The sequence below is a fragment of the Aethina tumida genome, chromosome 5 (genome assembly GCF_024364675.1).
Source record: "Aethina tumida isolate Nest 87 chromosome 5, icAetTumi1.1, whole genome shotgun sequence".
In the NCBI taxonomy this organism is placed as follows: Eukaryota; Metazoa; Arthropoda; class Insecta; order Coleoptera; family Nitidulidae; genus Aethina; species Aethina tumida.
Genome location: NC_065439.1, coordinates 14585082 through 14657170, shown reverse-complemented (window position 1 = coordinate 14657170; position 72089 = coordinate 14585082). Strand labels below are relative to the sequence as shown.

The following is a 72089-nucleotide window of genomic DNA, read 5'->3' as shown; positions in this document are numbered from 1 at the left end:
GTTATTAAACTTTTATGAATTAAAGAGGTTGCTGACATTCTGATGATATTTTTCATTTTCTCTCTTCGTATCTGGTCCAGACGAGGTGTACCACGAAATTGTTTATCCATTTCAGGGGGTTCCTTTGTGGCATTGGAAAGGAATTTGTTTTAAAGGTTACATGTATTCTACCAATTTTATTAGCTTCTATGGACCAGATCTGCCTTTTTGTTGTCGATACTCGCCTGAATTGTTCAGGAATTGTTCTGGTAAGGCTTGAAATGCTGAAAATTCAGACCCTACAACTTCCCCCGATGTCACCTGATTTAAATCCTATCGAGCATGCGTGGGACATGCTAAAATGGCTGCTTCCAAACCGTCAGCCTCATCCTAATACGTTTTCATATTCGTTAGGTCAATTTAATGATATTGTTTTTCATCCAGTAATGGTCTAACAAGTCCCTTTTTCTAATCTACACCATCAAAATTATAATTCCTCCAACTTCAACATTCCTCAAGGCCTGCAAGGCGTGTAGTAAAACTGGAATCACCGTCGACCCATTAATAATGAAGTTTGTCGGGCACGCCAATGATCAGTTATTGGTAGAATGAATACAAAGTAATCAGAAGGTGCATTCAACGCGATGGAAATATGCCCGATTTGAACAGCGCCACGATTGTTGGACAATTAGGGATCATTTCACGGGACAGGACAAAAGTGTCATTCATTAGCGGTCACATTCATTCACACGGGCTGCACGGTCCTTCCTTCAAAGTGCACCGTTCTGGCACACCTGGTACCCACAATTATCATTTTTTTTTCCTATCCTCGAATTGGTGTTAATGGGTTTGGTTAAGTTTTTAAGCAAATCATTGAATAGACACGTAAACAAATTGAGGAAATTACTTTTTACCCACGAGTTTGGCACGGTGTTTCTACACATTTAATGGTATCTTCTTGTTAGAACGTAATAATGCCTCCGGCATTGTGATGTTAATGTAACGAATCAAAATATGGAATCCGTATGGTAGTAATGTATTCATACGTATAAAAATCAAGTGGCCACGGCATGGGGCCAATTTTAATTAACTCCTGCCCCATCGTCCATAAATCAGGAACCTACCCTAATAAAATGCGATTGCGTAATAGAATTAAAAAGAGATACTGAAACTACCTATTAGGGCTATTTAGAGGAGGGGACGATAAAACGTGGTGTGGGAACATAAGTCATATTTAAACGGCTTGTCTATTAGGGAATCATCACCCGGAACTGGCTGGGGGAATACAGATTCAGTTTTACACTTTGTTAGTCTCCCAACAGCCCTATTTATTCGCCATTCCCCTCGCCCGGGTTCCTAACCAAATATGCTGATAGAAGTTATCTGTATGCGCGTCATTAACTTCCGACAATTACCAGCTATTTATTACACTAATTCTTCAACTCGATTCACTACCGTTAATTGCTTATAAGAGAACTGATAATTACCCATTATGGATAGATAAGATTTTCACTTACAATTAGTTATTCCGATAACGAATTTTTTATATTTAAATGTAACCACCCACGGTTAGTTACGTACAGTATATTCGTAATTAGCTTTATTATCATTCTGTGGGTTATTTAATATTAATACAGTGTTATTGATTAATGACTATAAATATTATTTAATTAAAATAAGGAATTTTAGTTAAATTTAAAATTCAAACTATATAGTTTAAATTAATCCTATCAAATAAATTACAAAAAATTTAATATTGACTGACTTAGATCTAAATTACAAATTATATTTAATTAATAATTCGTACAGTTTATTCGTAATTAGCTTTATTATCGTCCTGTTGGTTGTTTAATATTAATGTTTTAATAGTATTATTGATATAATGACTATAAATATTATTTAATTAAAATAGGGAGTTTTAGTTAAATTTAAAATTCAAGCAATATTGTTTGAATTAACCCTATCAAATAATTTATTAAAAAACTGAATATTGAGTGACAATTATCTAATTTACAAATTATATTAAATAAAAAATAATTCGTACAGTTTATTCGAAATTAGCTTTATTATCGTCCAGTTGTTGTTTAATATTAATGTTTTAATAGTGTTATTGATATATTGACTATAAATATTATTTTATAAAAATAGAGAAATTTAGTTAAACATAAAATTCAAAAAAAATTGTTAAATTGTTTGAATTAATCCTATCAAAGAATTTGTTAAAAAAATTAATATTAAGTGACATTGATTTAATTTATAAATCATATTAAATTCAAAATAATTAATACAGTTTATTAATAATTAGGTTTATTATCTGTTGATTGTTTAATATTAATGTTATTTTAATTAAAATAGAGAATTTTAGTTAAATTTAAAATTGAAATAATATTGTTTGAATTAATCTCATCAAATGATTTATTAAAAAACTTAATATTAAGTGAGATTTACAAATTATAATAAATTAAACATAAACAATTTGCTATTGAAATTAAGTTAACATAAAATTTAACAGGTTTGGGATAATTCTCTAAAGTAATTTTATAATCTAAAGGAGCTTTCTATAAAAAATGACTGACAGCAAATAATATGAAAAAATTTTAAAATAATTTATTAAAATAATATAATAATTAATATTAAGAGAAATTTATCTAATTTACATATACATTTACAATATTAATTTAAAAATAAATAATTTGCTCTTGAAATTAAGTTCAAATAAATTTAAAATTTAAAAGATATTGTTTGAGTTAATTCTCTAATGTTATTTGATAATCTAAAGGAGGTTTCTATAAAAAAAATCAGTCTTAATCGATTTGATTATGGAAAAAAGACTTTGTTTGGTTTGACGTCAGATGCTCTATGTGAAAAAGTGAGCGGAAAAAACAAATAGTACGAAGAAGCTTAAAAATAATTTAATAAAAAACTTAATATTAAATGATATTTATTTAATTTACAAATTATATTAAATTAAAAATTAATAATTTGCTCTTGGAATTAAATTCAGATAATTTTAAAATTTAAAACGTATATTTGTGTTAATTCTCTAAAGTAAAATTATAATCTAATGGTCCTTTCTATTTTAAAAAAAAATTCCTTAATCGATTTGATTATGGAAAAAAGTCTTTGTTTGGTTTGACGTCAGTTGCTCTATGTGAAAAAGTTGGAGGAAAAGCAAATACTACGAAGAAAATTAAAAATAAGTTAATGAAAATCTTAATATTAAGTGATATTTATCTAATTTACAAAATATATATAATTAAAAATTAATAATTTGCTCTTGGAATTAAGTTAAGATAATTTTAAAATTTAAAAGGTATTGTTTGAGTTAATTTTCTAAAGTAAAATTATAATCTAAAAGTGCTTTCTATTTAAAAAAATACTTAATCCATTTGATTATGGAAAAAAGTCTTTGTTTGATTTGACGTCAGTTGCTCTATGTGGAAAAAGCAAATAGTACGAAGAAGCTTAAAAATAATTTTATAAAAAACATAAGATTAAGTGCTATTTATCAAATTTACAAATTATATTAAATTAAAAATTAATAATTTACTCTTAAAATTAAGTTCAGATAATTTTAAAATTTAAAAAGTATTGTTTGAATTAATTCTCTAAAGTAAAATTATAATCTAAAGGTACTTTCTATTAAAAAAATGACTTAATCGATTTGATTATGGAAAAAAGTGTTTGTTTGGTTTGACGTCAGTGCTCTATGTGAAAAAGGAAGAGGAAAAAGCAAATAGTACGAAGAAGCTTAAAAATAATTTAATACAAAACTTAATATTAGGTGACACTTATCTAATTTAAAAATTATATTAAGTTAAAAATTAATAATTTGCTCTTGGAATTAAGTTCAGATAATTTTAAAATTTAAAATGTATTGTCTGAATTAATTCTCTAAAGTAAAATTATAATTTAAATGTGCTTTCTGTTAAAAAAATTACTTAATCGATTTGATTATGATAAAAAGTCTTTGTTTAGTTTGACGTCAGTTGCTCTATGTGAAAAGGTAAGAGGAAAAAGCAAATAGTACGAACGAAAATATTTTATTAAAAAACAAGTGACATTTATCTAATATACAAATTATATTAAATTAAAAGTAAATAATTTGCTCTCGAAATTAAGTTCATATAAATTTAAATTTAAAAAGTATTGTTTGAGTTAATTCTCTAAAGTAAAATTATAATCTAAAGGTGCTTTCTATCAAAAAAATGACTTAATGGTGGATTATAGGAAAAAATCTTTGTTTGGTTTGACGTCAGTTGCTCTATATGAAAAGGTAAGAAGAAAAAGCATGTAGTATGAAGAAACCCTAAAATAATTTATTAAAAAACTGAATATTAAATGAGATTTATCAAATTTATATATTATATTAAATTATACATAATATAAATTGTTCTTGGTATTAAATCTTTTGCTTATGGCATTACCATTGATTGAGCACTGACATCACAAATACTAATGATAATTATTATTTGTCTAACTATGAAAAGTATGTTAATAAATAATTATTATAATAAAAGCACTTGCTCCTGGGCCTCAAGAAATTATATTTTGTATATTGTCATTCCCATATGGCTATTGACGTCACAAATGCTAATGTTAATTCTCATTTGCATATCCCCGAAAAAAATGGTTTGAAAGCTTTAATGATATTTTACGATTCTGTCATTCAGTTAAACGATTTATGCACGGTAAAAAATGTAAACTAGTTAACCTCCCCGTTTCCCAAATTTACACAGTTATGCAACCGATAGTACGACGCACCAGTTTAGCCTTAATAAATTGACAATGCGGCGGTTCCATAAATTGCCCTCCCGTATAATCGTAGCGAAGAACAAGTTGTTAATTAATTAAACCATACACGCTCTGTGTTCTTGTGTGTCCATTTTAACTGGGCCTCCGCGTTGTTGGGTGGGCTTTATTGTTTCGGTCACACAAAAACTCCACCTCGTTTGCACCATACGACAACTTTTTAACGGTCCCGGAATTCGGTTCTAATTAAACTTTTGAGATATGCACCTAGTTCTAAGAAAAAAAAAACAGACAACAACCAGCGACTTTCGTCCGTTTCGGTTTGTTAGTCTTAATTGTTTATGAATTAATGGCGAAATTTATTTTCATTGTCCCACGGATTTTGTTGCACACGTGCTATTAACATTTAACATTTATTTGTTTGGACGAATTAATTACGCGAACGATTTATATTATATTATTTATAACGTTGGTTGTGTGTTACGGTCAGTCGATTCGAACGTTTTGATAATGGTTTATCGGGCAAATATCGCCTTAATTAAGAATTAATTAGTCCTGCGCCATTTTTAACAGCCTTTCTGCCACTCCAATTATTTTAATTACCTTTATTTTGCAATCTTTATTACTTGCCGATAAGTATATTTGTACTGTCTGTGAATTATTGTAATAAATATTAATTAGTGGGTAATTAATTTTTTAATCGGTTACATACACTGTTTCAAGAAATTAACGAAGCACCTATAAATTTGTAAATAAATGTTTCTTTCTATTTAAGTAACTACTACTACTAAATTTTTGACTAATACAAGATTATGCTCGACCACATAGAGCCCATGTTGTCCGAAATTATTTTGCTGACGTTGGAATTAATGCTATCGCCTGGCCAGCCCGCAGTCCAGTCCTTAACCCAATAGAACATATTTGGCACATTCTTGGGAGACGTTTATGGGACCATTCTAACCGTCCAAATAACTTAGGGGATGTGGAGCATCTTGAACTCGAAATTTGGGAAAAAATGGACCAAAATTATATTCGAATCTAAATTTTAAGTATGAACAGAAGATGTGAGGCTGTCATTCTTAGTAGAGGTAGAAATACCCCATATTGAGTACAAATTCTTATTTTTTATAATGATCAAATATTGTTAATTTGTATTTTTTTAGAAAAAAAAAAAATTTTAAGATTATTTGTAACAATTACAAACAAAAACCTATGTTTAAATATAAATATAAAGAGTGTATACGTGTATTTTTCCCGTTTCAGAAAGTATTAATAATAATCAATTATTAAGTTGTGCCATATGCCTCTTTTTTACTCTATATTTTTTACTAATACAAGATTATCCACGACCACATAGAGACCATGTTGTCCGAAATTATTTTACTGACGTTGAGATTAATGCTATTCTATTTTTTGATTTACCTTTAAAAAGATAAAAATGAGTAAAAATATTTCTGTTCTCTAATTTTGATTAAAAATAACAAAAAAATATTGTTTTTCTAAAAAAATTACAAATTAACAATATTTGATGCCTATAAAAAATAAGAATTTGAATTTAATATGGGCTACTTCTACTTCTATTAAGAATGACAGCCCCTCTTCTTCTGTTCATTCCCAAAATTTAGGTTCGAATATCATTTTGGTTCAATTTCTCTTAAATTTCCAGTTCAGGACACTCCACATCTTCTAAGTTATTTGGATAGTTAGGATGGTCCTTTAAAAGTCTCCCAAGAATGTGCCAAATATGTTCTATGGGGTTAAGGTCTGGAGTCCGGGCTGGCCAGGCCATAGCATTAATCCCAACGGTAACAAAATAATTTCGGACAACATGGGCTCTATGTGATAGTGCATTAGTATTAGTAAAAAATTTAGACATATAAATGGGGCTTATGACACGACTTAATAATTGATTATTATTGATATTTTCTCAAAACGGAAAGAATAAACGTTTACACCCTTTATATATTTATTTAAACATAGGTTTTTGTTTATAATTGTTACAAATAATCTTAAAAAATATTGTTTTTCTAAAAAAAATACAAATTAAAAATATTTGATGTGAATAAGAAATAAAAATTTGAACTTAATATGGGGTATTTCTACCTCTACTAAGAATGACAGTCTCACATCTTCTGTTCATACTCAAAATTTAAGTTAGAATATCATTTTGGTCCAATTTTTCCCCAATTTCGAGTTCAAGACGCTCCACATCCTTTAAGTTATTTGGATGGTTAGGATGGTCCCTTAAACGTCTCCCAAGAATGTCCCAGATATGTTCTATTGGGTTAAGGTCTGGATTCCGGGCTGGCCAGGCCATATCATTAATTACAAGTTCAGCAACATAAATATCTGAAAATTTTTTTAACAGTTATAAATAAAAACGTATTTTGAAATAAATATACGAACAATGTATACGTTTATTTTTCCTGTTTAGAGAAAATATTAATGATAATCAATTATTATTGATATAGTGCGTTAACTTTGCATCTGGTCATTGATAATGCATAAACGTATTCGTGCGTTCATTAAGTATGAGTTACACCGGAATTATTTTATTTACATCTTTATTCCAGCAAGTAACCAGGTGCTTACGATTTTAAAGTCGCCTGAAATTGATTTGCGTTAAGAAAAATCGGTTGTTAAGAAATTGCTGTACAAACGAGGTGATTTTACAATGTTGCTGTGCACAATTTACGGTCGAAGATTATTTGAAATATGTAAACCATCCGAGTTATCTCTAACGCAGATGTTTTACCTAATGACCACATTATATAGAAAATCCAATAAAAGTACCATACATTAAAACAATTAAATGCAGTAAAACCACCTCGGTTTACGTAAAAAAAAAACAAGTTGTGGTGGGCACGGTACTAAAATTAATTAGCTCCGACTGATTAAAATATTAATAAAACAAACAGCCTGTGATAAATTAAGAGCAATGGTAATCTTGATGCAATAAAACTAAGCACAGTTATTAATTAACCCAAACACACTTAATTAGAGTGAATGAAAAGGTTTCGAAAACCGGGTCCGAAACGATTTTCCTAGAACACGGGCTATTTTGTAGGTATAATTGTCGAAAAGAAATGTTAACGAATACCATTATTTAGCCATTCGGGACGTTCTCTTTGTTTTAAATGGACACGGTGAGGACGGTGAGGACGGCGAGGACGGTGCGGACGGTGAGAGACGGTGAGAGACGGTGAGAGACGTTCGAGTGTGTGTCCGTAGGTACGAGGCGAACGGTGGTGGTAAATGCGCCCATCTATATGCGTAGATACAATCAGCAGAATTCGTAATTATAATATGTACAAGTTGAGCAGCTTAAAAATACAGTAATTGGCTGCGTAATTAAAGCCTCTTGCAATTTGGATGTTTTAATTAGAGACTGAGATATTGAGGCGATACCTGCCGTAGCAGCCCGTTCTCGGGTTGAGCTTCTGAACCTACGGCGCTCTCCACGGTTTTGCTTCTTCTTCGGTTCGCGCATCTCATGAATACGGTTTTGGTCTTGTTTACGTTTCGGTGGCCTTATCGGACCTGGACTGGTTGCTTTATTCGTGACGATGTGTCGACATGGCCACCACCAATAATTGACATTTTTTTTCCTTTTGTTTTTCGCTTTTATTTTACAATTGCTAGCACACCTAAAACTGATTCGAGGTCTTGCTTCAGTTTATTTGTTTGTAACTGTCGTTCATGGATGTCTTCAAAATTTTTAGAGTGTTTCAGATAAATATGTTTTTACAGACATTTAGAAAAAAACTTTATAAAATTGTTTTTTAAACACAATCTTTTTCATAAACAATGTAAAAATGTAAAAACTATATCTTGTTAATGGTAAATAAATAAAATAGTTAACATTTTTTAATTTTCTTTTCTTTTAATTTCTGACAAGTTGACCACTATTTATTTTATTTCTGCCAAATATAATTTCAGTTATTTTAGAATTAAAAATAAAGTACAAAAATATTTTTTCATTTTCATTTTTATAAAGATAAATCAAAAATTTTTGAAAAAATTCTGAAAATCTTTCGACTTTATTTATGTTTCTTTTAATTTTTTATAACTTAATAATTTTTGCCACAATGTTTTTTTTTGCCAATTTGTATAAAAATTATCTTTTTTATGAAATATAATTTTTGTTATTTTAAAATCAAAAATAGAGAACAAAAATATTTAAAATCATTTTCATTTATTAAAGGTAAATTAAAAATTTTTGAATGTTCGTTTTTGTTTTGTTCTTTTAATTTTTGACTGTTTAATAACTTTTGTCACAATGTTTTTTGGGAATTTTGTATAATATTTATCTTTTTTATAAAATATAATTTTTGTTATTTTAAAATCAAAGATAAAGACAAAAATATTTATAGTCATTTTAAATCAAAAAATTTTGAAAAAATACTGAAAATCTTTCGACTTTATTTATTTGTGTTTTTTTTTTAATTTTGATAATTTAATAACTTTTGATACAATGTTTTTTTCTTAATATAGCAATGTATATAAAAAAAATAATAAAATACAATTTTTGTTATATTAAAATCAAAACTAAAGAACAAAAATATTTATAATCATAATCATTTTATTTTTTTTTAATATTTATTAAAGGTAGATCAAAAAATTTTGAAAAAATACTGAAAGTCTTTTGATTTTCTTTTTTAAAGTAAATCGAAAAATTTTGAAATATACTGAAAAACTTTTGATTTTCTTTTTTGTGTTTCTTTATTTTAGGCAATTTATATAAAAATTATTTTTTATAAAATACAATTTTTGTTATTTTAAAATCAAAACTAAAGAACAAAAATATTTATAATTATTTTGATTTTTTAAAGGTGAAACAAAAAATTTAAAAAAAATACTAAAAATCTTTTGATTTTCTTTATTTGTGTTTCTTTTAATTTTTGACAATTTAATACCTTTTGCCACAATGTTTTTTTTTTATTTTTGGCAATTTGTACAAACATTATTTTTCTTATAAAATATAATTCTTGTTATTTTAAAATCAAAAATAGAGAACAAAAATATTTATAATCGTTTTCATTTTTTAAAGGTGAATTCAAAAATTTTGAAAAAATACTGAAAATCTCGTTACATTACAGATTTAAAAATATAGAAATTTTAAAATTAACTTTAAAAAGAGTTAAAATTAATAAACCTGAAATTTATAAAATATTTAAAAATTTTAATTTTAAATACCTTGAAGTTAAAAATATTTAATTTATATATTGAATATGACAAAAAAAACCTAAATTTTAATTTAAACCTGAATAATTTTAAACTTTTAAATTTAAAAGGTTAACAATACAAAATTAATTGCGAATAATATTTTTGAACTAAAAACTTGGGTTTTTAATCAAAGAAACGTGATATTAATAATATACTATTTGTTTAAAAATCTGAACCCATTCTTTAAAAAATCAGAAAAATCAAAATTTACAAGTTAATAAATTGAGATTTTTCAATTGAATATTATAAAAAAATCTAATTTTCATCATTTAAATATAAATAATTTTATAAATATTAAAAATACAAAGTTAATTGTGGTTTTACAATTGAAAATTTGAAAATATTTAATTAAAAATCGACAGATTAGTGAAAAAAATGAAAATTTTTAGAACTTTAAACTTAAAACATTGAACTTAAAAATTATCACTAGAATTTTATAAAAAAATTAAATTTTTAACTTAAATAATCACAAATTTTAATGAATTAATTTTTTTTTAAAAAAATTGGACATATGAATTGTCACTTCAATTGTCTATATACCGATTGTAAAGTCTTCGATCCAACTGCATTTTGAGAGAGACATCATGAATGACAGAGGCAGTAAAAGATTCTCACTATGAAGTAAATTTGCGGACTTTTACTGTCTCTGTCGTGCATGTATCGATTGGTACATCTATATAATAGAAAAAACTTACTCAAAAGAAAAAGAGTAAAAGGAAGCGTCAAAATATTAAATGGAAAATGCTTTCAATTCAATTTAATTTCAATTTCTTGTAGAACTTTGTCACATAATTATTGATTATAATGTTGACTATATTTTTGAATAAAAGTTATTTAAAGTTAAACGTTAAAAACGTAAATTACTTCGACCGGTAGCTAACAATAAGTGGAAAGAGAATATGCCGCGTTGGGAGCAGGAGCAGGAGAACGATAATAAACGAGACTTTATTCTTGTCGTATAAGTTGGAATTGTGCTCGGACCATAACTAATTTTAGCTTTGTTTAATTGCTTCCACTTTTGAAGACGCTTTTAATTAATAGCACGAAATACTGTTTCGGGGATTAACATGGCTTTAACTTTGCGAAATTGCGCACGAAATTTAATTTTGTATAATTATTTGCTTAATGCCCCATATTAATCAAGATTTAAGATTGTATACATGGGACCGGCGAAACTCCGGTCTCGAATTTCGAGAGACAAACGTTCGGGGGATTAATTTCGGCGAAACTGTTCCATTTTGTAGCCGATTACAAATCGTACAAATAAATGGCTTAGAAAATTACACAACTTTAACTGTGTACACACAAATATTTTAAATAAATATTTACACAAAGCCTCATTTGCATTTTTAAAAGTTTAATTTGTTTAATTTTAATTAGCCATTTAAACAAAGAAACAGACTAAATTTAAATTCAGAAGTGAGTATTTTATTTCTGATTTCCACAAATATGCGATTTAATTTTCTAAAAAAAATATAAATCTTTAAAGTAATTTTCGGAAATAATTGATAAATTGTTTATTTTTTCTTTCAATAATAGTATGACCTTGGTTTTGAAAGCTTAATTTGTTGATGTCGATGTTGAATGTGAGTCAGATATCTTATTATTAGTTGAAGGACAAAAATTGGAAGTTCAGGATTATACTGTGTATAAGGTAAAGAAATTGAACAGTAACAAAAATATATAATGATTCCTTATATAAAGGAAGAATTTTCCCTTTAATATTTTCTAGGTTCCTTAAAGTCCTTAATGTCATAGAAAGCCTTTTCTCTTTCTATTTCTATATATTCTTTGAATAAATAAATAATATTGCATTAATCATTTGCGTGCAAACAGAAAATTGACTATTGTCAAACTTTTTTATTCATATTTAATTGGTGTAGAATAAATATATCCAATTTCTTAAAAATTCAAATATTTTAAGATTAAAGTTTCAGATTATTTAGGGGTAGGTGATAATTTTAAAAAATTTGATTTTTAAACGTAATTTCAATATTTAACATTTGTAATAAACAGTGTTTTACTAATATTGGGTTTTTAACCACAAATTTTCATATTTTTAATTTGAAAATTGTTAATTATTTAGGTACAGATTAGAAAAAATTAGATTTTTTATGATATTTACTAATTTCTCGTCTTTTAATTAAAAATTTTAAAAATTTTGTTTTGTAAAATTATTAACTACAATTAATTTTGTAAATTTATCCTTTTAGATTTAAAACTTTAAATTAGTTTGTTATATTATATGTATTATTAATTTCAGATTTTTTTCAATTAAAAAATCTCAAATTTTTATTTAAACAATAGGCCAAATAAGAAATTAAATTGGAGAATTTAATAAAATTTTGGTTTAAATTATAAAAACTTAGATTTTTTGTGATATTCAATTTTTAAATTTTATATTTTTCAATTCACTTTCTAAATTTTTAATTTCAATTTTTTTCACTACTTTCAAGTTTCTTAATTAAAAATTTTCAAAATTCTGTTTTGTAAAATTATTAACTACAATTAATTTTATAAATTTATCCTTTTAGATTTAAAACTTTCAATTTGTTGTTATATTATATGTATTATTAATTCCAGGTTTTTCGATTAAAAAATCTGAAATTTTTATTTAAACAATAGATCAAATAAAAAACTAAATTTGAGAATTTAATAAAATTTTGGTTTAAATTATAAAAAATTAAATTTATTGTGATATTCAATTTTTAAATTTTATATTTTTCAATTCATTTTCTAGATTTTTAATTTCAATTTTTTTCACTACTTTAAAGATTTCTTAATTAAAAATTCTTAAAATTTTAACCAATTATTTATTTTAATTTAAATTCTAAAATTTATATGTATCATTAATTTCAGATTTTTCGATTAAAAAACTCCCATATTTTTATTTAATTAAGTTATCTTTGATTTTTAATTTTTTAAATTTAGTAAATTATTTTTTTTAATTTTAATTTTTTAAAATGTTAAGTAAAATGTTATGTGTATTATTAATTTCAGATTTTTTTATTAAAAAAAAACTAAAAAAATTTTGAAATTATTTTGGTTTTTTAACCAAAGTTATTTATGAGTTTTTAAATGTTTAATTTTTTAAATTTAATAAATTATTATTTAAATTTATGTTCTAATTTTTTCTATTTTTCAAATCTTTTAAAATGTTATATGTATTATTAATTTCAGATTTTTTTTTTATTAAAAAAAACTATTAAAAAAATTTTGTAATTATTTTGGTTTTAAATTACTAAAATTTAGATTCCTTGTGATATTTAATTGATAAATTTTATATTTTTAATTTCAAATTTTTTTCATCAATTTCAATTTTTTTTAATTAAAAATTTTTATAATTTTAACTAATTATTTATTTTAATTTAAATTCTAAAATTTATATGTATCATTAATTTCAGATTTTTCGATTAAAAAACTCCCAAATTTTTATTTAATCTTTTAAATTTAAAATTTTATTAGATTTGAAAATTTAGATTTTTTGTGATTTTCAATTGATAAATTTTTTACTTAGGTATTTAAAATATAAACTTCATTTTCTAGATTTTTAGTTATTTATGAGTTTTTAAATATTTAATTTTTTAAATACATACGTTTTAATTTAAGTTCTAAATTTTTTTATTTTTCAAATCTTTTAATTTGTAATTTTAGGTTTAAATTTAATTAAGAAACTCAAATTTTTCAATTCAAGTTTAAAATTCTGAAAATATTTTAAATTATTTATGAAAATTTAGGTTCAAAATGTTTTAAAATGTCATTTCAGAGTTTTAAATTAAATTATATTTTTTTTTTTTTTGTGTTATTTAATTAATCAATTTTATATTTTCAAGTTCAAGGTATTTAAAATAAAAATTTAATTGCCTAAATTTTTAATTTCAAATTTTTAAATTTGTAAAAATATAATCCCCAAAAAATAAATTCCCAAAATTTTAAATTAGCTTTGATTTTTAAGTTTTTTAATTTTTTACATTTAATAAATTATTATTTCAAATTAAATATTTAAGTTACATTTAGACTGACCTATTTCCAATTATGTTGCACGAGGATTTTACACGAGATATTGATTAATTTATTAGTTGCTCATGCTTCAGGATGGCATTGAAATTTTTGATATTCAATCCATTCATTGCTCTTAAACTAAAATCGTACGTCTTTATGACTTACAGCAACTTCTAGAAATACACTGATGATGCTTTTGTTGTTGTAGTTAATTTTTGAGATCCATTTTTACAAAAAGAAAAAAAAATATTTTAAATACAGTGTAGGAAAAAAATAAAAAGCACAGTTTTAAAGAACATTAAAATTCAAATAATAAATACAAAAATGTTGAAAAACAATTTATTTAATCAAGTAAATCATGAAACAAAAAACGTAAATTACTCTTTCCGGTACCCAATACAAAGAACATTCCCCCGTATTAATAAACAAGAAGCCAGCCAGTCACTTTCAGTTTTATCTACGTGAACAGTGGATATTTATTCACATTTGCGGAGGGTGCGATGGCAGTTCGATTGTTGGGCAGATGTCGGTGGTTTGTTTTTCATCGTAATGCGACGGAATGCAAATATAAATACATCGCCGAGTAAAGTTTTCATCAAGTAAATAATCATCCAATTAGTGTACAAATGAACGGAAGCGCATCCACGGAAGAATGCGTGCAATTTACAAAAAGTAAATTAGCGATACGCTCATCGGAAAATTGCCGCGGCACAAAACAATCGGTGCCCCGAATTAAAATAATTGCAATTAGTTAATAAAAATATTCGATTCGTGTGCGCGCAAAAAAAAAGGGCGGGAGCAAGGCTCCAGGTAAGAATAACGCCCGAACGGTAGTCGAATGTCGAAAAACTGTAGGACAGAACTCGAGGCATCCATAATTTTAACAAGATATCCGTTAACAAGCTCAATAACTCACAATTAAGTGATCATTATATCTAATTGCAACGGCAGTATCAATTCGAAAAAACCGCCGTTCGGTCCTGGGTGTTTTTTTTTTGAGCTTTTCTGCGTGGCCGACTCCCGATTTTCGGTCTCGTAACAACCAATTTGCAGGGCTCATTAAGGTGGATGGACGAAAAACGTTCGTTGGGGCTGCACAAACGAAATATTAAAACGCTTGTTAAACGGGCTTTTGATTGTTCTATTAATTATTTTCTTCTTTGACCTCGTCTACTGAATTTTTGATGTCGATTTTTTAGTTTTTTTTACATTTTGGTTCAAAAATTTCTTTTAATTAATGTTATAATACAAATATTTTTTATTTTTAAAAATTTATTTAAATCTTATAAATTGTGTATTAAGAATATAATAAAAGAAAAATTTTATATTATACAATTTTGATTTAAATTATTAATTTTATACTTAATATTTTGTTTTTAGCTCTACTCAATTATAAATTAATATCTATATAACAATTTTTTTTAAGTAAAAAAAACTAAATATAATTTTATAAAAACTTTGTTGATTTTGATAAATTGTTAATAATTACAAACATGTCTGTCTACAGACTTCTACTGTCTCTGTCATGCATGATGTCTCTCTCTAAGGACGGGCAAAAGCTTTCCCTACTGTTTATATATAGAATATTTTTTATAATATATTTTTATAGTTTTGTCTTAAAAAAAATAACATATTTTTCAGATTTATTTCCTATTGTAATTTCAACATAAAAAGTATAAATTTTTAATATTTTTACTCGTTTTAAAAAATATTTTTTTTTTTTTTCAGATTTATTCTTAATTGTAATTTCAACGTAAAAATGTTAAAAAATATGTTTTAAATAAATTTTTAACAATTGTGATATGTCTTAAATATTTTAAAATATTTTATTTGGTTTTGAAAATTATATATATTTTATTAGAATGTTTTCTTATTGTAATTTTAATGTCAAACAGAAATATTTTCATATAATGTTGAAAATATATAATAATAATAGAAATAAAATATTTATTGTAATTTCAGAGAAAAATAAATTAGAAAAATATTTTAAATATATTTTATGCATTTTTAAAGAGGTGAATCGTGTTTCAATTTTTTTTTGTCTGAAAAAGATACTATTTTTTTTTATTCATTGTAATTTCAAAGTTAAAGAGCTTATAAGATTTTTTCAAAATATATTTTATATATATATATATATATATATATATATATATATATGTATTTTTAAAGTTTCTAAATATGTTTTAAAATTTTCATTAAATTTATTCTTGTCTTAAAAAATATATTTTTTTTTGAGAATTATTTTTTAACTTTAACCTAATTTAAAATTTTAACCTAATTTAAAATTAATTTTTAAATTTAATTTAACAATTGTGATATGTCTTAAATGTTTTAAAATAAAATAAAATAAAACAGAAAAATGTTTTAAATTTATATTTAATAATTTTCTAAATAATTAAAATGTGTTTTAAATATTTTCACATAATTTTACTTATCTTAAAATAATAATAATTATATTTATTTTTTGTTGAGAATAATTTTTTATTGTAATTTCAAGAAAAAACAATTTAGAAAAATATTTTAAATATATTTTAAATACTTTTAAAGAGTTGAATCGTGTTTTAGAATTTTTTTATATAATTTTACTTGTCTTAATAAATACTAATAGTTTTATTTTTCTTCAGAATAATTTTAATATAAAACAGTTCAAAAATATGATTTAAACACACTTTTAGTATTTTTTAAACAGCTATAATATGTTTTAAAAATTTTTAAATATTTTTATTTGCCCTAAAAAATAATATAACAATTTTGTTCAATTTATTTTTTTTATTTTGTAATTTTGAATCAGTTGAAAAATATATTTTAAAGTTATATTTTGTATTTTTAACATAATATATGTACTATTTTCACATATTTTTACTTGTTTTAAAGTAATAATAATATTTTTTCTTTATTTAGAATTTTTCTTATTGTAATTTCAAGGTTAAATAGCTTATATATATTTTTTAAGTTTTGAAATATATTTTAATAATTTTGTCAAATATTTTTACTTGTTTTAAAAGAATAATATTATTTTTATTTTTAATATATTTTTTTTTTCTTCAGAATATATTTTTTTATTTTGTAATTTTAATGTAAATCAGTTGAGAAATATGTTTTAAAGTTATTTTTTATATTTTTTTTACATATAAAATATATTTTAAATATTTTTATATAATTTTACTTATCCTTGTCTTAAAAAGTAATATATATTTTTATAATTTTAATGTTTAGAAATATGTTTCAAAGTAATTTCTCATATATATATTTTTTCTAATATATAAAATGTATGTTAAATATTTTAAATATTTTAAATATTTTAAATATTCTCACATACTTTTATTCTTGCCTTAAAAAGAGCTATCAAAATAATTTCATATTATAATTTCAATATAAAACATATATTACACATTTTTAGGATTTTTTAAAAGATTAAAATGTGTTTTATATATATTCACATATTTTTACTTGCCAAAAAATAACAATAATATTTTTTTGTTCAAAATATTTTTTTATTGTAATTTCTATATAATACATGATAGATATATGTTTTAATTATATTTTTAATATTTTTTACTATTTAAAATGTGTTTTAAATATTCTCACGCACCTTTACTTGTCTTAAAATTGTATGTTTGTTTATTGAATTTCAGAGTAAAACAGCCTAGAAATATATTAAATCACTTTTAAATTTCAAATATTTCTCGATCTACAAATATTGATTTATTATTTTTCGTGAGGATGTTCAATAATTTTTCCATATTACATCATTATTTTATAAATATTTTATAGACTAAAGTCAATATTTTTAATTTATTTTTTTTTATTATGAGGGTACTTAAAACCAATAATAAAAAACATAATTATGATGTTCACAATTTTAAAGATTCACGTATGTATTTATGGAAGTAACCGTAATTATAATTTTAATGAACCAATAAATTGGGACATTTGTGTGTCAAGTGTACGTCTCGTCAAAGACATATCAATTAAACCCCCCGAGCGCAATTAAAATATCGACTGAAACAAGAGAGAAGCACTAAAAACCCGCGGCGCACAATTAAACCAATTAAGGCCGCGGCGAAGGGTAAAAAACAATTCCTCGAGAGCGAGAGAGGCGAATAAAAATTGGCCCGTAAAGAAAAAAATAAATAAAAAATAATAATAATAAACACACCCAATAACACGAAATAACTGCGGGCCTCATCTTTTCACTTCATAATTAAGTTATAACAATTTGAGTGGTTCTTTTTAAAAGCACATAAACAAGTGTAAGTCCGCAGTTATAATAATAACAAAAGTGCACAAAACGAAATAAAAGCGGGGCCACAGACGCCCGGCGCGTTCCTCGTCGTCCGACCCGGACCGCTCCTGCTGCACGGCAGGACCGGATCGTGCAGCAGGACTGTTTGACTGGGCGGTTGCGTAGTTGTTTCCGTCGCTAGTCCCCTTATTGGCTGATTTGTGTAATAAGGTCCGCGAACGGGGGGGGCGGTAACCATGGGAACACACCCACCGACCGGTCCCGCCCCCTACCTTTTAATCGCGAACTTCACAATAGTTTAGTCGTTTGGTCAGTTCAAGTTGGGCACGTTAAAACGCCAGTCGGTGTATCCATGTAATTAAAAAGTAATTAGCGCACGCGTTGCCGCCATTCACTACTATGATAAACACGCGGAAGTGCGTCTGTTTGTGTTGAACACGTTCGGCCGTTCGTAAACACCACCGAAGCCAATCAGCAGCTCCCCCCCACGAGAAACCCCGACTTGATGCTCGAGAGCCAACCGGAAGTGCAAATTATGACTGTCCAAAATCTGGACGGTTTGGACACCAAGAACGCGGAAACGATGCAGAACGTCGGCGGCGACAAGCCGGGCGCCAACGCACAGCAACAGCTGACCGCCAGCAAGAACGGGCACATCAGCTTCAGCGTCGCCTCGCTGCTGGCGGACACGCGGCCCGCACGCCAGTCATCCCCTAATTCGTCGACCGTGCCGTCGTCCAGTCCCGCGCACCACTCCTCCGACGAGGACTACGACTCGAACCAGGAGGACTCGATCGTGGACGTGGAGGACCTGCAGGCGGGCGATCAGAAGTCCGACGGCGGCCACAAAGACGACGATGAGTACCGGCAGCAGCGGGAATTCGCGAAAGAGACGCTGCTCAATCAGGGCCCGATCAGGCCGACGCCGTTCTCGGCCCTCGCGGCCGCCGTTTACCAAGCGGCCCATCCGAACTGGCCGCACCAGGGGTTGGTCAATCCGTTCGCCGGTCCCGGACCGATCTTCCAGGGCTCGCCGTTCGGTGTCGGGAACATGAACTCAGGTAACGATCACGATTTATTAAGCATACGGGCTTTTTGCTCGCTATTATGTTACGACGGTGTGTCTGTTTGGTTCAGGATTTATGTATATTCAGTGGATGAGGTAACTGGCAATGTCACATTTGTTATGGAAATGGTTTAACCGTCGCTAAAATTACGTTTTATATATTACTATATACACAATATATACTATTAGTATCACATTACGTTAATATTAATGGTTAGACTTCCACAAGGATCCATTTTAAGACTACAAATGTTTGTCCTTGACGTCAATGATATGATAATGATATTCGAGAAATTATTTAATTTATTTCGGTAATAAGATAATAAATAATAAACATGACTTAAACTTTCAAAAAATTGTTATATTTTTAACTGATTTTCTATTTTACTCTTTATTTTAATTTAATATTCTACCAATTTAAGCCCATCGTGGAATTTTGAGAAATGAGTTTTGATGAATATTTATCTTATACTTCATGTTCTAATTGATGAAATTGTGTAATCAATAATAATAAAATGATTAACGATATTGATAAATGATTTTTTATTACTACTGTATTCAAATAAAAATTAATTCAAGAAAGTGATATATTCAAATCTACATGTTTTGTTGATAGATCTAGTAATAACTTTGATCAATTAATATAATTATTTTATCTATTAATATATATTATTTTTATTTTATTTATTTATAAACTTGTTTGTTATAAATTTATTTTCAATTAAATTTTGAAATTCAAGGTTATTATTATTATCTTTATTATTATTAATAATAATAGTTAAAAATTGGGGGTTCTACGAGGATCTATATTAGCTTCGACATTATTAACTTTTGAAATAATTTAGAGTAAATATTTGTATAATAATTTTATATTTTTCAGGCACTAAAAATATTAAAAAAAAAAAAATAAATAAATATTAAAGTATGTTTTTCAATTAAGATTCATTGCTACTGTCAAAATATAATTACAAGTATTTTTAATAATAATGTTTACTAATTTAATCAGTAAATTTAATTCACAAATTAATTGATAATGATTTTGTTATTATTAATAATGGTCAAAAGTTGGGGGGGGGGTATCACAAGGATCCGCTTTGTAACCATTATTTTTAGCTTAGATATTAACGACTTCATGTTAATTCATGGTGAATATTTCTTTAAATATTCTTTAGTTACTAAATTTTTTTATTAAGAAAATAAATAATAAAGTATATTGTTTTAAACATTTTTAATTACTAAGAAACATTGGCATATATTTCTTTTGCAATTACTAATATGTATAAATTAATTCTAACATTTATTTTATTCTTAGAACAAATCATATTTTTATGTCAAGTTTTTGTTATACAATCTACCCAAATTTAGATTTTTATATTTTTAAACCGTTTATTCTTTTTGAAATATTACTAAAATTTAAACATTATTGTCATACATGATTTCTGATTTTCTAACTCTTATAAAATATTAAAATATTTTTAATAATAATGCTTACCAATTTAATCAGTAAATTTAACCCTCAAATTAAGTAATAATGATTTTTTATTATTAATAATAAATTATAAAATATTATATGTTGAGAGTACTACAAGGATCCATTTTATGGCCACTATTTTTAACTTATAATATTTATAACTAATATTAATGACTTGAAATAATTTATGATGAATATTTCAATAATAATTTCATATTTTTCTTTTACTAAAAATTTTAATAAGAAAATATATAATAAAGTATGTTGCTTTAAACATTTTTAATTTCCAAAAAATCAATGGCATATATTTCTTTTGTAGTTACTAATGTTCATAAATTAATTTCAAAATTTATTTTATTTTTAGAACAAATCATATTTTTATCTCGTTTTTGTTAGACAATCTAGTCTTTATTGTCATACTTAGTTCATGAATTTGTACTACTGTCAAAATATTAGTAAAAATATTTTTAGTAACAGTATTTACTAATTTAATCAGTAAATTTATTCCTCAAATTAATTGATGATGATTTTTTTATCATTAATAATATTTAAAAATTGGGGGTACCACAAGGATCCGCTTTATAACCATTATTGTTAGTTTCGATATTAATGACAAACAATTTACAGTGAGTATTTCTATAATTCAACATTTTTTAGTTATTTTAATAAGAAACTGAATAATAACTACAGTATCGGACAAAATTAGTGCGAATTTATTTTCTTTTAAATACAAAACAATATAGACTTACTGATTTTTGTTCTTTAAATAATAAAATATACATATAAAAATTATATGTATGTTTTATTACATGTCACATTAACGACGATTAAAATTAAAACCAGAAAATTATAAGAATACAATCAAAATTAGAGCGACTACACAAAAATTTTAAAAAAAGTGTATCCAACGTAAATGGCCTAATATTTAATAATTCATCCAGTAGCCTTTATTGGCTATAAGATTTGTACATCTTTTTGGCCTAGACAATATTAGATTGGAAATATTTCTTCTCCTATATTGTTCCAAATGTTTTTGATTTATTTGCTTTATTTGTGATACAATTTGCTCTAATTTTCTTATGCACAATCCCTCACAGTTTTCTATTAGATTAAGATCAGGAGATTGGGCTGGCTACTTTAAGACATTGATTTTTAGTTCAACAAACCATTCTGTAACAAGCTTGGCAGTGTTTTTGGGGTCATTGTCATGCTGAAATATAAATTTTAACGGCATTTCCCATTCACAATAAAGTGGCATGATATCTTCTAATATGTTAACGATGCCATTTTGCCTTCTAATTTGTGAATTGAAACCATACTGTAAGCGTAAAAACAACCCCAAACCAAAAGAGAGCTACCTCCATGTTTAATAGTTGTTGAAACATATATTATTTTGGATGAAGTGTACTGTTTTTAGGGTGATGAACAAACTGTCCTAAGATAGTACTTTTTTCCAATCTGTCCAGTTCAGTTGCCTATGAGCAAAAAGAAGTCTTGCTTCTCGATTCTTTTGTGAAAGACATGATTTTTTTTACTGGACGTATGTATTCCTGTCAGCCCTGCCTCCACTAACCGACGCTGAATTGCCCTCAAACTAATTGATTTATGTCCTAAATCTCCCAAAATTTCATTTACGGACATCCTTGGATTATTCCTAATAAGCTTTTTTTGTACAACCATCCAATGCTAGGGAGGTTCTTCTGTTCAACCCATCCCGTTTTCTCCCCTATTGAACGAGAAAAATGTTTAAGACATAATGAACCAAGGCAAATAAAGTAGTGGACATAAATAAATGTTTAATAATTTAATTTTAAAATATTTTATTTAATATTTAAGTTAGTCGCTCTAATTTTGTCCGATACTGTACATGGTTCCGAACTTTCTCAATTGTTAAGACTCATTATTTATAACGTATTTTTAATTATAATATTAATTTAATTATTAAATTTAGTATTCTAATTAATTGATAATATTTCCAAGGACACAAATAATTTGTAATAAATGTTTAATACATTTAACATTTTTTAATTAGTAAAACTGTTTAATAGAACAGATAATAAACTTTATGGACCGGAACAATTTTTAAATTACTTCATCTTGGCAACACAAAATTCATTAATTAATTTATCGTCATAAACTAAATCACAACATTTAGGTTTCGTTACCCAATCTGTCCTCGAAACATCGCCCCTACCAAGATTATTATTGACATTCCAATTTTATTCCCAATAAATAAACCGAATTGTTATCAACGAGTGTCAAGTCCGTAAACATTATCTAATAAATTGCGGTAAATTCCCTCTTCCCATGTGTTCAACAACGAATTTACGACAGCGAACAATTTCACACATGCACTAAACAGAAACATTCAGGTTAATATCGTGCCGAGCGCCTCGTTGCAACAAATAAAACTCCAATAATTCCACTCCTCCGTACTTAATTAGAGATAATAACCGCGCTTACGCCCACGCGGCATCGTTGCAAGCGCTGGAATTCCCTTTTTACCATTGCATTATTTATCTGTTTCCATACACACATTTATCTAGATGTAACTATGCAACGTGTGTAACAATCAATCAAACTAGTTGTCGCATCAAGATAAGGCCGCGCTAAAATATAAGCCACGCATTGTCATTTGTACCCGAGTTAATTATTACGGACATGCAAAATTAATATATATATATTTTTTTTTGCTTCGCCACTTATTATTATTATTTACTTTGTGCATCGTCCTGTTGTGTTGTAATTTTATTGCCTGCAATAATTCAGTTTGTTTAATTGTATATTATATTGTTTATTTATGGCAGCAATTAATATACACCAATAAAGATAAGATTGTGCACAATTGTTCTGGTAATTGTGGATTTTAATTGTTCTGTTGACAGCAGAACCGTTTTAAATGTTACTATATTAGTGTTAATGGATCATTTGTTACCGAAACGATTCGATCTTTGTTCTTTAAGTCGACACTGCACGATCAATATTATTGACGCAATTTGTTGAAATATTCAGGTATCAACACGTTAATCAATAAAATTTTATTAATTAAATGTTCCTTTCTTTAAAATAACTTTTATTCAACAAAATGGTCACCGTTATATTCAACAAATTGTTACTAGAAAAATTATATAAAAAATATTTTGGAAAGAGAAAAGATCAAACTTTTATTCACCCCTCTTTTTAGAATTCAACCGTTTTTAATAATAATTATTAACATAAATGGTAAATTCAGTTCTCAAAATTAATAGAAAAAAATATTATTATCAATAATGGTCAAGAAGTTCCACGGGGATCTCTTTTAAGACAACCAATGTTTTGCTAACAATTTTCGAACATTAATTTTGATTAATAAATCTCCAGTTATATGATTAAAAGTTGAATAAGTTAATTGCATCTTAAAACAAATTCCTTCTTTTCTTTATTTGTTGATTTTGACGTCTTAGTGATAATGAAGTTCAAACTTCATCACATTCTTTAAAATAACTTTTATTTAACAAAATAATCATAATATTTTACAAGCAAATTTATAGAAAGTGAAAAGTATTTTGAGTTTTTAGAAATGAAAAAAGATTAATCTCACTTTTGACCCTTTTTTTAGAATTAAACTCAATTTAATATTAATTTTGACCAATATAATTAATATTAAATTAATAAGACTACATCTTCAAAATTAATTGATATGATTTATAATGGTAAAAAATTTGGAGTTTCACAATGATCTCTTTTAAAACCACCAATGTTTTGCTAAAATGTTAATTATTTTTGAGAAATAATTTGTAACAAATATTTAATATGTTTATATTTTTTGATTAATAAAATATTTTCGAAAATTATTATTGAACATTAATTTTGATTAATAAATCTCCAAATTTATACGATTAAAAGTTCAATAAGTAAAACAAATTTCTTCTCTTCTTTATCTGTTGAATTGACATCTTAGTGATAATGAAGTCCAAACAATCTTCATCATGTCTTCTTTAAAATAACTTTTATTAAACAAAATAATCATGGATAAAATCAGCAATTTTTTATAAGTAAATTTACAGAAAGAGAAAAATATTTTGGTTTTTTTTTGAACTAAAAAAAAGATTACTCTCACTTTTGACCCATTTTTCGGAATTAAACTCAATTTAATATTAATTTTTACCAATATAATTAATATATATAGTCTTCAAAATTAATTGATATGATTAATAATGGTCAAAAATTTGGAATTCCACAAGGATCTCTTTTAAAGCCACCAATGTTTTGCTAATAAGTTAATGACGTTTGAGTAATAATTTGTAATAAACATTTAATATGTTTATATTTTTTAATTAAAAAAATATTTTCGAAAATTATTATAGAACATTAATTTTGATTTATAAAGTTATACGATTAATAGTTGAATAAGTTAATTGCAACTTAAAACAAATTGCTTCTCTCCTTTATCTGTTGAATTGTCATCTTAATGATAATGAAGTTCAAACAATCTTCATAATATTTTCTTTAAAATAACTTTTATTGAACAAAATAATCATAGATAAAATCGACAGTGTTTTACAAGCAAATTTACAGAAAGAGAAAAATATTTTGGGTTTTTAGAACCGAAAAAAGATTAATCTCCCTTTTGACCTTTTTTTCAGAAGTAAAGTGAATTTAATATTCATTTTTACCAATATAATTAGTATATGTATCCTTCAACAATAATTGATATAATTGATAATGGTCAAAAATTGGGAATTCCACAAGGATCTCTTTTAAAGCCACCAATGTTTTGCTAAGAAGTTGATAGTTTTTGAGAAATAATCTGTAATAAATATTTAACATGTTTATATTTTTGATTAGTACAATTATTTAATAAAATATTTTCGAAAATTATTATAGAACATTAATTTTGATTAATAAATCTCCAAACTTCCACAATAAAAAGTTGAATAAATCATTGCATCTTAAAACAAATTTCTTCTTCTTTATCTACATAACATTAAGATTTGTTGTTCTAAATTCCAAAAAGTTTTTGAAAATTTGTATTAATGGTTTAAAAATATATAAACAAAAGACTTTTTACGCACATTTTTATTTTATTGATTAATATTATTTATCAGTGAGAGGGATAACTGTATTTTACAATATATAATGCAGGAATAATATAGTTTAATTAAGTCATTAACATCGCCAAACGAGACCAACATTATTCAGTTACAACCGAAGGAAACGAGCTTTCGTCTAATCGAATGCGTTTTATATACAAGGGCGATATAAATCTGACCCGATAAAAATACTTCCTGGCGGCAGCGAAAATAGCACACACCTCCAACTTTTTCCCGAGACAGTCCTAATGACCCTTTCATTCCTCCCCTTTGATAAATTAATTCGAACGCCAGACGTATGAAATATTCCCGAAGATATATTCAGCAGGAATTTTTACGAATAGACGTCACTTTTCAGGCCGGCCGAAAATAAACGCGAAGAGATAAAATTGGAAAACTAAAATGAAACGTTTTCGAAGACGCTTACTCACACACACGTATTCGTAATTGCCGCAGGAATAAATTACTAGTACCGAAACGTATCCTTGGAACCGATCGGTTGTCGGGTCGGGATAAAAGGACACATGTGCATAACCTGTTGTCCATTGTCCCGGTCAAAGTGGCATGCCAAGAACACGTACATAATGCAGCCAATATGTGCAAATATATCGGACGGGACGGCATTATCGATGCAGCTATTACCTGCAGGAAATCACTCAATTTATGCCCACCCCGAGACTGGGACCCGTTACACGATTTTGATTTATGAATTATTGCCTCGAAAATTAATTTCGTAATTGAATCGAATTACCTGTTACCCCGTCATCCGTCAAACGCCGCGTTTATTAAGATGCATGTCTGCCGAAATACCGCAGGTGATGGACCTTGCACCGGTCAATATTATTGTTCCAATATTGATATACAACGACTGAGTAGTAGATATTCGGTTTGGGGAAATAATTAATTTCTATTATTCTATTATTTCCATAACTATGCTATTTATGTTTTCCTTAAATATTTAAAATAAAAATTCCTCTTTTTTATTCACTGAGTTTGACTTCTGAATAATAATAATAAACTAAAAATAATCACGACTACGTCTTATTTAAATTAACTTTTATTCAACAATATAATTACCATTATAATAAATAATTATTTGAAAGCCAGCATAACCACCACATTCCGGGTTCTTTGAACTGATTAAAAAAAAAACAACTTCTATATTGACTACTTTTTCAGAATTAAACTGTTTTTGGTCTTAATTTTTTCTATTTAATTAGTAAATTAGTCCTGAAGTTTGAAGTTCCACAAGGATCTGTTTTAAAATCACCATATTTTGTTAAGAAGTTAATGATTATTGAGAAATAATTTGTAATTATTATTTAATTTATTTACATTTTTTAATTATTTAATAAAATATTTTAGAATATTAGTTTTATTAGAATATTAGTAATTTTTTAATAATTTAATCAGTAAATTTAATTCTCAAAATTCCACAATTCCACAAGGATCTCTTTTATAGCCACAAATGTTTTGTTAAAAAGTTAATGAAGCTCCTAGAAAAATATTCTGGATTTTTGAAACTGAGGAAAAGTTCACCCTCACTTTTGACCTCTTCTTCAGAATTACACTGTTTTTTAATAATAATTTTTACTAATTTAATTAGTAAATTTAATCCTCAAAATTAATTGATATTGTTTTTATTAGTACTAATAGTCGAACATTAGAAGTTCCACAAGGATCTCTTTTATAGCCACAAATGTCTTGCTAAGAAGTTAATGATTTTTGAGAAATAATTTGTCTTAATTATTTAATTTATTTACATTTTTTAATTAATAAAATTATTTAAGAAAATATTTTCGAAAACTGTTTTAGAACATTAATTTTGATTAATGAATCTTCAAAAGAAAAACATTTTGGATTTTTGAAACTGAAGAAAAATTCACCCTCAATTTTAACCTCTTTTTCAGAATTACACTGTTTTTTAATAATAATTTTTACTAATTTAATTAGTAAATTTAATCCTCAAAATTAATTAATATTGTTTTTATTAGTACTAATTGTCGAACATTGGAAGTTCCACAAGGATCTCTTTTATAGCCACAAATGTTTTGCTAAGAAGTTAATGATTTTTGAGAAATAATTTGTAATAATTATTTAATTTATTTACATTTTTTAATTAATAAAATTATTTAATAAAATATTTTTGAAAACTGTTTTAGAACATTAATTTTGATTAATAAATCTTCAAAAGTAAAACATTATGAATTTTTGAAACTGAAGAAAAATTCACCCTCACTTTTGACCTTTTCTTCAGAATTACACTGTTTCTTAATAATTATTTTTACTAATTTAATTAGCAAATTGAATACTCAAAATTAATTGATATTGTTTTTATTTGTACTAATAGTCGAACGTTGGAAGTTCCACAAGGATCTCTTTTATAGCCACAAATGTTTTGCTAAGGAGTTAATGATTTTTGAGAAATAATTTGTATTAATTATTTAACTTATTTACATTTTTTAATTAATAAAACTATTTAATATAATATTTTCCAAAACTGTTTTAGAACATTAATTTTGATTAATGAATCTTCAAAAGAAAAACATTTTGGATTTTTGAAACTGAAGAAAAATTCACCCTCAATTTTAACCTCTTTTTCAGAATTACACTGTTTTTTAATAATAATTTTTACTAATTTAATTAGTAGATTTAATCCTCAAAATTAATTGATATCGTTTTTATTAGTACTAATTGTCGAACATTGGAAGTTCCACAAGGATCTCTTTTATAGCCACAAATGTTTTGCTAAGAAGTTAATAATTTTTGAGAAATAATTTGTAATAATTATTTAATTTATTTACATTTTTTAATTAATAAAATTATTTAATAAAATATTTTTGAAAACTGTTTTAGAACATTAATTTTGATTAATGAATCTTCAAAAGTAAAACATTATGAATTTTTGAAACTGAAGAAAAATTCACCCTCACTTTTGACCTCTTCTTCAGAATTACACTGTTTCTTAATAATTATTTTTACTAATTTAATTAGCAAATTGAATACTCAAAATTAATTGATATTGGTTTTATTTGTACTAATAGTCGAAAGTTGGAAGTTCCACAAGGATTTCTTTTATAGCCACAAATGTTTTGCTAAGAAGTTAATGATTTTTGAGAAATAATTTGTATTAATTATTTAACTTATTTACATTTTTTAATTAATAAAACTATTTAATATAATATTTTCGAAAACTGTTTTAGAACATTAATTTTGATTAATGATTCTTCAAAAGAAAAACATTCTGGATTTTTGAAACTGAAAAAAAATTCTCCCTCTTTTTTTACCTCTTCTTCAGAATTACACTGTTTTTTAAGAATTATTTTTACTAATTTAATTAGTAAATTTAATCCTCAAAATTAATTGAAATTGTTTTTATTAGTACTAATAGTCGAACATTGGAAGTTCCACAAGGATCTCTTTTATAGCCACAAAAGTTTTGCTAAGAAGTTAATGATTTTTGAGAAATAATTTGTAATAATTATTTAATTTATTCACATTTTTTAATTAATAAAATTATTTAAGAAAATATTTTTGAAAACTGATTTAGAACATTAATTTTGATTAATCTTCGAAGGTCTGAAATAAAAAGTAAACTATAAATTAAGTCTTTTCTTAAAAGGCTGAATTTGTCTGCATAATAATCAACAACAATCTTGACCACATCTATAAAATAATCTTTATTTAAGAAAAAAATTACCATTATAATCAATAATTTTTTACAAGTAATTTCATGCTACGAGATTGAGATGATTGACTTTACTTTTGAAGCTCGTTACTTTCGTTTAGTGCCGCTAATAACTTTATTAATGTGCTAACCAAAAATTAGGTTTAGCCAGATGTTCGCGGGACAAAAATGCGTTGTCCATTAACGCAGCGCAAATAAAAAAAACGCCTTATGAAACTGCTGGAATGCCGGGATAGTTAAATGTTTCATTTCATGTAATTAATGTGGTATTGTGCAATTAATCTTTGGCCGAGAAGATCGAGGCTTACGAAAAAAGTTCATCGTCGATTTTCTCACACGAGCCACTTCCTGAAAACCGACCACAAAATATTAAACACACCATTGTATTACCCCTACCGAAATATGGTTTGTGGCTGGCTAAGAATTCGCAACACGTTCGCTAATAAACCCGAGACTTAATTTATAATTGTCCATTGTGTCGGCGGTTGCATTCACTTAATATGGCCTGACATTACTTACCGGGGGAATGTCCATACAATATTTGAATTAGAAGCAAAATTACGGAAGGCACACACAGTAGTATATTATTGTGTAATTTGCTAATGCGTTTCGGTCTGCTGTAAAACAAACTATGCGGAAACCAGTGGCATGCAATTTCTCCTGCAAATTGTAAATTTTAGTTTTGCTAAACGCGCCTCGCAACTACCACAAGAGGCTTCGAATTGATGGAGATTAACTACTACTGTTTATGCCACGACCATCTTTGGTCGATGGAACTGATTTTATATGTTAAGGTTAATATCAAACTACACACTAGAAAATCTGTACGAAATCAATTTTAGACTTCAGGCTTTCACGGTTTGATTAAACTCAAAAATATCACTTTTATTACTCGCATAGACACACTGTAATGTGTAAATTGTCGGCGTAATTGGAATTTCCAAAAATGGTAAAAGTGTGCGAAGTTCAAGAAATCGCTAAAGGCCACAGCAATATAAATACAGTTCAAGTTGGACTTGAGAAGAAGAATGGCGACTAGATATAGCAAATAAGCTTCAATAAAAGTGGTCCTGAAAAGTTTTTTCACTTTATAAATTGAGGAACCTAACATTATTGACTTATCAGAAGTAAAAAAATGTCTTGTCTTATTGAGGATCATTTGGGTTATTTGATTTTCTTCTTAACACATTTCTTAAAATAAAGTGATAGTAATTCATTGAAAAAGATAAAACTCTATAAATTTATATCAGTCATTACTATGACCAGTCCATAAAACTAACAAATTTTGTGACACCAAATTTTTCTGAACAAAAATTTGGAACCTTTAATATTTTTTATAATACAAAAATAAACTACAGTATACACCGTGTATTATTTTTATAATATTGTATTTTAATAAACACAGCGTTTATTTTAAGTCAAAACTTCTTTAGCTACGTTGGGCACTTTTTGGTAGGGGAAAATCTTATGGGTTCGCGTCACCGACATGCTCATGACTGGCGCATGCGCAGTTTGTTGTGCGCCTTAGTCACTTTTTAGATGGGTGAAATCTTGTGCGTTCACGTCACCGACATGCTTATACCAGTATATTTGTAGCTGTGCTTTGTTGAAATAGTGTTTTCCTTTGATTATTATTTGAATGGTCATGTCCAATAATCGAAAACTCAATATTACAAAATATAAAACGACAATCGATGCCGTTTTTACGCGATACATAGATAAATTTGAATCAAACATTTTCATTTCTTACTTTAGTTACCATAAGCCTATTCTATCTTTTTTAGAACAAAATGAAATAATTAAAATAATGTTAAAAATCAAGTACATTGAATTTTAAGTAAATACAAATACTATCCACAAATAACATGATTATTTCAATTGAGTTGTATTTATATTTAGTCATGATCTTGTACAGCTCGTAAGATATTTGAATAATAAAAAACCACATAAACATGCATATATTTGTTGCTCGGAGTGTCAATAGATGTAAAATCTAGATTGATGTTGATAATTTTAATTCAAACACTATGAAATTTCAAATTTTAATACTTGTTTTTGCTTCTATCGGTAGTCTCTAGAACTGCCAATTTTAATTTTTTTATAATTATTCTTTAATTAAACAATTATATCCTAGGGTGTCCAAACTTTTGACCAGGAGTGTATGTACTTCCAAAGACAGTCATCAAAGTCCCAAATGATTAATAATCAATTAAAAATTTTGAAAAGCAAAAAAACAGAAACAAAAATCTATATGTATTTGTTGTACAATTGTCCCATCTTTTTGTGCAAATCCATTAGTACAAAATACCTCCATGTATGCACCTAAAACGCAGCCGTCCCCAAAAACTGGTGGCCGGACATTTAATGTCTTAAACAAACGCTAATTAACAATTAATTCCAATAAACCGGCGACGCACAAGTAACTTTAATTACAATTTTAATTATCATTGTCGGATAATTAGACTTCAGGAGGTAACCGAACAAAAAAGAAAAAAACCCGCTCCCTTATCAACCAGGACCTTATTTAAATGCGACCGAACAAAAACGGCGATTAATCAAAATTGTTAAGTAGGCAAACGGCACGAACGAAAGACGAAGCCAAAGAGCCAAGCCGAGAGGCATAGAGAGAGAGAGAGAGAAAGAAAGAAGGGAAAAAAAAGTTTCCCAAATTTCACCAGAACCCTGTGTGTTCCTGTTTTAATTAGCTACCAGTTCTGCCAACCCACGCCGGCCAATTTAACTGTTTTTTGTCACGAAACTCTTAATCCCGTCGAGAATGGAGCGCGGTAATTAAGTTTCCTCGGACGTGGACACCTTGAAGCCGAATCTCTTCTTGTTTGTACACGATTGTCTGCACATTTTGTCTTTATACAATTACTGTTTATTTCCTTTGCTTTTTATTCATTAAATAAAATTACAATTATTTTACAACAATTAATTAAATTAAAATACATAATTAAACCAAATTTCGGTTAAGTTTAGGTTGGGCAAATTAAATATTGGGATTTAGGTATTTTCAACACTATACTAAATTCAAATCAAATTATTACGTAACTATAATTATTAAAAAAAAATATATATTAATAAACTGGACGTTATTTGTTTTACACTAGGGGCTTGTACACTGAAAAAGTTTACTATAATCACTTTTCAAAAAAGGAGAAATTAGGTTTAGATTAGGTTAAATTTAGATTGTGTGTAGGCTAGGTTTGAGTTAGGTTAGGTCATTCGAGGTTATTATACTTCTTGAGGCATTTTTCACTACAAAATTCGGTTGTAACAATGAAAAAAGTTACTAATAAATTTTGCAAAAATCACTTCTTAAAATAGATAAATTAAATTTAGTTTAGACGATGTTTCAGCTAGGCGAATATTTATTTTAGGTTAAATATAGATTATATGTAGGCTAGGTTTGATTTAGGTTAGATCAGTTGACGTTTATGTTAGAATAAGGCTAGGTTTAGGTTATATTTAGAATAAATTTGGGTTAGCTAAAGTTAATTATGGTTCTTAAGATATTTTTCATTATGAAATTAAATTAAAACAATTAAAAAATTTTACAATACTCTTTACTACAATCGTTTTTCAGAACAGGTTTACTTTAGGTGAAGTTTAAGCTAACTGAAGTAGATTTGAGTTAGGTTAGTTCAGTTGGGATTTAGGTTAAACTAAGATTAGGTTTAGAATAAATTTGGGTTAGCTAACGTTAATTATTGTTCTTAAAATATTTTTCAATACGAAATTAAATTAAAACAATTAAAAAAGTTGTTAATAATTTTTACTATAATCGTTTTTCAGAATTGTGAAATTACGTTTAGTTTAGGTGATGTCCAATTTTAAGTTGGATTTAAATTATGTTTTGGCTAGGTTTGAGTTAGATTAGTTCAATTGAGATTTAGGTTAGACTGAAGTTAGGTTTAAGTCATATTTAGCATAAACTGGGATTAGCTAAAGTTAATTATTGTTCTTAAAATATTTTTCTTTATGAAATTAAATTAAAACAATTAAAAAAGTTGTTGATAATAATCTTTACTCTAATCGTTTTTCAGATCATAGAAATTAGATTTATTTTGGGTGAGGTTTAAGCCAGCTGAAGTCCAATTTGAGGTTAGGTTTAGATTATGTTTAGGACCACGAGTTAGGTTAGTTCAGTTAAGATTTAGGTTAGACTAAGGTTAGGTTTAGGTTATATTTTTAATATATTTGGGTAAGCTGAAGTTAATTATTGTTCTTAAGATATTTTATATTACGAAATTCAATTAAAACAATTAAAAACGTTGTTGATAATTTTTGATATAAACGTTTTTTGAGAACAGAGAAATTAAGTTTAGGTGGGATTTAATCTAGTTGAAATTCAATTTTAGTTTTAGACTAGGTTTGAGTTGGGTTAGCTCAGTTGATGTTTAGGTTAGATTGTGGTTATATTTTGAATAGGTTTAGATATATATTTTTTAAATTTTAATAAATAAATTTAATAAATATAAAAAAATAAAAAAAAGAAATTTTACTATAACTACTCAAAATAGGGAAACCAGTTTAGGCTTAATAATTAAAATAAATTAAATATAAATAATAATTAAAAATATTTTTCATCTCAAAATTTAACTATGATGAACACAGTTGATATGTTGAAAGTAATGGGAATAAATATCTGGGACAATTTGGTGTAAGTTATTTTGTATATTGAGTTTATTCATCTTTTTTTCTATTATTGCAACAAATTTTTAATTCAACAACAACTTTAAGGTGAATTGTAGGTTAATTTAAGTTAGGTTTGCTTTATGTTAGGTTAAATATTGCGACAAAATTCAAAACGATTAATAATTAGAAAAAAATAAACGTGAATAAACTTGACAATTTGTACACAATTTGTTTTGTATTTTGTGTGGGCACATTGTTAAGTTTATTTAACATTTAAACTGGTGTAAGAATGTGAAATTGCCGCCGGTTTTATTACGATGCGTTACACTGTAAGGCGATAATTTATGATGATAATGCCTGGATTATGAGTTCTTTTAACTTTGAGGCTGCTGCGCCGATGTCACAGGCCCACTACACAACGATTTATCGTTTTTATTCATTAACCCCTCTCAACATAAATGTTTTTATTAATAACGCACATTCAAGTATTATTCCCGCTTATTAATCATTCGTAACTTTCTCCCGATAATCATATCAAATTCGTTTTTTGTGCTGTAGTTAATTCCTTATAAATATACATGATTAAACCGGAATACAAATATAAAAAATCCTAATTGGTAAATCAATTGATTTATGGGGGTATTTAAAACTATATGGTTGCACATTTATATAAACTACTGCTGGTAGGTTAATTAGCAGATGCTGCTTTAATTATTTATAATTTCTTTGGTTTGCAACTTAGGGAGGGAGTTAACCCCATCGGATAATGGAGGCCTCTCCCTGCACTAAACTAATAGACAGGCCTCCCCCCTGAAACCCGATTGGAGGGTGGGGTTGTGATTGAAAGAGCTGAAAAACAAATTTATTCAAATAAGAATATTTAAATGCATATTCCATCGGGCGGTGCGGCATTAATCATGTGCCGCGGCGCCACGGGCCCGATGATAAACACACCTCCACGTTATTATGGCAGCTAATGACTTGTATTTTGACAGTAACAAACAATAAATAAGGGTCGAAATCACCGGAAACGTGTATTTATTCGCTGGCAGAAACAAAAGACGCGGCCCGATGTTCGCATGGCAGACCGCGATTTCTAAATATAAAACAGGTGATATACGAATATAAACAGTTGAAATACGAACGTGGCCATCTAGCATGCGACGGGGCGCACTGTTCGCCATTCGTTTTTCGTCGAATGAATTATGCGCCGAGTGGACCCCCCCTTTTATAATAATTTAATTTGTCTCGCGGATCTTCCCAGAAGAAACGTCGCTGCCCTTGATCTTCGCTAATGGTTAATTTATTGTTTAATCAACTCGGATTTGTTTGTTCAAGAGCCGAGACATCGATCAAATCGGAAGAAATTGCTTATTAATGGTGACGGCGGCAAAGGCCAAAGGGAAATTTAATAAAGTTATTAACAGGATAAATAACTGCATCGCCACCCAAATGAAATCCAATTAAAACCAGTTTACCACCTTTTTATTATATAAACCTACCCTTAGGGCGCTGGTGTAATGACCGTTTAGCGTCACGAACTGTTGACTCGAGTTAATGGCCCTTCTGCGATCACAAAATTGGATGTTTTTATTTGGTTCTAGTTCGAAGACGTGATAAGACAGTTTTTAAATGTGCAATGGTTGATTATGGCTGTTACATCGAGTGACAAAGGTTCAATTCTATTTCAAAAGTGTATTTCTTAAATTTGGGCTACTGAAAAAATTACCATTGTAATAAATATTTTTTATTATTGTTCTACACGCAAATTCATGCCTCGAGAAAAATATTCTCAGTTGCGAAAATTTTGTAATTTTACTAATTTAATTAGCAAATTTAGTCCTCAGAAGGAATTAATATTTTTTATTATAAATAATGGCAAAAATTGGAAGTACCCCAAGGGTCCGGTTTAAAGCTATCAATGTTTTGCTAAGAAGTTAATGATTTTTGAGAAATAATTTATAATAAGTATTTAATTCATTTATATTTTAATTAGTAAAATTATTTAATTAATTTAATTTTTATTTAACAAAATAATTACCATTATGTCAATCAATATTTTTTTGCAAGTAAATTGATGCCACGAAAAAACCTTCTGGATTTTTGAAATTGAAGAATGGTTCACCCTTACTTTTGACCTCTTCTTCAGAATTACTCTGTTTTAGTAGTAATATTTACTAATTTATTTAGTAAATTTAATCCTCAAAATTAATGTTTTTATTAGTAGTAATAGTCGAACATTTGAAGTTCCACTATGATCTATTTTATAACCACAAATGCTTTGCTAAAAACTGATTTTTTAGAAATAATTTGTAATAATTATTTAATTTATTTACATTTCTTAATTAATAATATTATTTAATAAAATATTTTTGAAAACTATTTTATATTTTATTTATTTTATATGATTAATAATGGTCAAAAATTTGGAGTTCCACAAGGATCTCTTTTAGAGCCACCAATGTTTTGCTAAAATGTTAATAATTTTTGAGAAATAATTTGTAACAAATATTTAAAATGTTTATATTTTTTGATTAATAAAATATTTTCGAAAATTATTATAGAACATTAATTTTAATTAATAAATTCATAAAGTTCATAATAAAAGTTGAATAAGTAGGTTGTATCTTAAAATAAAATTTCCTCTCTTCTTTATTTACTTCTTAGTAATAATAAACTACAAACAATCTCGACCACATCTTTAAAATAATTTTTATTTAACAAAATAATTATCATTAATATCAATATTTTTTTGAAAGTAAATTGATGTTACAAGAAAAACATTCTGGATATTTTAAACTGAAGAAAAATTCATCCTCACTTTTGACCTCATCTTTTAGTAATAATTTTTATTAATTTAATTAATAAATTTAATCCTCAAAATTAACACACACAAGGATCTCTTTCATAACCATAAATGTTCTGCTAAAAAGTTATGATGTTTGAAATGATTTTTGAGAAATATGTAATAATTATTTAATAAAATATTCGAAAACAATTTTAGGTCATTAATTTAGATTGATAAATTTGATAAATCTTTTATGTTTCACAATAAAAGTTGAATAAGTTGGTTACATCTTAAAATAAAATTCTTTATCTACTGAATTCAGTTTCTTATTAATAATAAAATATCAATTATCTCGATCAACATCTTCTTTAAAATATTTTTTATTTAATAAAATAATCACCATTAAATGAATTTTTTTGTAAGGATATTCATGTCCTTCTCTTCAGAATTAAACAAACAGTTTTTAGCAATAATTTTTACATATTAATTATTAAATTCGTCGTCAAAATTAATTAAAAACCACCTATGTTTTTAAGTGAGTTAATGATTTTTGAAAAATAATTTGTAAAAAATTTAATTGATTTACATTTTTTAATGTAGCAGAATTATTTAATAAAATACATTTTAATTGATTAATCTTCAAAGCTTTACAAGAAAAAGTTGAATATTTGCATCTTAAAATAAGTTTCCTCTCTTCTTTATTTGCTGAATTTAAATTAGTAATCATCTTCTTTGAAATAACTTTGATTCAACAAAATAATCAACATTGAAATTGATATTCTTTTTAAAGTAAATCCAGGAGAAAAACATTTAGGTTTCTGGACCTGAAGAAAAAATCAACCTCATATTTTACATCAACTTTGGAATTAAACAGTTTATTATGTAAAAAAATTAAAGAGTAACAAACATAAATAATGGTTCCTTGAAGCAATATCTGGACCATGTGGTAGAATTTCCCATTTAATTTTTTGAAGCTTCCTTCGAGTATCTTATGCCACATGTGTTCTTGTACTGTCGTAAAGAAGCTAAAAAAATTGGTTATGAGAAAGTTTTTCATAACCTTCGTCAATTTGCTACAATTAGACAGTTTTATTGAACGTTAGGTAACTGCTTGTCAATGTGTGAAAACCCATTCTACAGTCAAAAATTTGTCTTGGGTTAAGACTCATCGTAAGATCAGTAAAAGGCACATTTGCTTTGTGTGCAAAGATATTAACTCCTAATTTTATTATCCTCACTCAATTTATATGTAACTTCTTGAAGATTTTGCACCCGATATTACTTAATTTCTTCGTTAGTATAGGCTTCAGGATGACCTTGACCTTGCTCTTCCTTATCACTTTTAAACACTTGCATCAAAAAGTAGTTTCCAATTAAGGTATAATATAATGACATATTGCCGTTTATGGAAAGTGGTATTTTTCATAGGTTAGACTGGGATAGAAGTATTATCAACATCTACTCTTAAAATTCTTGGTGTCAGAGCCAAAATCAACCAATCAGGTTGATCCCGTAGGTACACCATGTAATCTTCCAACAACTTTAATACGGCATTTTCACGGAACTACAAAATTGAACAATTCCAGCAGATCAATTTCGATCCGGCATCTTACCGTAAATCACAAGACATAAAAACCAAGAGCCAATCGCATTTTTCCTCAGCCATTACAGAGAAACCCAGTAAATTACACGACAATTACATTAAATAACATTGAAGAAACAAGAAATTACCGGAGCGATTACTTAACAAATTAAAAGAATGAAGTAGGCAAATCAATAAATACGGTGAAGTGAACGGGCGGCCTCAACGCGAACTAACTACACACAAACACGAAGTGATCGGACGCAAGATGTTTTTTGCTCTCAAGGAAAAATTGAAGATGCAATTAACATCAATTTTATTTGCCCGAGTCCGAGAACTTCGCCGAGTCCATTAGGAAATTACTCTTTGATAAACGCTTGCAAATTGCTCCACGTCGGAATTTATATGGTACTCAATCCCGTGGACATACATGATCGATCGGTACGACGGTTTCTCGGAACGATTTAATATTTGAGACGATTGTGTTTGGGGTGTTCGGTACGGACGACAGTTGCGTCCGTGGGGCAAGGAGGCGAACGAGAATGAGGTGCACACGGTCGAGTGGCGATGTTCCTTAAGAGGCCATTAGAGCAGTCAATTATCCGTCGGTCGCGCTAGTCCAGGTGCTTGTTTTTCGAATGGAAATGATAATTTATTCGCACCAATTTGGTATAATTGGTGTGTTGAGGTCGAAACGGACTGTGGAATGTCTAAAACCGGGAGCTCGTCCGCTTTAATTGAACTAATCTGCCGGATCATTCCGAATACATTAATTAACACATACCGATTTGAATAAAATTCACATTAAACGATTGGAAAGTGGTGTTTTTAAATTTCCTTAAATCGGTTGTTTTTTATAACTCCATTGATAAAGGCCTTAAATATATTTGTCTCATTTTATTACGGCCGTTAAGTGGATAACTAATTTAGTATAAATTGATTATTTTTCGAACCGGATCATTTTTCTGGCACTTCTCGCGTTTCGGTTAAGCTAAGTTTCGTTTCGAAAGTAATTACACACAATGCGCACGGTGCAAATGAGCCTCGATATTCGCGGTCACTTATTGATTAGCTCACTCGCCACTTTTAATTTGTTAAGTAATCGATCGTAATTTGTTGTTTTCGCATACTAATTTATTGTAATTATTGTAGTTTATTGTCGTTTCTTGATAGTTGATTGCCTTTGTCACTGCTGACATACTTTATTAATGTTATTCTAGTGTGGGTGACTGTTTTATTGGATACGAGTGATTAAAAGATAATTTTATGTGAAAGTAATGGATTATGTTGTTGTAAATGGATAGTTCGGTTTGTTTTATTGGCAGTTGCGAGAAAACCAAGATTATTTCTTTATATACGGTTCCCTTTTTCCAAATAACTTCGGTAGATTGGCACAAGAAAAAATCACTCCTTAGCATATTTAATCTCAAACATACTGACCAATGAGTTTTTAAAATGTAAAATGTAAATATTGTGCTTCGCTGAACATGTTGTTTTAATATAAACAGTATTAAATAACAGGAATACATAATTTTAATTTCCTGTATTAATTTTACCAGATGATTACTTTAACTATTATATTTAATAATTCTGTTGACGTAAACATTATTTAATACCCGCAATTTATTTCTTATATTATATTTAATCATAAAATTGTTATAAATGACGAAGATATTATTTATTTTACAGATTTTACCAGAGTACTATATTAAATATCACTCTGTAGCTATTAATTAAAACCATTACTTTACAGATTTTACCAGATTACCATGTAATATTTATTAATGTAGCTGGATTTGAAATGATGAAACCATAAAATAAAATACTGGTTAAAACTCATCATTTATTTCATATAAATACAAAATGATGTTAAGTAATCATAAAAAAGAATTGTTATATATTAAACTTTTAGAAATATTTTAAATTGTTATAAATGTTAAAGATATTAATTAGAATCTTTACAGATTTTATTAGATTACTACATCAAAAATTACCATGTAATGTTTAATAATGAAGCTGAATATGAAATGATAAAATAATCAATAAAATTGTAATTATTATTAATAATTTATTTCATACAAATAGAAAATGATGTAAAGTAAACATCAAAAAGGTTTTTTATATATTAAACATCCAAAAATGTTTTAAATTGTCATAAATGATAAAGATATTTTTTAAAATCATTACTTATAGATTTTATCAGATTACTACTTTAAAAATTACCATGTAATCATCAAAAAGATTTTTTAAATATAAAATTACCAATAATATTTTAAATAAATGATGCAGATATTAATTAAATTCACTACTTTATAGATTTGACCAAATTACTATTTTAAAAATTACAATGTAATCTTTAATATTGAAGCTGGATTTGAAATGATGAAACAATTAAATAAAATACTGGTTATAACTCATCATTTATTTCATACAAACACAAAATGATGTTAAGTAATCATAAAAAAGAATTGTTATATATTAAACTTTCAAAAATTGTTATTAAAGTTAAAGGTATTAATTAATATCATTACTTTACACATTTTATCAGATTACTGCTTTAAAAATTACTATGTCAGATATTAATTAAAGTCATTACTTTACAGATTCTACCAGATTACTACTTTAATAGTTACCATGTAATCTTTAATAATGAAGCTGGATTTGAAATGATGAAACAATCAAATAAAATACTGATTTCAACTCATAATTTAATTCATACAAACACAAAATGATTTTAAGTAATCATCAAAAAGATATTTTGTATATTAAACTTTCAAAAATATTTTAAAATGTTATAAATGCAATAATTAAAATGATTACTTTACAGATTTTACGATTACTACTTGAAAAATTACTATGTAATCTTTGACAATATAGCTGAATATGAAATAATCAATAAAATCCTAGTTACTACTAATCATTTATTTCATTTAAATACAAAATTATGTAATCATCAAGGTTTTTGTATATATTAAACTTCAAAAACATTTTAAATTGTCATAAATGATAAAGATGCAGATTTTACCAGATTACTGGTTTAAAAATTACCATGTAATCTTTAACAATGAAACTAGATTTGAAATGATGAAACAATCAAATAAAATCCTTGTTGTAACTCGTCCTTTATTTCTTACAAATACAAAATAATGTTAAAAAATCATCAAAAATATTTTTAATGGTCATAAATGATGAAGATATTAATTAAAATCATTACTTTACAGATTTTAGCAGATTACTACTTTAAAAATTACCATGTAATTACTATGTAATTTTTAATAATGAAGCTGGATACAAATACAAAATGATGTTTAGTAATCATCAAAAAGATATTTCGTATATTAAACTTTCAAAATATTTTAAATTGTTGCAAATATTAAAGGTATTAATGATAATCATTACTTTACAAATTTTACCAGATTACTGCTTTAAAAATGACCTTGTAATTTTTAATAATATAGCTAGATATGGAAATGATGAAGCAATCAAATAAAATCCTGGTTTTATAACATTTATTTCATACAAATATAAAATGATGTTAAGTAATCATCAGATGTACATTTTAATATTAAACTATTATTTGAAACTGTTTGCAATTATGAAGATATTGAATAAAATCATTAATTTAGAGGTTACAACTTCAAAAATTACCCTGTAACATTTAATGAAGCTGAATATAATAAAATGATGAAACAATGCTGATGAAGGTATTAACTTTGCCGGTTTTAACAGATTATTACTTTAAAAATTAACTCGTAATGTTTAATAGTAAAACTGAATATGAAATGACACAATCAAATAAAACAATGTTTATTATTTATTCATCATACAGATAGTAAATGAAGTAAGTATTCATTGGAAGGGTTTAAGTATATATTAAACTTATAAATGCCGAAGGTGTCATTTAAAATAATCACTTTCGAAGGTGATTGCCAATAGAAAATCAATTCAATTACCGGAAACAGTGAAATAGTGAAGGTTTTTTCTAAGCCGTAATGGACGTGAAAAGTGATTATTCGGAATAGTTGCGGTGTGAATCAGTTTTCGAAAGATATTTTGGTGTGGTGGAATCTTAAACGTTGGGGCCGTACATTCTGTCTGGTCCGTGATAGATGGTTATTAATTCACCCGAACGCTCCCGGCAATAAATATATATTAACGATCGTTTAGTTGGCTATTTAACTTCCGACATGATATGTGCTCCTTTTGTAACCGACGAGATATTTGTGGACGGTTTTTTTAGACGTGTCTTTTAAAAATCGTCGTGGATATATCACTTGACGTTTTTTTTTTCTCGTGGTTGTTTGGTTGTTTGTTTTTTTTTCGGTGCGTCTGAACAGATGTTTGGTGATGTACTCGGCTGGTAGTTTACGATGCGTCGTTCAGCCAGTGCTTTGATGTTAAGCACTTTATAATAGTCCTGTTGATGGAAATATTAAAATAAACCAGATCGCAGCCGGTTAATTAAGAAAGAAGTGTTTTGACGTTGGTTCGTTTTATTTCGTGTGCGGGGTTAATAGATGGGCAATTTCCAGGAGCAACAGTTGGACACTGAGAAGTTGTAAAAAAATCCATTTACGTCTTTCATGCTCGGTTCCCGTCGACAACTATAAAACATTGATTCTCCGCAATCTTCCAACAATGCTACCAATCCCATATAAGTGCATGTCGTTACTCTCTTAGCATCGCAACGTAATTATTCAAAAGTGATTGTTTTTTAACAAATTACCACGTTGCACGGTGGTCCGGCCTAGAGCCAAAACTGAATTTGGACGCGCCATCTTGGATTCGATGATCGACTGGTCCGGCGTGGCAGTTAAGAGAGTCGCAATAAAGGAAATGAACACATAAACAATGAAAGGGACATTAGCGAAGCTGGATGGTCGTTTAAATGGTCGCATATTTGTCGTAATTACTCATTGAATATGTAGTCTTTACGTGTTCCCTTTTTCCAGCGATCCATGCCTAAGTGAACGTCTATCAAGACCGGTGTTCATTTGTCCCGCAGTTCTATTATTCGAAATGCATAATGGCGGACTGGCGGATAAAGAAGGAAAATCAATTTTTTAGAACGTCTGTAGATGGCAGCGCACTCAAGCGCTTTTTAATCAATTAAACGTCCGGTAATCGGTTTCGAGAAAACACGCTGAAATTGATCTTCCCAGAATACGAAGCTATCGATTAATAACTGTAAGGGACATTAGAGCGTTGTTTAATAGATATTTTACAGCATTTTTCCACCGCTCTTATTGGATAATAGTTATTTTATTCCACTATTTTTAAATTGCGACGATTGTAATTTTAAATTGCGCAATTCACGAGAAAAAAAGACGCTTGATTTAAATTAATTTCTAATGGCATTTTAAATACCACTCGCAAGATTTCTTTTCTGCGAAGAAAAAGCGGCTAAGTGTACCACCTTGTACGTAAACGTACGCAAGTGTTTTTATTTCGCCACTTACATAATCTGACGTCCATCAAAAAATTTTCCCTCCATTATAATGGTCAAGGATATCCATGCGCTTTTTTTGCCTACGCGAGTTTGTTAAAATTAATTGCCGTTTTATTGCTTTGACACAATCAAGGCAATAAATGCTACATCTCAGTTTTCCTTCAATTTCAAATATCTCTCAGTTTTCTTTAAATATGTCAGAATTCTTTATTACTTAATTTTAATATACCATAGTTGCATCAGGGTGTTAATCTTTTCTTCTTTTTACACAGTTCAATAACTGAACCATCTTGTCGTTTCTTCCGACGTCTTTAGATGGAAACTATGCCAGAATTCTTTTTTTATTAGTTTTTATAAACCTGTATCAAGATGTTGATACACTTTTCCTCTTTTTACAGATTTCAATGGATACACCACCTTGGTTTTTCTTCTAATGCCTTTAGATGGAGAATTAAGATTTATATTTCTGCTTCAACTTCAAATATCTTTCAGTTTTCTTTAAATATGTCAGAACTCTGTTATTTAATTTGTATACTATTGCATCAAGGTTTCGTTGCACATCTTGCTTATTATTCTAACGTCTTTAGACAGAAAATTAAGATTTATATTTTTGCTTCAACATCAATTAACTTCCAGTTTTCTATAAACCTGTATCAGGGATGTGACACACTTTTCTTTCTTTTTACAGTTTTCAATGGATACACCATCTTGGTTTTTCTTCCAATGTCTTTAGATGGAAACTTAAGATTTATATTTCTGCTTCAACTTCGAATATCTTTCAGTTCTCTTTAAATATGTCAAAACTCTTTGTTCTTTAATTTTTATACTGCTGCATCAAAGTTTTGATGTACATTATTCCATTTTTTACAGTGTTCAATTGTTGCACCTTCTTGGTTTTTCTTCCAACGTCTTTAGGCAGAAAATTGAGATTTATATTTTTGCTTCAACTTCAAATAACTTTCAGTTTTCTTTAAATATGCCAGAATTCTTTGTTTATTAGTTTCTATAAACCTGCATTAGGTTTTGATATACTTTTTTCTTTTTTTATAGTTTTCAATTGATGCACCATCTTGATTTTTTTACCAACGTCTTTAGACAGAAAATTATGATCTATATTTCTGTTTCAATTCCAAATATCTTTCAGCTCTCTTTAAATATGTCAGAACTCCTTGTTCTTTAATTTTTATACTGCTGCATCAAGGTTTTGATACACATTAATCCATTTGTCAGTTTTTAATTGATGCACCATCTTGCTTTTTCTTCCAACGTCTTTAGACAGAAAATTAAGATTTATATTTTTGCTTCAACTTCAAATAACTTCCAGTTTTCTATAGATATGCCAGAATTCTTTGTTTATTAGTTTTTATAAACCTGCATCAGGGTTATGACACACTTTTCTCTCTTTTTACAGTTTTCAATGGATGCATCATCTTGGTTTTTCTTCCAATGCCTTTAGATGGAAACTTAAGATTTATATTTCTGCTTCAACTACAAATATCTTTCAGTTCTCTTTAAATATGTCAGAAACACTTTGTTCTTTAATTTTTATACTGCTGCATAAAGGTTTTGATGCACATTATTCCATTTTTCACAGTTTTTAATTAATTGATTTTTCTTCCTACGTCTTTAGATAGAAAATTAAAATTTATATTTCAGCTTCAAATTCAATTATCTTCCAAATTTCTTTAAATATGCCAGAATTTTTATTCTTATAATCTTTTATGTCTACATTTCAAGAACTATACAAACTATAAATATTTGATTGATCACTCAAACAACATTGTTTTCTATATTCTGTATTTATTTCGTCACTTACATAATCTGGCATCCATCAAAACAATGTCTCCACCTCTCATTATAATGGTCAAGGATAATCCATGCACTTTTTTTGTCTTTCCCAGTTTGTTAAAATTAATTGCCGTTTTATAGTTTTAACACAATCAAGGCAATAAAACCAATGTTTAACGACAACAGTTTTAATTTGTTCCATTAATGGTTAAGGTTCGCGGAAAAAGGAGCGCCCAAATTGAATCTAACCAACAAATCAGCGATCTTCACTTTCACAATTTAAACGTGCTGTCATTTCAATTTCGACCGTTTCGTCAATTATTTATAATTTTGGTGCTAATTGGAAAGATAAGACGGTGCCGTTTTGAGCCACCATAAAAATGCAAATGGAGATTCTCAGCTCCACGAGTTGATTAAGACAGTGTATATGGGTCAGAACGGCCGGCCGGTACGTATTAAAAATTATTTTACGGGCTTATTTTATGGTGCACTGTAAATTTCCTTCAGATTTGTTTACATAATAAAGGCGCTCGTTAAAAATACAAATAGATAAATTAGTCGACATTAAAAACTGAATTAACTTATCACTTTAATGGCCAATAAAGTGACAATGAGAGCGGGTTTATGACGATTTTTATACTTTTAATCCTCAATGCCACGATTAAATTCCCTCTTAAGTGATCTTTTCTGCGGGCCATTTAAATTTAAAAGTCTTGTCGCAACTTATGTTGCTTTGCTGATAAACGTTGATTTAATGTCTTATTTTACCTTAATAACATAGAAATGAAGCGGGTTCCAATAAAAGTGGCGCAATGAATATTCAGAAGGTGCAATAAAACGGAGCGGAGTTATTTAATACAAAAGCCACGCTAAAATATTTGTAATAAAAAAATGCAAGCATATGTAAATTCAAGATAAAAACAAATTTGTGCAGGTAAATATATAAATATTTCATGTTACCGGCCCATTTAAATACGCGAAAGCCGAAACGAAATAAGAAAATTATTCACTACAACGCCGTACAAATTTGATGGTATCATTATTCGGGAGCCATACATAATAATATGCCGAATATTAACCTTTATCGTCGCACGGAAATCCATCAAAATCTAGAAACAATGGGACGACGACATGCGATCTTGCTTGACGGATTCGAATCCGATTCGACGGATTTGATCGGGGAAACCGTTGACAGATGCCCTTTTGTCTCGCTGATCCGAGACGTCTCCGAACGAGATTTATGCAGATCTCTGCGACGAATTTATTTTCGATTATTTATGGAATCTTGTTGTTATTATTAGATGCGTGCACATATTTCTACAACGATGGAAACTACTTGACTACTTGTACTTTGTGTTAGATGTTGAAGTACTTTTGATATAACATCTTGTAACATCTACATATAAAGAGACAAATTATTATTAATAATTTTATTATGTTTTATAAACAATCAACTCAATTTGGACGGGCCATCTTGCTTTTTCATTCAATGACTTTAACTAAAATATATTTGGTTCATATTTATCTTCATCAGAGTTCTTTGTTTCATTGTTCATTATGCAGCTGTATTCCGGTTTAGAATCACTATTTTTTACCTTCCAACAGTTATTAAAAATGATTTTTTAATTTATCTTAACCTTTTATAATTTTACTGACCTTTTGTTTATCATTCAACTAAAAATTTTTGCCAATAAAACGACATATTCATGACATCAATCATATTATTTTTATAGGCTATTAATACGTCTTCTTTGTACTTCATTCAATCTTTATTCATTTTTATGTTCAATTAATTTTTTATTCTTGTCATAATTTGGAACTAACATCTCCAATATATTTTCAATGACTTGAGAGTAAAGCAAAGTACACATATTTAGACATCATTATTCAACTAACAATTAATTTTATAAACTACTAATATGATTTGGGTGTGCCATCAATTTTATCTTTTTATATATACACTTTCTTTTGATACTTTGGACTAACGTCTCCGATATACCTTCTATAATACAAGAACAAAGCAAAGTGCACATGTCAGGATTATAATTTATCCAACATCTTCTTTCTTTAAAATTTGTTAATTATTTATAATACAAGAACAAAGCAAAGTGCACATGTCAGGTGTATAATTTAACCATCTTCTTTCTTTAAAATTTGTTTATAACATAATTTATTTATAATGGTACTCTTATTATATTTAATATGATACAAAATGATATGGATCTGCCATCTTGTTTTTTTTTTCAACATTTTTATGTGGACAATTAAAATTTATATTTTGCTTCAATTTCAAATATCTTCTAATTTTCTTCAGATAAGTCAGACCTTTTTGTTTTAAAGTTTTCATCCAGCAGAATCTGGATTTAGATATGCTTCTTTCCTCTTTATACACATTTCAACAGTTGTTTCTTAATTTATCAATTTTGTCTGTTTATTCTTTTGATACTTTGGACAAACGTCTCCGATATACCTTCTATAGTACAAGAACAAAACAAAGTGCACATGTCAGGTGTATAATTTAACCAACATCTTCTTTCTTTAAAATTTGTCATTAACACAATTTATTTATAATGACATTCTTATTACATTTAATATGCTTCTAAAACGATGTGGATTTGCCATCTTGGTTTTTTTTTTTCAACATCTTTATGTGGACAATTAAAATTTATATTTTGTTTCAACTTCAAATATCTTCTAATTTTCTTCAGTTAAGTTAGAATTCTTTGTTTCAAAGTTTTCATCCAGCAGCATATGGATTTAGATACACTTCTTTTCTCTTTATACACATTTCAACAGATGTTTCTTATTTATCAATTTTGTCTGTTTGTTCTTTTGATACTTTGGACTAACATCCCCGATATATCTTCTATAATACAAAAACAAAGCACAGTGCACATGTCAGGATTATAATTTATCCAACATCTTCTTTCTTTAAAATTTGTTAATTATCTATAATACAAGAACAAAGCAAAGTGCACATGTCAGGTGTATAATTTAACCATCTTCTTTCTTTAAAATTTGTTTATAACATAATTTATTTATAATGGTACTCTTATTATATTTAATATGATACAAAATGATATGGATCTGCCATCTTGTTTTTTTTTTCAACATTTTTATGTGGACAATTAAAATTTATATTTTGCTTCAATTTCAAATATCTTCTAATTTTCTTCAGATAAGTCAGACCTTTTTGTTTTAAAGTTTTCATCCAGCAGAATCTGGATTTAGATATGCTTCTTTCCTCTTTATACACATTTCAACAGATGTTTCTTAATTTATCAATTTTGTCTGTTTATTCTTTTGATACTTTGGACAAACGTCTCCGATATACCTTCTATAGTACAAGAACAAAACAAAGTGCACATGTCAGGTGTATAATTTAACCAACATCTTCTTTCTTTAAAATTTGTCATTAACACAATTTATTTATAATGGCATTCTTATTACATTTAATATGCTACTAAAACGATGTGGATCTGCCATCTTGTTTTTTTCAATGTTATATTTTGCTTCAACTTCAAATATCTTCTAATTTTCTTCAGATAAGTCAGAATTCTTTTTTTCAAAGTTTTCATCCAGCAGCATCTGGATTTAGATACGCTTCTTTCCTCTTTATACATTTTTCAACAGATGTTTCTTAATTTATCAATTTTATCTGTTTATTCATTTGATACTTTGGACTAACGTCCCTGATATATCTTCTATAATACAAGAACAAAGCAAAGTATCTGGTTTATAAATTAACCATCGTCTACTTTCTTTAAAATTTATCAATAAGACAATTTATTTATAATGACACTCTTATTACATTTAATATGCACTAAAATGATGTGGATCTGCTATCTTGGTTTTTTCCCAACGTCTTCGTATGGTCTTTTTCTTTAGATAGATCAGAATTCTTTGTTTCAAAGTTTTCATCAGCAGCATCTTTTATCTTTGTACACATTTTACGAGGTTTTTCTTAATTTATCAATTTTATATGTTTATTGTTTTGACAGTTTTGGACTCCTATATATCTTCTATAAATCAAGAACAAAGCAAAATACACATAATTTATAATTTAACCAAGATATTCTTTCTTTAAAATTTGTCAATAAGACAATTTATTTATAATGATAATCGTATTACATTTTACATGTAATACATGATGTGAATGTGCCCTCTTGGTCTTTTTTTTTTCATCGTCTATATATAGACAATCAACATTTATATTTGCCCCAACTTCAAGTATCTTCTAATTTTCTTTAGATAGATTTTTTTTGTTTCAAAATTTTTCATCCATATTTTCTCTTAATTTATTCATTTATCAGTTTTGTCAATGTGCAGATGTTTATAATTCGACATCTTCTTTCTTTGAAATTTTCTAATAAAACAAAATTATTCATAATAACAGACTTATTATATTTTATTAGGTACTAACACGATTTAGATGTACCACCTTGGTTTTCTTCCATTTCTTGTTTCTATGGAAAATTGAGATCTACATTTTGCTTCAACTTCAAACGCCTTCCAATTTTCTTTAAACACATCAGAGGTACTATCACTTTTACCACTCGATTTTCTTCCTTCTACAATTACAAAAATGAGTTTCTTTAATTTTATTTGTTTTTGTGAGACACCAACTTTTCTAGCTAACCTTCTGTAATTTAAAAACTAAACAAGGTACAATTCTTTGTAAAACAACCAACGTTGCTTTCTTAATTAGCCAAATAGATAAATTATTCATGACTAGCAATTATATTACAATTAATAAGCAATTAATACAAACCAGTGAGACCGATGAAATACAAACAGTCCATAACAAAAAAACAAAATAAAATCGAAAAACGTTACAAATGATGTTTATACATCCTCTTTTGTATTCCGTTTTTAATTAGCTGTTGGGAATTGTTAATTCGTCTCATTAAAATTGCAAATGTCCGCCCGGACAAACGGTGACCATTCACAGGGTGGTTTTTTATGCGCACCACGCACACAAAAAAAAAAACACCAACAATTGTACGAACCGAACAATGGCAAAATCAGATTAACTCATTTACACGGGTATTATTTAAACACCGCGAGAGCGTTCGATAAACAAACGTCGGACCGCTTGGCGGAATCGAACGGTGATTCCGTGTGTGTCGCGCAACAGAATCCGGTCCTCGTTTGTCCTAATAAAACTTAATTTCTGATTATTAACGTGCTTTCCCGACTAGCAGGTTACCATTAATTAAAATCGGGTGGTTCGAAATGCCTTTATGTCATTGTTGGTGGGTTTTAGGCCGTCGACGAGTTTTAATTAAATAGCGCCGATGTTTTTGTTTGTTAGCGTTTCCGGTGCTGATCAAATTTAATTAGTACCGAATTTATATGTAAGTTTACGACGTATGAATATCAAATCCTGTATCTTGAATTATCACCATCTGCTTCTAAAACGGACAGATGGACGCGTATTTATGATTTGAGATTGGAATCTTTCTGAAAATTTTTCGTTTCACGTATTTACTTGAGCAAGACGTTTTAAATGGTACGCATGTAACTGGTAATTAATTATGAGATTACTGTATTCTCGTTGCGGATTTATTATCCATATATGGTTTAATAAATTAAAACAAAATTAGTAAGTAATTATTATATATGGAGTTGTTATTACGCTAATTCGAATTTAATTGATGTATGTGGTAAGCTTTATCTAAGAACTTGTTAAATTGCGAATTCCACTATAAATTAAATGATGCAGTTATTTAATTGACAAACACAAATATGGTTCACCATTAAATATGTTTCATAAATACAAACAACCAAACTTATATGGAATCCCAGTAATTAAAGAAACAGTGTTTTATTAGACAAAAAATATTTGTGAAATAAAAAGCTGTTTATCTAAACCAATTTTACTACAAATCTATAGACAAAATCATTATAACAAATTTTGCGTTGGTGGTTGTGGAACCCTTAACTTCTATTAGATTAATCTTTTCCTAACACCTGTACCTTGTACAGGATGGCTTTGAAGCTTGAGATGAGATGTTGTGGGATCTCTTTTGATATTTGAGCTAAAAACAGTCCTGATCTTCTGTGATGACTCTACCACAACATCTCCTGGGTCTATTTTTAGGGTTCCCAACTTCAGAAATCTTGAATGAAGTAACTCTCCAAAGTAACCTCAAACCATAACTCCAGGAGTTCTATGTACAGATTCCTCAACACAGAAACTGAAGACAATTTCATTCCTTTCTAAATCCCATTCAGGACCTTCTTCAGTCCATACTTCTCAAGAATACCAACAGCGATTCAAACAAATGTTTTACCTCTTTTGAGCCAATAATTTGTCTTCTATCAAACTATGTATTTAAATCAATATTTTATCAAAAAAAAAAAAAAAAAATAGAGGCTGCCGATAGAAAAAAAAAACTTTTAATTATTATCAACATCAATCTGGTTTTCACATCTATTGACACTCTGAGCAACAATTATATGCATGTTTATATAGTTTTTTATTATTGAAATATATTACGGACTGTACAAGATCATAACAAAATATAAATACAATTCAATTCTAATATCAATTAATATACCATCATATTATTTATGGATAATATTTGTATTTACTTAAATTTCAATGTAGTTGATTTTTAACATTATTTTGAATCATAATTAATTTCAACAATACTTAGACATTTTGTACTTAAAAACGGCATCGATTGTCGTTTTATATTTTGTAGTACTGAGTTTTCGATCATTGGTCACGGCCATTCAAATAATAATTAAACAAAAACACTGTTTCAACAGTGCACAGTATTATATATACATTTAATTTCACTTATAAGACATACACAACACTACACGTTATAGCTGTGTATAGCTACAGATATACTGCTAAAAGCATGTCGGTGACGCGAACACACGAGATTTCACCCATACAAAAAGTGTATGAGGCGCACAGCACACTGCGCGTGCGCCATTTATGAGCATGTCGATGACGTGAAAACGTTTTCACTTCAAAAAAAACTTTCGTTTTTTTATTCAGGACTATTTTTTTTTTCAACAGTGAATACACATATAAGTTTGTGTGTATATTATTGAAGTATTTTTCCCATTAAGAAATACGTAGGTAATGTTAATTAAAACGTTGATTAATTGCCAATTTAACAATAAATTAGTCGTCTACACGTTTTACAATTAAACATTTTTTTGACAAAATTGTGTGTAATTTTATCGCCAAGCTATTTTTGCCAATTAACACACATTAAGCCACGACAATTAAAATATTTATTACCCCTTATAAAAATTCCAAAATATTACAGTTACTTAAAAATGAACAGAGATTCTCTTAATGAACGACGATTAATTGGTTACAATCAAGATATAATAAATTCCGGGAATACTCATTCGAATTGACACAAATATCAAAAATTATTTGGCTTTCGCCCACACGCATATTTTATGAAGTTATTTACCATTAAAACAAAATAAAACGCCGAAAAATATTTCACCTCGGGCTTCCCACACGTTTTTTACAAAATTCGACAAATTTACTACACAAATTACATTACGTGACATTGAATTGAGAATTTAAATGTCCGACAATTAAAACAATTTAATATCTATTTACATACATTTAAATAATTTCGCCTTACCCAAAAATTTGAATACCATTCACGATGTAAATTCTCAGACAAAAATAGGTTCGAATCTTATCACAAATCTCACATCTAAAGTGTTTTTTTCACCAGAAAATTTAATAATGTAATAATGCGCTAGCCAAATGTGTGAGTGTGTATGTGTGTGGCATCCACATGTAAATATTTCCAGACTTTTTTCGAATATTAAAACTTGGTGCTGGCAAAAAGATATTCAATCCTCAACTGATAGTTTGCCTGTTATTGCTAATTATGCAGTGCGTTTTTCACTATATCGAAATGTGTTAAAATTATCTTAATTAATTACTATTTAATAAACATGATGCTAATTTATACAGACGGCTTCAGCCATTAACATACTTCCTTTGGAACCATAATTAGTTAAAATACCTTAAAGTTACAGAATGTTTATTGTATAATAATAAAATTTTATTGTTTTATCCATTTAAATTAATTGATTAAGGCAAGAAAGTTTTTATAGGCCGAGACTGGGAGGCTGTGAGCTTTTTCTCCACAGAGGTCGAAAGATTTTGCTTAATAGGCAATTAAAGAATTACAACATTCTCGGAATCGATTAATTCCGTCGCCAAAACTAAACACGGCGACCAAAACTTTCGGGCGCACGCTGTATATAAATCATAAATTAGCGGACGATTAAACAACCCAATTAATTTAAACGGATCAACAAATTATTATAATCCAACTGTCCTTGGTCATAAAATCGGCTCGTAAAAAAACTGGCACATGAATAGTCTTATATTTCCTATCACTAATTAGTTCTTAATTGCCTGTTAATTGCAACTTCTTACACTGTTATAACTAGATTTTTCATTTTTAATATCGGCTTTCCAACCGTTAATTGATCACAAACTGTGATCATGCGGTTTTTTTAATTGTTGATGATTTATTCGATTCCTGCTGATACAATCAACGTGTGAACGTTGTGAGCAAAACTTCCTGAATTAAAAACGAAATTAAAACACTAATTTCCCGAATTGTTTGTATTATTTACTGATTGATTCCCCTGATAATATATTACACGTGATATATTATCCTAATAAACTATTCGAAAAGCAATAAATCATAAAATTAATTATACCATAGTAATTACTGAATTAATTATCGATATCTGATTATTGCCACAATGATTTATATCTTATTAATCAAAGACGAACACCACCAAAACAATAAACTTGTTCTTTATAATTAATTAATGCGTGTTCCTCACCAGAATACAAAATATCACCGTACGATAAAAAAACTCCCGGCAATTAAGCGTCTAAAATTAACCAATTTAATGATCTTCCGCCTGGCCAATAAAAAACCGTCAGCCACCGTTTTATGAATGCAACCTCCTCACAACCGAGTGCAAAATATAAAACAAATGTGCCAAGTCGTACGGTTCATAACGGACTAATTGCCCTCATATTGCAATATCCTGTTCGTGAAGACGACGAAACAAATTAAAAAAAAATAAAAAAAATAAAAAAATCCCTCAGCCATTATGAGAATGTCACAATTTATGTCGCACATTGCCAGTTGTGTGCCCGTTCCACCATCGGCGACTCGTCAGACGATTGATTGACGGTTTGATTGCAGTGGACGCCAACGGGGACCCGCCCAAAATCAAGTGCAACCTGAGGAAGCACAAGCCGAACAGGAAGCCGCGGACGCCGTTCACGACGCAACAGCTCCTGGCGCTGGAGAAGAAGTTCCGGGACAAACAGTACTTGAGCATCGCCGAAAGGGCCGAGTTCTCCAGTTCGTTACGACTGACCGAGACGCAGGTGAGGATTAATCGTTTCACTTTTTGAACACTTGAAGTCTTTCTCCTTGGTTTCGTTCCCAGATAAAGTTCACAAACAAATTGGCCGCCGTCGTTATCTGAATCTTTCGAAATATTTTATTTAACAAAACACTTATCCGATGTGAAGACTAAGCGCACTTCCTCTTCACCACTTTATGAATATTTCTTTATCTGACGCACTAATTACGGCGCTAATTAGGTAAATTCGTTAATTACCGCATACTCTCATCTTCCCTTCGTCCATTTCCTTGAGGATCGAACCGCCGGGAATGGCTTAATAACGTCGGAAAAAAAATGCGAACATCGGCTTAATTGAAACGGCGTTTTTTTTGCGTCAGGGAATTTTCTATATACATGTTAATTATCTTTAAAAGTCGTTAATGCTGCCAGTAATTAGCGTCCGCGATTTGTTTGTAGATAATTTTAATTAAAGGTGACATAATTTTGTTGAGTTGTCATTAACAATGGGAATAATTAATAATTAAGGAATCGGCGATAAAATTCAAAGTGGCAATGATTACCATATTCAAATTATCTTTGTTTGATAGTTAATTGACTGGCTCGTCTGGTGACGGCGGGTCTACTAAATTATGAAAGTCTCAGTTTAAGTATGCACTGTAATAACTACGCAACTAAATCTCAATTTAGGGAGAAGACATCTCCATCAACTACTTGTTAAAAGAAACTTGTAAATTTTGCCAAAATACCAATTATTTTTGCAGCAATACTTGGAAAAACAGGGACCTCTCGTTTTGTGTGTTAATAACTACATAAACAAATAAAATAAATCTTTTTTTAGGATGAAAGTATCTATAAAATACTTTGTAACTTACCTGATAGAATTTGCCCATCTACCAATTAAATGTACAAAGCAAATTAATTAAAATCAATGATATCTTGTTTTTCTTGTTTTAAATCTCTACTTAAGTAATGTAAAAACTACTTAACTAAGTCTCTATTAAGGAAAAAATTACTTTGTAAAGAAGCTAAAAGAATTGGCCAAAATTCCAATTAGTTGTACAAGATATATTAGCAAAATAAACAACAATATTTTGCTTCATTTGTTTTATATCTCTAATTAAGTATGTGATAACCACATAACTAAATTTCTGTTTAGAAAGAAAACATCCAGAGACTGTTTTTTAAAGAAGCTAATAGAATTTACCAATATTTCAATTAGTTCTACAAATAACATTAGCAAAATAAATAATGATACTTTGTTTTTCTTGTCCTACGTCTCTATTTAATAACTACACATCTGAATCTGCTAAATCTCATTTTAGGAATTTAGTATCTATAAAAACTTTTTAAATAACCTGGTAGAATTTGCCCATATACCAATTAACTGCACAAATCTCATGGTTTTCTTGTTTTTAATCTCTACTTAAAAATGTAAAAACTACTAAACTGTCTCTACTAAGGAAGAAACGAGTATCTATAAAATACTTTTTAACTAACCTGATATATTTTGCCCATATACCAATTAACTGTGCAAGGAAAATTTGTTAAAATTAGTGATCTCTTGTTTTTCTTGTTTTGAATCTCTACTTAAATAATGTAAGAACTACTTAACTAAGTCTCTATTAAAGAAGAAAACATTCATAAATTACTTTTTAAAGAAGTTAAAAGAATTTGCCAAAATCCCAATTAGTTGTACAAGATATATTAGCAAAATCAATAACAATATTTTGCTTACTTTGTTTTATATCTTTAATTAAGTATGTAATAACCACATAACTAAATTTCTATTTAGGAAGAAAACATACAGAGACTATTTTTTGAAGATACTGATAGAATTTACCAAAATTTCAATTAGTCATGCAAATAATATTAGTAAAATAAACAATGATACCTTGCTTTTCTTGTTTTACATCTCTAATTAATAACTACATAACTGAATCTGCTAAATCTCTTTTTAGAAAAAAAGTATCTATAAAGTACTTTTTAAATAACCCGATAGAATTTGGCCATATACCAATTAACTGCACAAGGAAAATTAGTTAAAATTAGTGATCTTATGATTTTCTTGTTTTTAATCTCTACTTAAGAATGTAAAAACTACTCAACTGTGTCTATTAAGGAAGAAAACAGTATCTATAAAATACTTTTTAACTAACCTGATATAATTTGCCTCTACACGAATTAACTGTACAAGGAAAATTAGTTAGAAGTAGTGATCCCTTGTTTTTCTTGTTTTAAATCTCTACTTAAGTAATGTAAAAACTACTTAACTAAGTCTCTATTAAAGAAGTAAACATTCATAAATTACTTTTTAAAGAAGCTAAAAAAATTTGCCAAAATCCCAATTAGTTTTACAAGATATATTAGCAAAATAAACAACAATATTTTGTTTACTTTGTTTTATGTCTCTAATTAAGTATGTAATAACCACATAACTAAATTTCTATTTAGGAAGAAAACATCCAGAGACTATTTTTTAAAAATATTGATAAAATTTACCAAACTTCAATTAGTTGTGCAAATAATATTAGCAAAATTAACAATGATACTCTGCTTTTCTTGCTATACATCTCTATTTAATAACTACACAACTGAATCTGCTAAATATCTTTTTGGAAAAAAAGTATCTATAAAATACTTTTTAACTAACATGATAGAATTTGCCCATACAACAATTAACAGAACAAGAAAAATTAGTTAAAATTAGTGATCTCTTGTTTTTGTTGTGATAAATCTCTACTAAAGAATGTAAAAAGTACTCAATTAAGTCTCTATTAAGGAAGAAAACATTCAAAATTTACTTTTTAAAGAAGTTAAAAGAATTTGCCAAAATCCCAATTAGTTCTATAAGACATATTATCAACATAAACAACAATATTTTGCTTCCTTTGTTTTATATCTCTAATTAAGTATGTAATAACCACATAACTAAATTTCTATTTAGGAAGAAAACATCCAGAGACTATTTTTTAAAGATACTGATAGAATTTACTAAAATTTCAATTAGTTCTGCAAATAATACTAGCAAATTAAACTATGGTACCTTATTTTTCTTGTTTTACGTCTCTATTTAATAACTATACATCTGAATCTGCCAAATATTTTTTAGGAAGAAAGTATTCAGTAACTCTTTTTAAATAACCAAAATTCCAATTTATTCTACAAAAAAATTACTAAGCATCTGATATCTTGTTTACTTATTTCATGTTTTTATTTAAAGTGCTGTAGTAACTACTCAATTAAGTCCCTATTAAGGAAAAAAACATCCATAAATTACTTTTTAAGAAGATAATTTTATAGAATTTGCCAAAATCCCAATTAAAATAGTTCTTGTATGCAATATTAGCTAAAATAACTTCTTGTTTTCCAGGTGAAGATCTGGTTCCAGAACAGACGGGCGAAGGCGAAACGACTGCAGGAGGCCGAGCTGGAGAAGCTGAAAATGGCCTCGCTGTCGCGCCATCCCCACGCCCTCTACCCCCATCCGGCCCTGCAGGGCTACTTCCCGCCCGGTGCGCATCCCCTGGCTTCGATCCTGGGCGCCAGACCGCCCATGCCGTTGGGGCTGATGCCGCAGCCGCCGCCCCACATCGCCTCCCCGCAAGGTGAACTGCGATCGCCCAGTCCGCGGATGTCCTAATGTTTTCCCTCGGGCATCGACGACCGGCTGCAATATTATGGGCGAGTGTCCGTACTTATAAATAATGAATTGTGATGATGTTTGTATAAAAAGGTAGATACATTAATTATTATTTATTTATGAATCTTATTAATTTTAAGGGATCAGTGTAACTAATGAATAGGTTAGTTGTTATTTTTTAAAAAAATATATATGTCTGATCTCATGTTATTTTTTCACGTGCCAAATTTAGTAAAATAGTTCACATTTTTGAATAAGTCACAAACATGTCCGTGAGCGACATGAATAATGGTTAAAGTTTAAGATTAGAATTGACCCCTCGAATCTTTGCTCCCATAATAATTAATAATTCCATCGGTTAATTTACGCGTAATTTCCATTGATTTTATTTGTGTTAAACGTTGCCCGGAGTGAATATTTTCGTTTTCGTTGGCCACCAATTTTAATAGCAATTTTATGGTTATTAGTTGGCAGTTTAGTGGAGATTTATTAAATCTTATTTATAGAAAATATCAAACGGCGGACTGAGAATTATGTTGGGCACATGTGTCATGTAATTATGTCCCATTCTGTTTTTTCGTTTTGGCAAATGTAATTCAGCGCTTATAAATGACAGCCACCTATTAAGCCTGCCAAACGAAAAAGAACAAAATCATCATTCTCCTCTACAAACTCAATTATAAATTTTATTTATACCTCATAAAGTGTCTTCTGTGGAGAAATTTAATTAATGAGTTGTTTTATTTGTTCGCCAACGCCAGAGACGGACTCGGACTCGGACCCCGATCCACTATCGTATCCAATTAATACGAAATTAGTAAATGTTATGTTATTTTCACTTCGCGTACAAATTTAGCAATGAACTCATCGTTCCACAACAAATAAGAAATTAATTTAAAATCATTTAATAGGTTTGGTTAAATTAATTAAAATTATCGTTTTGCTGTGGCAATAAATTATTATGGGTTATCGGAGTTTCATACGCCGGGTCGCACCAAAATCAAATTATTATCGAGGTCTATAAATTAACCATTTAATTTTTCGGGGTCACTCCACGACAATTCGAAAACATTTTAGGCCGGATAGTACAAAAAATTAAATCAATTATTCAGTGGAACCATCCCCGATGCATTTAATTCTCTCCCCCCTCCCCCAGTGTTTTTTGTAAATATTTTGTACAGATGTTTGTATATAACTGTAAAAAAAATCGATGTAAATTATTTAGATGTAACTTTATTATTTATGTAATATACGAAATGCACAAAGTATGTGAAATCTTTTCTAAATAGATATTCAGTTTTGTTAGTTCTATAAGTATTACTAGAACGAGTTCAATAAAGAATATTACCGAAATTTTTTTTGTCTCATTGACTCTCCGCCATAGATAACATAATATTAGCTATACATACGAAAAAATATAATAGGTAAGTACAAAATTAATAACTAATATATTGCATACATTTAATTGTAATTAAATTTACTTCCTATTTATTTTACATAGAAAAAAATCGACCACTTTTATTGGCTCCCCCAGCACAATGACAGAAAATAAAGCACATAAAACCAATGGTCAAATTTCGTTAAAATTTGGTACTCTACTTATTATTATTATTATATTATTGCATAATATTAAATACACACAACCATTTGGAAAAAAACAAAACTATAGACGAAATCATTAAAACAAATTTTATATAGAGAAAACAACAAAAATGTGAATTTCTCATAAAATAAATTTTAGATTAAATTAGATTTCAAGAAAAAATAATAGGTTTTTACTAATCTAATGATCAGACCATGCCTAGCAGCAACACAAGAACGAATTCAACATACCATGCTTTCTATTAATTTATTAATGTCATTTCCCCAGTCTTCTAAAGCTCTTCGTATAAGGTGTTCTCAATTGTCAGGGATGTTTTGACGTGCTCTTCTTTTAACGTTATCCCGTAAGTGCTCAATGAGATTGAGATCCGGTGAACAAGCAGGCCACTCTCTGCAACTCTTCTGGTATGTGCATTATCCTGAATCCATAGGAAAGAATCCCCGAAAGCATCTCTCCACAGACTTACAACAGGTTGTAACACTATATCCACATATCTTTGACCGGTTAGAGATTGTATAATGGGAATCAAATATGTCTTATCACCTATCATAACAGTGAAACTGACACAGCAGGAACAAATCTTACCACGCAATTACATTTTTTATCAAAGAAACATTCACTTTTTATTCACGATTAGTTTTTTCTATGAAAAATAATTCTTTCTTGTAAATGCAAAGTGATTCCATATCTTTGGTTGTGTTTTATTGTGAGTATCATTTTTTAAACTAATAATACGTAGTAGTTCCACGATAATTGAGGCACTGATTGATTCGCCTTGGCATTGATATTATTATATGAGGTGATCAATTTCGACCTGTCACTTCCACTTGCCGTTAAAGGGCCGCCAAAGTTTGTGAAGATAGTACTGAATTTTATTTGTTTAGTCGGTATTAAGTCCTGCGATCTTGCTGGTCATGATAAAAATTTACATCCAAATATTGGGAACACTCCAAAGTAACCTTAAACCATAACTTCAGGAATTCTATGTACAGACCCCTCAACATAGAGACTTGTTACTGAAGACAATTTCATTCCTTTCTAGATTCCATTCAGGACCTTATTCAGTCCATACTTCCCAAGAATACCAACAGAGGTTCGACTTCGGATCATTCTATTTGTAATTTCTAAAAACAAATATCCTACCTCTTTTGGGCCAAAAATTTGTTCTCTATCAAACTATGTATTTGAATCAATATTTTATCAAAAAAACATTCATTTTTTATTCAGGATTACTTTTTTCAACCACAAAGCTAATTCTTTCTTATGAATACTGGGATGTCAAAATATAAGTTTATACGAAATTATAGCTGGGTATCTCGATTTCCAAGATATTCACCTAATTTTCACTAAGATGACTGGACTAATAACTAATGATGATGAGACACTGATTGACTCGCCTTGGAATTGATATTATTATATGAGGTGATCAATTTCAACCTGTCACCTCTACTTGACGTTAAAAGGCCGCCAAAGTTTGTAATTATAGGACTGAATTTGGAAGAATGCTGTCTATGATGTCCCATATTTGTTTAGTCGATGTTAAGTCCTGCGATCTTGCTAGTCATTACGCTCAACATAGTGACTTATTACTGAAGACCATTTCATTCCTTTCTGGATTCCATTCAAGATCTTTCGTCCATACTACCCAAGAATATCAACAGTGATTAGACTTTGGATGTCCTGCTTCTTTTGAGTCAATAATAATGTATACAAGAGCTCTTAATCTTAAAACGTCCTGAAATATTTTTGTGGAGAAATTCTTTGAAGCTTATCTCATACAATTATTATTATTATGTCTCATACATTATTCCAATTTAACCCCACGACTTCCTTTAGAAAGAAAAGGGCATTTTATTCGTCTTCCAGAATGTAAATTGGACTCATGTAATCTTTTTCTTACAGTATTCCGACTAACGACTACATGTGCTTGTTGTAACTCCATTAGTAACTGTAAGAAAAGGTTGTCTTCGACTACATAATGTCTAAAAGAGATTGCTGTTGTATAGCATCTATGACTTGGATGCTGTTCATCTGGATTATTCGTTTCTTTAAAGCGCTTCCATAGTCGACTAATGACATTTTGGGACACACTAAACCTCTCAGCTACCTCAATTTGCGTTGGCACTTTGAAACTGTCCCACTACTTCACTTATTTCCTTCAAAATTTCATGATATAATTTTTATTCATTATTATAATGAGGTGTCAAAATATAACCAATAACTTTGTACAAAAGTATAAATTAATAAAACATGTAGGTACATTTCATACACATCATGAAATTTAACCGGAAAAATCATCTTGAATTTAATAAAACCACATCCGAAAACATAATTTTTGGGGAAACACATAAATTACAACTCGCCGCTGCGCTTTAATCCGACGACATTCTGTGCCGGGAGCCGCAACAAATCACCGGCCCATCAACACTTAAATTAAAATATTTGCCCGCACAACAATTAATATTATTATTTATACGGTCGTAAAAGGCCCAGCGCCAAAATTTCCCCGAAACCGGGCAATAAAATGGAATCCGTGCGGTCCGGGTGCGCCGCACGGCTCCAATTACCGACCCATTCAACGTCCCGAGATAAGTCAAACGATCGGCGTGGCCAGCTGTATATTATTGAATTATTGTTATCTGGAAGTTAACACTTGCCTCCCCGTATTTTGTTTTTCGGCCGGCTCGAGCCGTGATTTACCGTTTACGTGAGTGTATGTGTGTGTTTTTCCTCCACCATGGAGGGAGGGGAATTATTTGGGAAAGTTCGGCGACGGTTTCGTGTTCGGGTCGAGCAAATCATCCGAATTAGTCGAAAGTTTCGTTTGGAAGTCCGTGTGCGATCCTGAAATACTTTCGGTTTGATTGTGGTTCCCGATCTTAAAATACGATTTAAATGGTCTCTACACGGGAGTTATTTCCTGCACACTTTCAAACCACTTCGCTATAATTTTCCGTTGCTGGTTTCAGTAAATTTGGATGCAATCCAGCGTGACTATTAATCAACTCATTCAACAAACAAATGATTCACTCGATTTAACAAAATGATTGTGTGCACATGAAAACTATTTTAGCATTTTCAAATTAACCACGATAAAAATTTGTTGAGAATAACTTAGTTCAATAATCGGTTACTCGACTAACAATTAATTTTAATAATCTAGTGATAAGTCGACTGAAATCAATGAGTGGTCAATCAAATCTTGTTATTTGAAAACACTGAAAAATAGGCTTGTGATTAATCTAATCACAAGTTAAAATGTTAAAGGATGGTGACTGTCGTCTGAACTAGTGTCGAAAATCCTTTCAATCGACTGATCTGTTAATATATTTAAAGTATATTACAAGTAACTTATGCGATCAATTTCAAGAATCAATTGATTAGTCAGTTTTAATACATCAGCACATAGTCTAATTATTCAGGTTATTACAAAAACCGACTAATAGGTTATTTGTTAATCAACTAATCCCAGTACTATGTAAAATATTAAAGGATGATGGATTAAGTTTATTATTTATGACTTATTTCAATAACCGACTACTCGACTAATTTGAATATTATTATTTTTTAATTCACTAATCCCATTACTCTTCAAAATGTTAAAGGATGATAATTTAAGTTTATTATTTTTGACTTATTTCAATAATCGACTAGTCGACTGATTTGAATATTTGTCTGATCAGTCGACTGAAATCAATTGGATACTTTTACGACTAATTTCAACAGTTAATAGATTAGTCGGTTTTTATACATCAGTTGCTTAATCAGTCGTTAGCTGTAAGTCACAAGTCAGATTATTTACTAACATAGGTTTTCGTAAATCGACTAAGAGGTTATTTTTTAATCGACTAATCCCATTACTTTTTAAAATAATAAAAGATGATGATTTAAGTTTATTATTTTTGACTTATTTCAATAACCGACTACTCGACTGATTTAAATACTTGACTGATCAGTCGATTGAAATAAATTAGATACTCGTCACTGGTCAATATGTTTAATATATATTATAAATTACTTTTAAAACCGATTTCAACAGTCAATAGATTAATCGGTTTTTATACATCAGTTGTTTAATCAGTCGTTAGCTGTAAGTCACAAATCAGGTTATTTACTAACATCGACTAATAGATTTTAGAAATGTCACTTCTATCAATTGCTTGGTGAGACGTTAGTCGTTAATCATATTACATAACCTAATTATTCAGGTTTTCTCAAAAATCGACTAAAAGGTTATTTTTACTCGACTAATCCCTTTACTCTTTAAAATATTAAAGAATGATGGTTTAAGTTTATTATTTTTGACTTATTTCAATAACCGACTATTCGACTGATTTAAATACTTCACTGATCAATCGATTGAAATAAATTGGAAACTCGTCACTGGTCAATCAATATGTTTAATATATATTATAAGTTACTTTTATGACCAATTTCAACAGTCAATAGATTAGTCGGTTTTTGTACATCAGTTGTTTAATCAACCGTTAGTTTTAAGTCACAAGTCAGATTATTTACTAACATCGACTAATAGGTTTTAGAAGTGTCACTTCTATCAATTTCTTGGTGAGTCCTTGGTCGTTAATCATATCACATAACCTAATTATTCAGGTTTTCTCAAAAATCGACTAACAGGTTATTTTTTAATCGACTAATCCCATTACTCTTTAAAATATTGAAGAATGATGGTTTAACTTTATTATTTTTGATTTATTTCAATAACCGACTACTCGACTGATTTGAATACTTGACTGATCAGTCGATTGAAATAAATTGGATACTCATCACTGATCAATATGTTTAATATATATTATAAAATACTTTTACGACCGATTTCAACAGTTAATAGATTAGTCGGTTTTTATACATCAATTACTTAATCAGCCGTTAGCTGTAAGTCACAAGTCAGGTTATTTACTAACATCGACTAATAGGTTTTAGAAGTGTCACTTCTATCAATTTCTTGGTAAGTCCTTGGTCGTTAATCATATCACATAACCTAATTATTCAGGTTTTCTCAAAAATCGACTAATAGGTTATATTTTAATCGACGAATCTCATTACTCTTTAAAATATTAAAGGATGATGGTTGAAGTTTATTATTTTTGACTTATTTCAATAACCGACTACTCGACTGATTTAAATACTTCACTGATCAATCGATTGAAATAAATTGGAAACTCGTCACTGGTCAATCAATATGTTTAATATATAAGTTACTTTTACGAGTAATTTCAACAGTCAAAAGATTAGTCAGTTTTCTTACATCAGTGGTTTAATCAGTCGTTAGCTGTAAGTCACAAGTCAGGTCATTAGTCATATCATATAACCTAATTATTCAGGTTTTCTTAAAAATGGACTAATAGGTTATTCTATATTATATATTAAAGGGTGATAATTTAACTTTATTATTTTTGACTTATTTCAATAACCGACTACTTGACTGATTTGAATATTTGACTAATCAGTCGAGTGAAATCAATTGGATAGTCGTCACTGGTCAATATGTTTAATGTATATTATAAATTACTTTTACGACCGACTTCAATATTTATACATCAGTTGCTTGATTAGTCATTAACTGTAAGAAAAAAGTCAGATTATTTAGTAACATCGACTAATAGAAAGTTATACAAGTCACTTCTATCAATTACTTGTGGAAACATTCCTCGATAATAATAACACATAACCTAATTATTCAGGTTATTTCAAAAACCGAATTATAGGTTATTTGTTAATCGACCACTCCCATCATTATTTCAATTGTTAAAAGATGACGGTTTATGTTTAGTTATTTTTTGACTTATTTCGATAACCGACTACTCACGGATTTGAATACTTGACTGATCAGTTGATTGAGATCAATTGGATAATCATCACTGGTCAATATGTTTAATGTATATTATAAACTACTTCAAAAATCGGCTAAAAGGTTATTTTTAAATCGACTAATCCCATTACTCGGTCACTTCTATCGATTGTTTGATGAGTCGTTAGTCGTTAATCATATCACATAACCTAATTATTCAGGTTATTTAAAAAATCGACTAATAGGTTAATCGACTAATCCCATCATTATTATATTATAAAAGTTGATGGTTTAAGTTTAGTTATTTTTGACTTATTTCGAAAACGGACTCGACTAACAACGAATTTGATTACTTCACTAATCAATCAACTTAAAACCGATTGCATGCTCGTTACTGCTCAATACTCCTCGGATAAATTTTAAAACAGCGACTGATAGGTTTCCATACGAATGATTTCTACCAATTACATAATTAGTCATCACTTGTTAGTCGTATAGCGTAACCTAATTTTTCAGTTACACATTTTAAAATCGTCTAATAGATTATTTATTAGTCGCCTAATTGCATCACTAGTTAAATGCACAATCTCTTTATGACAAAATGAGATTAAATTCAATTCAACAAAATTATTTTAAGTTAAAAATACAAATTCATCGTGCGATCATAAATAATATTATTGTATTGAAATGAACAAATTCATCATATTCCAATATCCATCGCTAATCTCGTACGATTTCAATTACTGATGTTTAATAACACAATGTTGATAATGATTGATGTATTGAAATGGGCGCATATTGATAAATTAATTAATATTATTATCCATAATATTTATCCAAGAACTATTTAATAGTCAATTATTGAATTGTTTGTATAGGACATGGATATTCAATACTCTGTTCGCGTTCAATAGGGCTTTCACTAATACTTCATGCCACTAACGACAGCATCCCATCTAATCATTCCGATTGTGTTCGTGCAGTGGCGTCACAAAATATTCGTCATCAATCATAACTATTTTAGTGGTTTTAAAAATGTTAACGTCACATTTAAATTGATACTATTACAAAAAAAAGTACTCAAAATCACAAAAAAAAAGAATGATTTAATACGGTGACTTACGTGATGAAATGGCAAGTTTCGTTGAGCTTTGTGTTACGCCAGTGGTGCTTAATAATAGTATCACCGCGGTTAAATATTAATTTCTCTTTGATTTGACAGGAGGCTTTCATTTCATAAATGTTTTGATTACACACAATATATATCTTGTTAAGTTATATATGGAACGTTGGAAATATTTTCACTACAACCGCCGCATTATATGTTAATTTAGCCATAATGTCTTTCTATTTGTAATTTATCTCCGTGTTTAGCATTTTTTTTATTTCGTAGTTTCGTGAATATCATTAGGCGTAATTGTTGCAATAGATCTCTTAATTTAAACATCATTGTTGATTGTGCTGCAACAACGGCCGTTATTGTGGGGTGAAATGGAAAAGGACAAGTGGACTAATTAATATATTTTGAAAGTTTCTCATTTCCTAAAGAAATATTTGAGATGAATTTGACTATTGATATTTAACTTATGTTAAAATGTGCCTCCTTAAATAAATGCAAACCGGGCCTTTTATCCATTTTTATTAATATACTTAAAATAAAACACTTTTTTAAAATTATATAATAAAATATTTGGAGATAATTTTATACCTAATTATTTAAAGATAAATTCAAAATTTCCCATTTCTTAGAAAAATATTTCACATATTCTTGTTTATTGTTATTTAATAACTAAAATTAACATCCGAGTTTTTGTTAATTGTTTATTTATATATAAAGTAAATATTTTATCATCGCAGAAAATCTTATATTAAATTATATGCAAATAAATTAAACGTTTCTTAATTTCTGAGAGAAATATTTCTCAGAAAAGTTTTCTTATTTAAAATTTTTAAACACTAAATCTGAGTTTTTGACTATTTTTTATTAACATTTTCACTATATTAAGAGTATTCATTTAATTGTTATAGGCAAATGTTACGTTAAATTATTTGGAAATAAATTAAATGTTTCTCATTTTGTGAAGAAATATTTCACTTAAAATCTTTATTCTTATTTAAATATATTTAAATATTAAATCTGTGTTTTCGTCTATATTTATTAATGTTATCAATACATTAAAAGTATATATTTAATCGTCATAGGAAATATTATATTAAATTATTTGGAAATAAATTAAATGTTTCCTTTATCTTTATTCTTATTTATAGAACTTTAAACATTAAATCTGTGTTTTTGTCTGTTTTTATTAATATTTTAAATATGTATAAAGTATAATAATATAATGTTATATTAAATTATTTGTAAATAAATTAGAAATTTCTCATTTCTTGAATAAATATTTCACTCAAAGGTCTTTATTCTTATTCAAATATCTTTAAAAATTAAATCTGTGTTTTTATCTATTTTTTATTAATATTTTTAAATAAATATATTTATATTTAATAAAATGTACACATTTGATTGTCTTAAACATTAAATCTGTACAGTCTTATACTTAAACATTAAATCTGTATTTTTGTCTATTTTTTATTAATGTTTTAAATATATTAAAAGTACACACTTAATTGTCATAGGCAATGTTATATTAAATTATTTGAAAATAAATTAAATGTTTCTCATTTCCGAAAGAAATATTTCACTTAATATTTTAAATATATTAAAAGTACACATTTAATCACCATAGACAATGTTATATTATTTTGATTTGCATAACAATTAAACGCTTTTAATTATCTAAAATAAAATTTCATATAAATGGTTTTATTCTTATTTAAATAACTTTGAACCTTAAATCTCTGATTTATTCTTATGAATATTTTTAAAATATAAAAATTTTTAATATATAAAAATATATACTTAATCATCGTAGACAATGGTATATTAAATTAATTGCAAATAAATTATTCTTTAAAATAAAGGTCTTATTTAAACAATTATGAACATTAAATCTGTGTATTTGTTGATTTTTTATTAATATTTTTCGTCGTCATTGTCAAAATTATATTGAATTATTTGCAAATACAATAAAATAAGGTCTTTGTTCTTACCCAAATATATTTAAACACTAAAATCTATATTTTTTGCATATTTTTAATTAATATAAATAATTTAATGGTCGCATAAAATAAATTGAATTATTTGCAAATAAATTAAAATAAATAAACATTTGATAAATATTAATTAACTCAACGAAATTTATTTTTTTCAACAACAGTTTATCGATTACTGATTAAATATGTATATAAAAATACTATAAAATTGAAATTATTTTAATAACCATTTGGAACGTCAAAAGGTCCAATAAACAATGATAATATTTATTTATACCACCGATAATAGACCCATAAGTTCTTTGTAGCATCTGCGATAAAAAGGCTTGTTTGTTACTCCATCCAGCATTTAAAACCTTCTAAAATGTATGTTTATGATATTTTAATCGCATCGTTTACGTAGAAAAATAATTTATGTATTAATTGGATAGTAAAAAATTATCAGTCGTAACTTCATTTATTGGGTTATTCATAAAAGTGTGTTAACAGATTTATTAATCCGGCGCTTCCTTTTGACATTATCAACGTTTTCGTAAATGGTTTTCAGCCTCCGAACCGAACAACTGTTTCTATTTTTCAGTCTCCCATTGCCCAACATAATTAGTAGCAACATGTGAGTTTGTCAGGGCTAAGGAAAACCTAATTACCCAGACAGTTCGTGCACGCATCACTTCCAAAAATTCCGTACGATGCCAAGAGGCCGAATTCGAAAATCGAAACAGATGATTTTGTTCGTGGCAAAGGAAAAACGTCCAATTAGTCGTAATAAAAGTTTGAGCCATTCGTAATTAATTTCGGGCGACGTTCGGCCACGGATAGTTGCTAAAGTGGGAGATTTTTTCGTCGAGATTTCACAGATGAAAGCCGGCTTTTCTGCGTAATTGTTCCGAAATAGAATCGAGATTAGATCGACGTGTTATTTTCGGACGAGAAAAACGTTGTTAATGTTTGTAATAAATAATAAACGTTCTTGTTGTTGTTGTTGCTGCTGCTGGTTACAAACTAAGTTTAATGGTTTAATTAAATTTGTTGTTTGTAATTACATTTTCAATTATTGATAATTCGTGGACGCAATTAATAAATTTAATTTGAATTATCTTTCGAAAACAGATTGTAAATTTCATTAACATCGCCGTCATAATCGAATACAGGCTCATTAACATGTTCTACGTAATTGATATTTCTACATATTAAGATAAACGAAAAGCACCATCACAAAAATAGTTTGTACATCAAAGAGATACGTGTAAATATTTCACAATTCATTTAAAATAATTGATGGATGTTTAGGTCCGCTGGAAAAATATTATTTCGAACCAGCATCCAGCAATAAAATATGTAAATTAACAATGTAGTTCTAGGAACATTAAGATTTAATTAATAATTTATTATTAAAGTAAAACTTAATTTTTATTATTGATCAAAGATAGCAAAGCAACTGAACGGGAGAGTTGTGTGTGTTTTTATTAACGAATTAAAAGATCCGAGATAAATTAGCGAACATAACTTAGTATAAATAAACAATTTTTTATTGCCCGATGATTCCCATTTGAATGCCAATGATTTTATAACCACGGCGTTTGAATTTATTAGGCGCATTTCATTAATTTCGTAATAAAAATTGTTTTCCCACATTTAAGAAATTAAACTCGGTGGGTTTAATTACTGTTAAATTTATGATAATTCCAATAAGTCTCGTATAAAATGATAATTATGAGTTTTAGAGCGAGGCCTGTGCACGCACAAATTTCTAAAACTTCATATAAACTTTTCAGTTTAATTGCTTATTATAATTTTTTTCTTGGTTATTAATGGCCGGCAATCCTGGTGGCACACTAAAAATTATGTAATTCATTATATCAAATTGCTCCGTTTAAATATGAAAAATTTAATTATAACCACTGTTTTAATTGTGATTTCGCCAGATCGTACTTTATGGCGACATAAATTTGTTTTTTTTTGACATTCAAGACACAAAATGAGCCAAGAAATTTAAATTAATTGACGTAAAAATGTTCTCATTTAGGAACGACATAAATACACAGTGTTGAAGTTATTAAGTTTTTATAGTTTATTATCTTAAAAAAAGATTTACTACCTTATTATTTTTCACAATCAGAAAGCTGATTTTTACCACAATAATATAAAGGCAACATCGTTCATCGGTGACTGATTTTAAAATGCTTTCAAAAAAATTCTGTATTCAAATTTGTTAATAGAATTTGTAGCATATGTTAAAAAAATTAATTAGATATTTTCAAAAGGTTAACAATGTAAATTGGAATATTTTTCGAGATTAATTATATTAAAACATTACAAAGCAAATTCTTATCTCAATAATGGTAGACGAATAATATTGTTCATCATTTCACTAATTTTAAATACAAAGACAAACAATCCATGCTTAAACATTAAAATAGTATAAAGGTAAGTTTTTCATCATTTTCATCGTTCATCAACTGCTATTTTCAAAATCATTGGAGGCTTTTTAAAAATTAGATTTAATTTAAATTGAAATATATTTAAAATATTATTATCTTAAAATATATTTATTGCCTTATTATTTTTCAATTTTTAGAGATGACTTTGTACTACTTTGTACAAAAATTTAAAGATATTATTGTTTATCAACTTCTTAAACTAGAGAGAGGGTAAATTATATAAATGTTTCTAATGTTTTCTTATCTTAAAACATATTTACTATCTTATTAAATTGTAAAATTTCCATCAACTTTCAAATACTTTAGAGTCTTTTAAAAATTAGAGAGGATAACCAATTT

The 72089-nt window shown here is 28.0% G+C and overlaps 1 protein-coding gene across 1 annotated transcript; it reads left to right on the top strand.

The window, feature by feature from the left end:
• The first annotated feature begins 18520 nt into the window (after positions 1-18520).
• Positions 18521-60139, top strand: LOC109600500 (muscle segmentation homeobox). The gene is made up of 3 exons (XM_020016659.2): positions 18521-19266; positions 54978-55165; positions 58517-60139. The coding sequence occupies exons 1-3, from the start codon at positions 18711-18713 to the stop codon at positions 58784-58786; spliced, it is 1014 nt and encodes a 337-aa protein (XP_019872218.1). The 5' UTR covers positions 18521-18710; the 3' UTR covers positions 58787-60139.
• Positions 60140-72089: the final 11950 nt, after the last annotated feature.

Excerpts from the sequence above, each read along its gene's own strand:
- LOC109600500 (XM_020016659.2), top strand. The coding sequence starts at position 18,711 with ATGCTCGAGAGCCAACCGGAAGTGCAAATTATGACTGTCCAAAATCTG. Across the intron at positions 19,267-54,977 it reads TGTCGGGAACATGAACTCAG|TGGACGCCAACGGGGACCCG; the intron begins GTAACGATCACG and ends GTTTGATTGCAG. Across the intron at positions 55,166-58,516 it reads TACGACTGACCGAGACGCAG|GTGAAGATCTGGTTCCAGAA; the intron begins GTGAGGATTAAT and ends CTTGTTTTCCAG.